Raw genomic sequence first — 72,089 nt, forward strand, 5'->3', positions numbered from 1 at the left:
AGAAAAATACGATTGTCAATGTCAACTTGTATATTTTTTCAGAAATGTACATATTAATATCGATATATATGAACATCCAAAAATTAAAGGCAGGTTGATTACCTCATTCCTCTTAATAGACTACGACCATCTTTATAAACTATGGGTATATTATCTTGGTTCCATCCGAAACTTCCCAACGAAACTTGGGCAGATTATTTCTTTAGCTCTTGAAGAAGAAACATATGCTATATGTACTATTGACAACTCTCCTCCAGAATGGGTTGATTTTAAGATTCAACCCGTAAAGCATCTTATTAAAATCGATATTGACAAACTTAATGGCAGAAAACCAAAATTTGAGGACTACACTACTTATTTTGATATTGATTGGGATGTTTTCCCATCATTAATGGACCAAGTCAAACATTGGAGAGCTTTTGTCCAAGGGTCCAATTGGACGTGGGATAGACAAGCAGATCCTAATGACTATCTCCTAGTCGGAGAAACTTACACAGAAAAAAATTATTGGCCCAGAGACATGGGTACCAGGTTCTTCCCATTTTCTTTTACAACACAACATACAACATTTCTACAGCACTACAAAAGGAAAGTCGAGCGTTGGTCTCATAAGGCACGAGCGTCTTGCGTATGTAATATAATGTATGAATACACGTAAATTTTATAAGAACAAATATTAAACTTATTCTTAGCTAAAAGATCACCCATAAATTAAGGGTGCGTCAGACCCATGCAATAATACAATGTAAGAGTGGCGCTAGCGATCGTGCAAACACATTGCGTGTGTAATATAATATAAGTAAATTTTATAAAGGCAAACACTACACTTAATCTTAGCCAAAAGATCACCCATAAATTGGGTAAGGGTGTAAGGGTGCATCAGATCAATGCAATAGTCCAATGCAAGAGTAATGCTCAAGAATGGTGTAAGGGTACGCCAACCCCATGCAATAGTGCAATGCAAGAGTGATGCTCGAGAATCCCAGCAACAAGCTACTATAACAAACTCACCTTATAAAAGATTAATTTAATATATCATACTTTGTTGTGTAATGTTGCCGACCTAAGGTATTTATAAAATTTTCTCTGCTTGTCAATCCTAAGATGTGAGACTAAAGAGATTTTAAATTACTGATTGATTAATGAGAAAAATTCTCAATAATATGCCTCAGCTGAATCTCGAACTTTAGATCCCTGATTGATTAATGAGAAAAATTTTCAATAATACATTATAGTTAAGTCTTGAACTCTGGATCTCTGATTGATTAATGAGAAAAATTCTCAATAATACAGTACAACTAAATTTTAAACTCTAGATCCTTGATTAATCTTTTGTCTCATGGTAGTATGCTCCAGTTCCCTTACAAAACTTTCATTATTGGGTTAGCCATACACTTCACAAGTTTCTAGCGATTCACATAAAAAGGGTAACTCGGTGCACAAAGCTCTCGCCATGCGGGATCCCGGGGAAGGATCCATTGTAAGCAGCCTTACCCTGCTTTTTACAAGAGACTATTTCTAACGATTCACATGACATCATCAAATGATACAAGTCTTGGATAAGAATCTACAACACACTAGAATGCCCTTATTGACGATCCTTTACTCCGATAGCATCTAGGATTCCTCGAACAATGTGATATCTCACACCGGGTAAATCCTTAACCCTTCCTCCTCTTATTAATACTATAGAATGTTCTGGTAAATTATAGTTAATACGGCCAAGTATATAAGATGTTTATGTGGAAATTATTAATAAATTTTAGGATTATTTTCGATGTAAATAATAAAAAAAATATTAATATAATTTAATTTTAGACTTTAAAGGATCCAGATTTTTAATAAGTTTTTGATATCCACCATCCATATATATTAAAAATAAATTTTATTATTTTTCCTTGACAAAGATTATAACTTATTGATTTGATTTTATTTTATTTTCTGAATATTAACGTATTTAATTATTTATTTAAGAGTGTTTAATGTTTCTATATATATATATCCAAGCAGATCGACAGAGTTTCTCTCCTCGCTAGGTTGCCGACTCTCCAAGTAAAAGCGATTTCTCCCTTCCCTTGCGATCTACGACGGCACCCCGGCGATTAGCGATCAGAAGGTCCGGAGATGGCGGTGGTGAGCTCGGCGAGCGGCCTTATTGCGATGCTCCACGAGCCGCACCCGGCGCTTAAGCTTCACGCCCTCGACAAGCTCAACTCCCTCGTCCACCTCTTCTGGCCCGAGATCTCCACTAGCGTGCCCACCATGTGAGCCTCCTCGCTCTATTTTCCCCTCTCATTCTGCCTTTTGCTCTTGATTTTTCTTTTCATTTTCGTGGCGCTCATGTCAAGGTTAGGGCTTTGGTATGGGTTACAGATTTGGTGGTTCCATCAGGTCTGTCCTTTACTTATTTTTGAAATTTGGTGTTTTGTTTTTTTTTAATCTTCAGACAGTTGCTGGAGGGTTTGATCAGGGAAGGTGCTATGGGGGCTTCCAAACCTAATTTTTGTTCTTTTGACAATTGGTCGAATTTAGGATTTTGGTTTTCATGTTTTGTATTTTAAAAAAATATTATGAACTGCATTTGAGCTTGGAAGTGTGTGATTGTTATGTAACTTAGAGGATAGTTAGTTGCCGAGAAATAATTCCCTACCGTGCTTTTTGTTTTTTTTTTTTTTATTTCATGCTAAATTTTGCGAACAGTATGACTCAGTTGGTGTCATATGTTTCAGTGAAAGTTTATATGAAGACGAGGAATTTGATCAGAGGCAACTAGCTGCGTTGGTTGTCTCTAAGGTAATGCTGTGATCCCTCTTTCTTTATTATTTTTAACAAATTAAATTTTGGCGTTGTCTTGGTTGCTATTACAAATTAAATTTTGGTGCCAAAGTGTTGCTACTGACTTTTAACTTTTGTCATTTTAGTTTTTCCCCCTATTAGTTGTTCTAATTTGGTTTTCCTGACAAGGTGTTCTACTATCTCGGAGAGCTTAATGACTCATTGTCTTATGCCCTTGGTGCGGGATCCTTATTTGATGTATCAGAAGATTCTGATTATGCGCATACTCTGTTAGGTATATGATTCTGGCCAAATGGTTGGATTGCATTTTTCTCATCCAATTGTTTTCAGGTCTGATTCAGATTGTTGTTATTTTAGCCAAAGCACTAGATGAGTATGCTGCTCTTAAGTCTAAAGCGTTGAAAACAAGTAAAAATGAATCTCAAATGGATCCAAGGTTGGAGGCCATTGTGGAAAGGATGCTTGACAAGTATGTTAGGAAAATTTTCACATTTGATACTTGTTTATTACTGTCTATTATTAAATCATTAATACATTTTGTTGATTCAGGTGCATTTCCGATGGCAAATACCAGCAAGCCATGGGAATGTCAATTGAATGTAGGAGGCTAGATAAGCTTGAAGAAGCAATTGCCCAAAGTGACAATGTTCATTGTGCACTTTCATATTGCATAACGCTTTCACATTCATTTGTCAATCACAGGGAATACCGCTGTGAGGTAATGTTATCCTTGTACATTAAGTTTCTAATAAGCTCATTCATGTGCTTACAATAACATATCTGTCAGTTTGATTCTATATTTGTGTTGAATATGGAATCTGATGCTAGTTTACAAGGTTCATTTTTCCATGCTTTGGTAAAAGAAATATTAAATAAAAGTACTACACTAGAATGATTATGTGAAGAGCTAATAAATGATAAAATGAGGAAAAAATAGGTTAAGATGGCATGAACATATTCAAGGGCTGTCAATACATAGTTAGAAGAATTGACTTAATTAAGTTGAAGGTGTAAGTGGCCAAGGGAGTTCAAAGAAATTTCTAAATGTATTAAAAAAATTATCAAAGACATCTGAATATTTCAGGTGATGTTATGATGTAGTATTGCATTGAGTTCAATGGAGAGAGAAGATCATATAGGAGGCCTCATATAGCACATTAATGCTGATAAGAAAAATGCAATTTTAATGATATAAATTTTCAGAGAGATAGTATACAAATAAATGTATGCATATTTAAATTGGCAAACATGGCTTCTTAATCAAAATTTGATCTGGTCTCATTGGTGATATATAGTCTCAATACACACACATGAGCTTAACTACATTCAATATGCTGTTAATTATTTTGTAGAATCCTAGGAGCACATTCTGTTCCATAATGTTTCATATTGGTTCTTTTGTTTGATTGTGAAGTGAAAATCTTTTAGAAATCTATATCATTTTGTTTCTGGCATGAACTGTGAAATTTTAATTGGAAATTTGTTGTTTATGATCAATCTGCTTGAATTGCTTTCCCAATTCTTGTACCATGAAAATATGTATGAGAGGTTCTGGCACTTAATTTGATAGATTGGTTAGTTATGAAAAAACTCGTCATTTTGCATGGTAGCATGAAGTATAGTAACATCCTCACTGTATCAAATATATGACCTTTGCTTCAAAATGCACGTGTCTGTTTTTCACTCATTTGACAAGAAATTGAATTGCATGGGCATAGACAAAGCAGAAATCCTTTTTTTCCCATATGAGAGTTGGTTTGCTGTGAAGACAAATTCTGATCTGTTGAATAACAAGTCTTGAGATTCATTTTGAATTTCAGGTGACAATGCACTGCTCAAAGGGATATGAGATAAGTTATCTAATTGATTTTTTTTTTTTTAACATTGCAGGTTCTTCGTCTACTGATCAAGATATATCAGAGGTTGGATTCTCCTGATTATTTAAGCATTTGTCAGTGTCTTATGTTTTTGAATGAACCAGAAGCTGTTGCGACCATTTTGGAGCGGTTGCTATCAGGGAACAAGGTATTTAGTTATAATGTTATTTTTGTCCTTCGTTGCAAGTCTGACATTGTGATTTATTTTTCTGTATAGGAGGATGCACTTCTTGCATTTCAGATAGCTTTTGATCTCGTGGAAAATGAACACCAGGCATTCCTATTAAATGTTGTGAACCGCTTATCAAACTCCAAATCTCAAGCTATTGATCATGGAAGCCCTGACCAAGTATCATCCACTCAAAATTCACAGAATGGGAATGCTAGTGCAAGTGCAGATGATGTTCACATGATTGAAGAATCACATGCTGCTAATGGGACTGCAGAAAATATCAATGAAGTGGACACCACACATAATGAAAGGCTTGCAAAGATAAAAGGAATATTATCTGGAGAAACATCAATTCAATTGACTCTACAATTCTTATATAGTCAGAATAGGTAACACTTAACATTTTTCATTATTGATATCATTGTGATGTTTGCCCATTCACATGCAAATTGATATCTTTGTGTCTGTTGATAGGTCTGACCTTTTGATTCTTAAAACAATAAAGCAGTCGGTGGAAATGAGAAACAGTGTGTGCCACAGTGCAACAATATGTGCCAATGCTATAATGCATGCTGGAACAACTGTTGACACTTTTCTTAGAGAAAATCTGGTATGAAATATATTAGTGTATGCCACTGAGATCCTGTTGATTTCTTTTGCTTGATCTATCTTTTTTGATTGAGTCATCTTGTTTGATTAAAGAAAACTCCAGCACAACCGTATATCATAATTTCTCTGTATGTTTTTGCATTTGCTTTAAGTGTCAATTTTCTTGATTCTGTCTTGGTAGGAATGGCTTAGCAGAGCAACAAATTGGGCCAAGTTCAGTGCTACCGCTGGACTAGGAGTTATTCACAGAGGTCATCTGCAGCAAGGAAGGTCACTGATGGCACCGTATTTGCCTCAAAGTGGTGCTGTTGGTGGTGGTAGTCCATATTCTGAAGGTGGTGCACTTTTTGCTTTAGGACTGATTCATGCTAACCACGGAGAAGGCATCAAACAATTTCTTCGTGAAAGCTTACAGAATACTAATGCTGAGGTGCCTTTTGTTTGCAATACTCTTCAAACACTAGATTCGAAATTCATCAGTGCAGGCACCAAATCTTTTGACCCGTCTCATTAGATATGTTAATAATCTATATCTACAGGTTATTCAGCATGGTGCATGCCTAGGCCTTGGATTGGCAGCTTTAGGAACAGCAGATGAGGAAATATATGAAGATGTTAAAAATGTGCTCTATACAGATAATGCTGTGGCTGGTGAAGCTGCTGGCATCAGCATGGGCCTGCTTATGGTTGGTACTGCAAGTGAGAAGGCAGGTGAAATGCTTGCATATGCACACGATACACAACATGAAAAGATCATTCGGTAAGTGTTTTTTTGTGTGGTTTCTTAAATGATATGATTTGGTTTGTCTAACTAGTTCATCTATTTCTTTCCCGTAGTATCTATATCTGTTTTTGCTTTTTCATAACAAATCTTAATTCTGCTAAGACATGTCATGTTTATGCTCTGTGAGTCTCAAATCAGGCCAAGTGAATCTTTTTTTGTTACATAAATTGCATCAGCTGTATGCTAATCTGTATTCATCTTTGCAGGGGCTTATCTCTTGGAATTGCATTGACAGTTTATGGAAGGGAGGAGGGGGCGGATGCTTTGATTGAACAAATGACAAGGGATCAGGATCCTATACTTCGTTATGGGGGCATGTATGCCTTGGCTTTAGCTTATAGGGGGACAGCAAACAACAAGGCCATCCATCAGTTGCTTCACTTTGCTGTCTCAGATGTAAGTGATGATGTGCGAAGGACAGCTGTACTGGCTCTTGGATTTGTTTTATACTCCGAACCTGAACAGGCAAGTTATTTTAATTGTTTAAATGAGCATCTTCTCTCTTAATTGATCTTGGACACAAAGATAGAAGCCCTTGCTCTGTAAATTTAACTACTTGCAGGACATTGTGCTTGCAAATTATCATGGTTCTGGCCCTTCACCTTCACCCACATTTATTACTGATTAATGATGTTTACTGCTAATCTGTGCTTATGTTAAAGTCAATCTGTCTGTAGTTGATATCCCTAATGTACTTGTTATTACCTTATTTATAATACTTTGTAGTCATAACATTTTGGATGTTGCAGACCCCAAGAATTGTTTCCTTGCTGTCTGAATCTTATAATCCTCATGTTCGTTATGGTGCGGCTTTAGCAGTTGGCATTTCTTGTGCTGGTACTGGTTTGAGTGAGGCCATTTCTTTGCTTGAGCCTCTAACATCTGATGTTGTGGATTTTGTCCGCCAAGGAGCTCTCATAGCTATGGCCATGGTTATGATCCAAACTAATGAATCCTGTGACTCTCGTGTTGGAACGTTCAGGTACTCGTTGATGGTCTATTTTAGACTTGTGTTGAAGAGTCTGATATGTTCTAAATCTTCTTGATGTATGTAGGCGGCAATTAGAGAAAATAATTCTCGACAAGCATGAAGATACAATGAGCAAGATGGGTGCAATATTGGCTTCTGGAATTCTTGATGCTGGTGGAAGGAACGTAACCATTAGACTGTTGTCTAAAACAAAGCATGATAAAATCACAGCAGTAGTTGGACTGGCTGTATTTAGCCAGTTTTGGTATTGGTATCCCCTTCTCTACTTCATAAGCCTTGCGTTCTCCCCAACTGCCTTTATCGGACTTAATTATGATCTGAAAGTTCCAAAATTTGAGTTCTTATCGAATGCGAAACCTTCGCTGTTCGAGTACCCTCGCCCAACAACACCTCCGACCTCAATTTCAGCAGTCAAAATGCCTACAGCTGTTCTGTCAACAGCAGCTAAAGCAAAATCGAGAGCGAAAAAGGACACTGAACATAAAGGCTCTCTGGATAAGCTGTCAAATGACGATGCCTCAAGTGCTTCAGCTTCTACAAAGCCTAGTAAATCTACTGAGAAGGATGCTGATGCAATGCAGGTAACTTCTCGTATATTGTAGGAATGATAGTATCCATCTTTATGGTGTTAATGCAACAAAATAAAGGTTCATTCTGTTGGAACCCTTCAAAATTCAATTATCAATCTTTAAAATTTTATATGAAGTCTCTTTGGTTCCTGTCGAGTCAATTCCAGCAGGTTTAATGTCATACTCAGAGCAACTTCAAAAACTTAGTGTACATTAGACAGCTGTTTAATGTTTAAGAAGGTTAACCTCATTTTTTATGTGAAATTGTTTTGGAACAAACGTTGGAGTTTAAAATTATCAGCTTGTCAGATTTCACTTTCACCTTTTGTATGCAAAAAAAATTAAAACTCCATGAGGAAAAATAGTTATAACTTACCCAAATTTGTTCTTGCATTTTAGGTGGAGACTGCTGTGGAAAAGAAATTGGAGCCCGAACTGTCTTACGAGACTTTGACAAATCCAGCAAGGGTCGTGCCTACCCAAGAAAAATACATCAGATTCCTTGAGGGAAGCAGATATATACCTGTCAAGTTAGCGCCTTCCGGATTTGTCCTCTTGAAGGATCTGCAACCCTCTGAAGCGGAGGTACTCACACTTTCAGATGCACTGACAACAGCACCTCCCAACGCGGCAGTAACTGGAGCAGCTTCGACAGGTCAGCAGGGATCTGGATCTTCAGCGATGGCAGTAGATGATGAGCCTCAGCCGCCACAAGCATTCGAGTACAGTGGTTGATCAAATCATGACCTTGTTCAAATACATTACAGCTCGAACAATAGTCCATGGCTTAGCCTCAAAACGCAACTTCCGTTTCATCCTTTTTGTTTTCTTCTGTTGTCAATATATTTTTGGGAATGCTCGTGGGATTCATCGGTGAAAGGAACACCACTAGAATTGTTCGACAACCAAGAACCCTTTAGCTCTTTGTCATGGAGGACCATGTGATTGGTAGGACACATAATTTTCATTAATTATCTGCTTTGTGCGCATTTGTAACTCATTAGTTCTTTGTTTTGTCGGCATATTAATGTGGCATGAATTGTTCTTATGAAAATCTCTTGGTATGAATCTAGTAGATCGATATTTGCTTATTGAAGGAAAAAGAAGGTAGATGAAACAATTGTCGAAAATGTCTTCTAGACTGACCTCTCCTGTTAGCTGTTCCCCTTTAAATGTATGGTCGTCATCATCAAATGAGCGAGCAACAATGATGGTCGTGAGTTGCTAACTCTTGAGTTCCATGGTGATCGAGTCCAACAATAGCATCCCAAATAGTAGCAGCGGCTCCCCTACAAGGACAACATATGAATGATTGTTCTTGGCGAAGTGAAATTTTTGTTCGGTTTGATCTTTCAATTAAACCGAGTGATGAATATTAATGCCGTATGCTCTACAGTATAATCTAAATATTATGGTCATACATTATAATAGTCACATGTAGATTTAGTCGGATCTATGACATTCTCTTTACTGTCGTATCTCTTTACTTGAATAGCCATGATATATTGTTAAATGTTACTTAGTGCTTGTCTTTAGAATGTGATTTTAGACCAATATTACAAGAACCCACGTCAATTTGAAGTTTGTTTTATATTAGATTGGGTCTAAGTTTTAAATTTGAAATTAGTTTCGGATCTTAAACTTTGATTAATGACAATTCTTCGTCTGAAGAGAGGATGGTTAGGAATATAATCAAAGTTCAATATTAAAAAGATCACGGATTAATCTTATTGGATATAATTGGATTATTGGGTTAATCAAATTGAATCTTAAACTTATTAGATTAATTAAAATTTTACTCATCCCTAAATGCACCACCTAATGGACGACGATGACGATGTGCCCGCCCAAGGCCGTCTCAAGATTCCCCGAGGCCCTAGGCAATAATAATAATAAAAATAAAACCCTTTAATATATTTTTAAATTTTTTGCTAAGTTTTTTTCATTTGAATTTGGGATTAAGAATGACTAGTTTAAAAAAATTGATTTATTTTTTAAAAAATAAAATATTATTTTTATATAAAATTTAGTTTTCTAGCTAATATCTAGATTTTTTTTTTAATATAGTTAAATTATTTAATCTTTTTCAGACATTGTTGAACGTAAATAAAACTTTATTAATTTTAATTTTAATTTTTTTTTTTTCTGACGAAGCATTTTACTTTATGTTGTCTGGATAAAAAAAATCTCTGATTCATGATATTATCGAGGAAGAAAAAGAAAGAGTGAGGAAAAAATATTATCGACGAGGGAGGAGAAGAGATATTGAGAATAATTAGTATTTTTTTAGAGATATTGAGAAGTAAAAAGTTTATTTGTTTTATAAGATATATAATGACATTGTTGAACGTAAATAAAACTTTATTAAGCATTTATTTTACGTTGTCTGGATAAAAAAAAATATCTGATTCGTGATATTATCGAGGAAGAAAAAGAAAGAGTGAGGAAAAAATATTATCGGCGAGAGAGGAGAAGAGATATTGAGAATAATTAGTATTTTTTTAGAGATATTGAGAAGTAAAAAATTTATTTGTTTTATAAGATATATAATTAAATAGAATAAAATCTTGGTAAGTGCAATTATGAGGAAATAAGATTAAATAAAATAAAATCTTAGTTAATTGTAATAATAAAAAAATAAGGATAAATAAAAATAATGAATTAATTGATAAGATGTAATTAATGAGACCCAATTTAATTTTTTTAATATCTACTTAATTATTCAATCAATGCTCCAGTAATATTGAGGTCTTAGGTATAGATCTTAATGACCTATGTCTTGACCCGACCCTGTGTCTGCCTTGCCCGTTCCTCCACCTTCATTCAAAAAACTAAAGCAAACGGTAAATCACTTTATTATTGTTATTTTTTTTTTACTATGCTAGCAACCCAGAGGAGGTGAGAAGTAAATTCCAAGATTTCTTAAAACAATTGTCAAGCATGTCAAAAGAAAGATGAAATATAAAGCAAAAATTCAAGAGGTGACGGTAGAAAATGGTGGATATCAACAACTTTCTGGATAAGCCATAAGAAAAGTTAGATGCTGAGTGGAAGAAATCTGCAAAACTAAAAAAAGGAGAGTGGAAGAGGTGGAAGTTGAAAAGGTTGCTACATGGTCTAGGATCTAGTCTAGGTTTAGGTTTAAGAATGATTAATCAGGTTCGGTAACGTTAAGTCTGAGGGACCGATCCAACCCCATAGAAGTTTTCTATTGATTATCAGAGTAAATCGAGAAATACTTATGATGGGTAGCCTAGAAACCTAGTATTCCTTTATTAAAAGTCCCATTTAGAAGGTCAAGGTCTAAGAATGCGCATGCGTTGGTTGGATGTTTGTTTTGTTGTTTTTGCAATAATACATTGATGACCTTTCTCTTAATGTATCTTGTTTAATTTGATAGTTGTTATGGTAAGTTGTTCGAGACATTTTTTTTTGGCATATTCATTTATTCTCTTTTGTCAATAGTTTTTGGTTAATTTGTCATTTTGGTCAGGACATCCATTCTTTACCAGTTATTATTACTATCATCAACTTTTGCAATGCAAGGATTGAGGCGAGGATACCCTACTAAGCAACATACCAAGGTGCCGCACTTTGTCATGTTTGTAGGTATCTTAGCGCTGTCGACAAAAGGGAGGTGAATTACCCTAAACAAATTTAAACTCTTCTCAATCTTTAGACTAAGTTAGACAAACATTTGTTAAAAAATATAAAATTAAATGCATAAAATAAACAAAAGGTAAGAATATTTACTTGATTTGCAATCAATAAATTGTTAATCCAAGGCAAACGCGGCTCACTAAGATCTCCTTTTACCAAAGATGGAGTAGCCTCTTATAAAGTTGAAAGCTTAGAAATGTGAAGAACAGAACTAGAAACTGAAGTACAAAATTAATTTACGAGTATTGTGTTGAACTACTAAGACCAGAGTTCTATTTATAGTCTGCTTATCGGATCTGACCGTTTGCTGAAGTGACAACTCCGGGCGTCTGGAAGGGGTCCGGGCACGTGAGCGTGGATAAAACTTTATCTACGTCGACAATGACTTTCAAATGGCTAGCGGATAAGAAGTATCATGGTCCTTGCGTCTGGACTAGTCTGGGCGCCCGAATGTGGCTGATATGCCCTCGCTCAATAGCTCGTCGAGGAGGCACCCTTGGGGTGCCTGCCGGGGGGGGGGGGGGGTCCGGGCGCCCAGACCAGTCCGGGCCCCTGGGTCCAAGCTCCTGGATAGTCAACACCGAGTTGACTGTTCAGTTTCTCCTCCACCTGAACTCATTTTCCGGCCTTCTCCTTGAGCAATCTTTTGTTTCGGCTTCTCGTCCCTTGGAAATGTCGCGTGTTTCCTTCTCGTCTATCAACATAATCTTTCACAGTACCTCGTCTCTCGGATACTCCGAGCTCGTCAACTCTTTCCCGTGTCATTCTTCTCGCTAGTTGCGTCTTTCACTCGACTTCTTGTCCTCCTAAGTTCCTGCACACTTAGACACAAGACATCAAATACACACATGACCTAACTTAACTTAGTTGACCATACCATGTGCATCAAATCAAATTAGAGTGAGGATAAAATTATAGAATTTACTAATAAATTGACAATAAAAATTGAAATTTTACAAACTACAAAATTATAAATATAACCTCTCCTAAACTTAAACTCTTTTTCTCTCCCTTTGATCACATCAAAACAAAATTAGGAAAAACCATAATAAATAGAGAAATAAAAATTTGAAAGTTTTCTATGGAGTTAAGGAAGCAGGTGCCAATGTGAAGAAATTTTTATTAAAATTATTTCTTCAAATATTTGAATTTCCTAATATTAATAACATATTAAACAAAATTAATTTAAAAATTAGATTAAAGCTTTGAAAAAATCTAAAAATTTTCCTTAACGTTCAACGGGAGGATGTGGATTCGAATAAAAATTTTATGAAAAAAATCTAAGTATTTTAACAGAAATAATTTATTTTGTACAGAGGCACAGTTTTTCCAAGCTAAATGTAAAAAAGTAGATTTTGATAAAAAAAAAAAAATCTTCTGAAAGTATGAAAGACAAAATGAATAACAGTAACAAAAATTTAAAAATCAATTTTCATGAATTTTTATACTTAAAACTTAGTTTTTAAGTGTTTAATCCATAGAAATTTTATTAAAGAGTAGGAAATTTTGAAAAAAAATATTTCTAGACAGAGAACCAACTTTCTATTACTAAAAAAAATTGAATAAGAAATTCTAAACGAAAACTGGAACGAAAAATATTTTAAACAAATAACATTAATTTTAAAATTAAATATTTAAAAATAGTTTTCTATCGTTAAAATCTGGCTATTTTTTTTAATGTTCAAAATATAACGGTAGTTATATAAAAAATCAGGTTTTTCAAAATAAATCTCCTAAAATTTAAAATTATAATTTTTCAATAAAAATTCATAAAAAATTATTCAATCAATGAAAAATATCAAAAAAATTTATATGAACAAATTATTTATTGCTGCAACATAGAGAAACATTGTAACAAAAATTATGGATAGTAAGTATACAAAATTATTTTTGCAAATAAAATTAAAATACATGCATAATCATCTATTTAAACTAAGCATGATTTAAGGACCCAAAATAAATTTTTATCTATTGGATTAATAAGGATTTTTTTTGGAATATTTTTTATGATATTTTTAAATTTGATCATTTTGATATTTAAAATATCAATTTAGCCCTCTATAATTTCTATACCCTGAAATGTTTGGCTTAAAACATGTAGAAGCTTTGAGATTTTCTATTTGTTCTTTTAATCTATTATTTTCATCCTTAGTTTCTCATATTCTTCTAATGGGCATACTTTTACTAAAATAACTTTTAATTCATTAATTTCCTTTTTTTTTAATTTATTATTTTTATATTTTAATTACCATAATGATTTAGACATGGACTTAATACCTTTGTAAAATTGATTGAGAGGAAGTAGATATTCCTCATTTATCATGTCAGTTTTGAAGTTTGACTCTCTCTTTTCACTGCTGCTTTCCTCTGAAGTAGCTCCTCTTCGTCAATGCTCTCCTCTTGATAACTTGCCATCCAATGCTAGTCTGACATACTCTTCAACTTCGGACTCTGATGATGGCTGATCCATGTTGCCTTTAAGGTTTTGTACTTCAATTTAATTGGCTCTTTCTTCTTCAGCTTTGGACAATCATCCTTGTTGTGTCATTCTTCATTACAGCTATAACATCGAACTCGTCTTTTGTTCCTTGTAGACATCTTAGCTTGAGACTTATTGAATTTATTAGTTTTAATTTTTTTTGAGAATTTTCTTACCACATAAGCCTTTTCGTCATCGTCGATAGATGTGTTGGTGTCTGACTCGACCCTTCTCATGTTTAGGGCGCCGTTATTGTTTGGCTCGTTGTCCTTCCTGATCCTTACACATCTAGATTTGAGTAGTTCAAAGGTAGAAAATAAATTTTTTAAACTACTTACCTCTAGATCCTTGGATATATAATAAGCGTTTACGATTGATGTCCATTCAGCAATTCTCAGAAATGCATTCAGTGCGTACCTTATTGAGTCTCGATTCATTACTATTTCTTCGAGGTTGTTGAGTCCGGTGAGTAGTTCTTTTATCTTCGCATGAAGTTGAGCCACGGTTCTCCTTTTTCCATTCATAAGTTGGTTACCTGATTTCGGAGCAAATCTCGTTTTGCTAACTTCACCTCCGAGGTTCCTTCGTGTAACTCTAAGAATTTTTACCAGAGCTCTTTGGCTGACTCGTAGGGTCTGATGCAATTAACTTCTTGTGGTGGCAAAATGCTTAGTAGATAAAACTCTATTTTACCATTGACCATGAAGTCTGTTTGTTCTTTCTTGGTCTAGTGATTTTCTTCTTTCTCATCGCCATTTTAATCATAGGGTGATACAAAATCATACTTAATCATTAATAAAATATCAAATTCAGTTTTAAAAAATCCTTTCATTTTCCTTTTCCAGTTCGTGAAGTCTCCCTTGAATTTTGGTGGGTGGATGCTAGATCTGACCATTCTTGTGCTTTGAATGTCGGTTAGTCCTTCTGAAGTGTTGCAGTTGGCAAGAGGGGGTGAATTGCCCTAAAAAAATTCAAACCCTTCTCAATCTTTGGACTAAGTTAGACAAACATTTGTTAAGAAATAGAAAATTAAATGCATAAAATAAAGGAAAAGGTATGAATATTTACTTGGTTTGCAATCAGTAGATTGCTAATCAAAGGCAAATGCAGCTCACTAAGATCTCCTTCTGTCAAAGACGGAGTAGTCTCTTACAACATTGAAAGCTCAAAAACGTGAAGAACAAAATTAGAAACTGAAGTACATAACTCGTTTATAAGTGTTGTTCTGAACTACTAAGACCAGGACTCTATTTATAGTCTGTTGGTCAGATCTGATCGTTTGTTGACGTGGCAGCTCCGGGCGTCTAGAAGGAGCTCGGGCGCCTGTGCGTGGATAAAACTTTATTCACATCGACAACAGTTGGCAAACAGCTAGCGGATAAGAAGTTATCCTAGTCTAGGCAATCGGGCGTGGTTGGCGTGCCCCCACTCAACAGCTCATCGAGTAGCCGCCCCTATGGTGCCCAGGGGTCCGAGCGCCCGAACATGGTCTAGGTGCCTGAACAGTCAACACCGAGTTGACTGCCCGATTTCTCCTATATTTCGGCTCCATTCGATTGGATGATTTCGGTCATCTAGAATTGGGTTCACCCGAACCCATCTTCCGGTCTTCTATTCGAGTAATCTTCCGCTCTGGTTTCTTGTCTCTTAGAAACGCCGCGTGCTTCCTTCTCGTTCGCCAGTACTCTTCCTTAGCACCTCGTCCCTCGGATGTACCGAGCCTGTCGATTTTTTCCCGTGTCTTCCTTCTCGTTAGCTGAATCTTTCATTCGACTTCTTGTGCTTCTAAGTTCCTGCAACACTTATATACAAGGCATCAAACATACACAAGACCTAACTTAACTCAGTTGACAATATCAAAATCAACTCGGGGTACTTACAGAAAACTAACTTGCAGTCTAGAAGGACTTCTTATAGTCTGTTGGTCAGATCTAATCGTTTACTGACGTGGCAGCTCCGGGAGTCTAGAAGGAGTCCGGGCGCCTATGCATGGTAACAAATTAACTTGTAGTATTAATTTATAATCATACTTATGAAAAATTCGTTCTATTACTTGCGATTTTCTATTGAATGAGTTCATGAAGACTTAACCCGACTTAAGGTATAGGTTGTTAAGATCTATATTTAGGGCACCAATTTTATTGGGACAATTATATTTTATATTTTATATTTATTTTGATTCAAATTTTTTAAGAGAACGTTGAATTTATGATCATAATTTTTAATATTTTAAATTTATTTTAACAAAATATTCAATTTTAATATTAAATTATTTTTATATCATTCATTTATTTTTTATATTTATTATTTTAAATTATATGTCTCAAAAAAATATTAACCGTCGATGATCTCGTAATTTTTCCCTCTCGTTAATATTCCGTGTCATTTTCTTTTCTTCATGCTGACTATACCTTTTTCCTCCCTCATTAGTGATATTCTGAGATGACGCCCTTATCTGTATTTTTTTTTTTTCCCTCTTTCAATAAGAACATGAACTCATTAATGATGGACGTCCTTCTCTTCTTATTTTTTCCTTTTTAAATAAGAACATAGAGAGTTTTTATCCGACAAGACAAAATATAATGTTAGTCCTCTTTTTAAATAAGAACATAATGCAGGTAACTTCTGCTCGTAGATTGTAAGAATGTCAGTATCCATCTTGATGGTGTTAATGCAACAAAATAAAGGTTCATTCTGTCGGAACCCTTCAAAATTCATTATCAATCCTTGAAACTTTATATGAAGTCTCTTGGGTTCTTGTCGAGTCAATTCCAGCAGATTTAAATTTGTCATACTCAGAGCAACTTCGAAAACTTAGTGTACATTAGACAGCTGTTTAATTTAACCTCATTTTTTTATGTGAAATTCTTTCGGAACAAATGTTGGAGTTTAACTTTTAGCTTTCGTATGCAAAAAAATAAAAAACTCCATGAGGAAAAATAGTTATAACTTGTCCAAATTTGTTCTTGCATTTTAGGGGGAGACTGCTGTGGAAAAGAAATTGGTGTCCGAACTGTCTTACGAGACTTTGACAAAGCCAGCAAGGGCCGTCCCTGCCCAAGAAAAGTACATCAGATTCCTCGAGGGAACCTGTCAAGGCTGAGCAATGAGATCCTTAGCGTTGCCTGCCAATCTCTCATAGCTCACTTCAGACCATATATAATTTTGTTAAGGCGGGCAAGTGACATGCCAATCTCTCAGAGCTCGCTTCCGACCATATATAATTTTGTTTAAGGCCGCAAATAATGGCGGAGCCAGGCTTTAGACTACCCGGGCTATAGCCCGGGGACCCGGTTAAAATTGTATTAAATTTTACCCTTTAATTGTATTGATTTTTCCATTTCCAAATAGAGCAAAGGAATCTCTAGCCCGGGTACCCCTTTGGAAGACATTTGTAGCCCAGGTGGGCTACAAATCCTGGCTCCGCCATTGGCAAATAGGATCCGGATAACTATGTGGAATGATGGATTCAGATCAGGGAATCGACTGGGGCAGGGATCCGGTCCAGGATCGCTGGACCACCCCTGGTCCTCTGCTTATTCATGAACTGGGGCAGGGATCTCCATTGGTTGAATGAATGGAAAAGGCTTCTTCTAGTTCAAAATTTTCTGTAAATAGATAAGAATCAATTGATCCAACAAATGAATGAAGAGGACCTCTTTTGATCCAGAATTTTCTGGACCAAAAGATCTGACCTCGAATCGACTGGAAGGGAATTGCTTCATAGAGATTTGAGTGTGTGTGTGTTTTTTTCCATTTGGAATTGATGCATTAAGTGTACAAATTGTAGTGTGGTTGAGACAGATTAGAACCATCTTGGACTGATGTCCTCGTAATTTCTCAGCAAATTTGTTTTCTCCTCCACCCTAAATATTGAAGACAAATCAAAATACTTCAAGTAAATGCAAACATTTAAGGCAAACTAAACAAATAGATCAGAGAACAAAAACTAGGGTTCACAATAAACTAGTACTAATGTTCGACGAAAAATGCCAAAGGAAGTTACAGCATGCGTGGACTTAATTAACACACACTCGCCATCGAATTAGCAAAATCTAAATCAAGGTCTGTGATTTTAACACATAAAAGGGATAGTTCTAGCCGATGATTTTCGTCTGGGTTGCCCTTGTTGGAATTATCAAAACCTGCAACAGGACGATGCTCATGTTGATTTTTTTTAATATCGCGCCTAGAAAATCTACAACTCATCCTTCACCGACTCATCGTTGTCTTCTTTATCGTCTGACTTGGTTGATGATTCCTTCTCTTCAATCTCAGGTTCCTCCGCATCGTCTTCCTCTTCCACAGTTGCATCTGGGCTGATATCCATGCTCTTCTGCACAGATTTGTAGATGCTGGAGGCAAAATCCTTTGGATCATTGAGAATGAAACCACTCTCCATGAGGGCAGTTTGATAAACAAGTCGTGCTGTATGTTTTAGACCCTCGTCCTGAACGAGAATGCATAATATTAATAAAAAAGATGACCGGAAGAAAAACAAAGTATTAGAAAGATTTCACACCTTTGAATCCTGGGCGACTCGATCACGAAGTTCCTTGATGATAGGATGCCTTGGGTTAATCTCAAGCACCCTCTTGCCGCGCATGTAAGCTTGCTTGCTGGCATCCGAGAGGGTTTGAGACTGCATGATCTTCTCCATGTTTGAACTCCATCCGTATTTGGAGGTGACCACCACACAGGGGGTGTTGTCCAACCGGTTGCTTAATTTGACAGAGTCCACGTTCTCACTGGAGAGAGCATCCTTCCACCAGTTTGTCAATTCCTTGAAGGATTCCTTGAGGTCCTTCAGTTTCGAGTCTTTTCCAAGTTTGAGACCTTCTTTCGACACATTCTGGAATTTCTTGTCTTCATAGTCCATCAAGTATTGCATCAAGTATTCATCGACCGGATCAGTGAAGAATATAACCTAGAAAAGATTTGGCAAAACCTTAGAGATTTGAGAAAGGGCAAGAAAAAACACGAGCATTTCCTTTACCACATTATAACAACATAACGGATGAAGGTGGGAAAATTTTGTGAATCAGGATGAAGTTTTGAATAAATGTGAAAATAACAGTGAGTTTACTTGGATGGAAAGATAGGAAAGGTAGTAGGTTAAGCGATACAATAACGTGATGCAAATCTATGTATAGTGTTATGAGCTCTTCCCTCTTTTTTTTTTTCCTCCTCAACCTATTACCTAAGTAAACCCATCAAAAAAACATTCACAAAGCATTACTAGTAATTCCCACTACTGATCACAAAAAAATTCACTATAAATATCCATGTCAAAATGCAAAAGGGCACAGGAGGACATAATCGATTAAACAACAGTCAATTCAAGCAAAATGTAACTGATCACAAAATGATCTACAAATGGACCGAAGAAGATAGCATTAAATTCAAGATAAAATAGACCCAGAAAATGGGATAGCAGGTCATAATCTTGATCTTATCACCATGGTAGAGATTAATCCAATTTGAATTACAAACAGATTCATTCAACAAGGTCGTAGATACATAGCATGAGAACACAACTTAAGTGCATCAACTAACCTCATAATTCTTCTTCGTGAGTCTCTCAAGGAATGGAGATTTCTCCAATTGTTCCTTGCTAGTTCCTGTTATGTAGAATATGTCCTTTTGTCCTGGCTTCATTCTAGAGATGTACTCATCCAGAGAGGCAAGTTTGCCTTCAGATTTTGTGCTGCAATTAAGAGATGTATATCAAAATGTGATTATAGTCAGAGCAACTAGAAATAAACTGGGGATTATACTGAGCCCATACATGATCAACCAAATTTATTGAAACAAACCTTTCAAATCTAAGAAGCTTTGAGAGACGGTTTCTGTTATGAGCATCCTCTATGATTCCAAGCTTGATAGATTTGCCAAACTCATTCCAGAATTTGGTGTACTGTCCTTTCTTCTCACTCTCTTCACTTTCTTTTTCTGAATCTATTAACCATAAATCAAATAAAAATTAAGCCAATTTAATGTTTTTGTTGAAAAAAAAACCCTGTAAAAGAAACAACTATAGGCAAACCTGTCTTTTCTTTGTTATGGAACTCATCAGGATCTTCATCTGCAATTTTTCGGATCATATCAAGTGCCTTACGGATTAACTTCTTCTTAATTGTCTTCAGACTACTGTGCTGTTGGAGCATTTCTCGTGAGACATTAAGCGGCAAAGTATCAGAGTCAACAAGACCCTGCACAAGTAAAATATGCTGATGAAATTGCTGACTAAACAAATCTGATCCAAGTTGCGGTTTAACATTTCAATTTACTAACCTTCAAGAAACTAAGATACTTAGGCAGAAGTTCATCAAACTCTTCGGAAATGAAAACCCTTCTGACATACAACTTCAAGTTGGACTTGTTGCTGTTGTAATAACTTTCATAGAGATCATGAGGAGCCTTGGGAGGTACAAAAAGTAAAGCCTTGAACTCGACATCACCTTCAGCAGCAAAATGGCTCCAAGCCAATGGGTTCTCATCACCAAAGTCCTGACGAGAAGTACAACATCCTAAACTATTTCTTTACTGAAATCTAAGTGTAAAATCAGTGGTTCTTTGTATGTATATAAAAGAACAAAAATTACCTTTGCTAGAGAGTGGTAGAATTTCGAATATTCTTCATCTGTGACCTCCTTAGGATTACGAAGCCATATAGCTTTCATGTCATTAAGACGCTCCCACTCAAAAGTCTTTTCTTTCACTGTTTTTGTCTTTGGTTTTTTCTCAGAAGCATCCTCATCAGTTTCTTCTTCTTCTTCTGAAGTGGTAGTTTCAGCTGAATCAAAGACATAACACATTCATCTTAGAACACCATGTGCAGAGAAACAATATACTTAAACAAAGAAATAATTCGTGAGAAGCAGATATCACAGGCATACCAGTTTCTTCTTCCTCAGTAGAATCATCTTCATCAGATGGAACTTCAACATCTACCTCCTTACTTGCCCACAGGTAAATGGGGAAGTTGATAAATTCAGAATACTTTTTCACCAATTCCTGCAAAGAACAGGAAATTGAGAATTAAAGTTTTAGCTGCAAATTATGGTAACATCGACAAATTCACAAGCAGACTATTTTAGATTAGAAAGATTACAAAATACCTACATGACCTTTCTAAGATTCTACTTTTTATATAATGTCCAAGATTTACTCATCTATGATAGTTAGGTCTATACTCCATAGGATTTGTTCAAATTCTCCAACAAAAAACCATTCCTAACAGGTATATATATAGCAATCACACGCAGAATTCATGCTATATCAAAGACCAAAAGGTAGATGCCAAGAGGTTTATAAAATTGGAAATCAGTCATTGATAGTAAAAATCGATTGGAAATAAATAGTCAAAAATACATTGAACCAATAAGTATTGAGCATTGAACTGCTATGAACGGATAGAAACCCAACAATATTATATCTGGGCGCAGTGAGTTATAGTTATGAATGGGGAACAAGTTTACTGGGATATAATGAATGCATAGTCATAAAGTAATTAGTAAAGTTCAACTATGGAAATAGCATCTATAAGTGCCGGCAGAACAGGTAGACACTTAATCAAAATAAACACCTACCTTCAATTTGTCTTCTTCAAGATACTCCTTGGCTTCATCCCTTAAATGCAGCCTTATCTCAGTCCCACGACCCAGTGGTTCATTCCATGTATCCTCGGAGACAGCAAATGACCCATCAGCCTTGGACTCCCATACGTACCTAGAAGATTATAAAGACCATGCCAAAAAAGCATGAGCATATTAAACAGTCAATAAATCAAATAAAATATATCAATATGATGAGATTTGTATCAACTTACTGCTTGTCATCATTGTGCTTGCTAATTACTTCAACATAGTCAGCAACCAAATACACTGAATAAAAACCAACGCCAAATTGTCCAATGAGGCTCAGGTCGCCTCCTGTCTGCATTTTCTCCACAAATGCTGCATACAAAGACATTGATCCTTGTAAGCTTGTGTGCTCCAGTTGAATCAAAGTTCATTCTGCTGTTGGATCAAAAAAGCTAGAGTACTCATACAAACAACGATTGTTACAAAAATACCTGAAGTTCCAGATTTGGCAATAGTCCCCAAGTTTTTTATCAGGTCTTCCTTTGTCATTCCAATACCTCGATCACGAATAGTCAGGATCTTATTTTCCTTGTCCAACTTCATCTGCATTTCAGCATAAACGAAACATTGCTTGCATTCATTCTGCTATTAAAATACAATTAATGTTTGGTCTAGATGCTACTTACAAGGATTTCAAGCTTAGTGTTATCGCCTTCACCCAAGACCTCTTTATCAGTAAGTGCAAGGAATCTGATCTTATCCAACGCCTTAATCAAGTAAAACAAAAAACGAATCAAATTTGATAAATATGTGAATTTAACAAGATGCCAACCAACGTTGAGAAGACTGAAAAAAAAAAACCAGAAAAGGGCTAGCAGCTTACATCTGAAGCATTCGAGATGAGCTCTCTCAAAAATATATCTTTGTTGCTGTACAGCGAGTTGATGATAATATCCATTAGCCGAGAAACCTCAGCTTGGAACTCGAATTTCTCAGCGTTGCTCCGCAGAGTCTTCCGCGAGATCGATTCTGCCTCTCTATCACAAAGCACGATACATTAAGCGAACAGCCAAAACATAACGTAACAGATCCAGCATGGAGAAAAGGCCAGCGGCTCGATCCATCAAAAAGGCAAGAAAACTCACCTTCTGGCAACATCCGAATCAGTCGACAGCCCCCCGGGAACAGCACCGAGCTTGTCCTCCACCTTCGGCAGATCAACGAGCTCATCCGAATCCCCGCTGTCCTCTGCATTCGCGTGGAGCTTCCGCCCTACGAGATCCGTAAAGATCACAAAAGAAACATTCGTAAAACCCTAAACACCACACCAAACAAACAAACAAAAAATGGATCGAGGAAGCGTCAAGGAATCAGATCGGTGGCACAGAGTGGGAGATCGATGAAGCACCTTGATCGGGGACGGTGGAAAGGAGAAGGAGGAGGAGGAGTGCGGAAGGGAGCGCCCACTTCCTCATCGCGTGCTGGCTGCTTCAGTCCCAAATTGCAGTCGCCGTTGAGGTCTGGATCTCACTTCGGCTCTCGTGTGTATTTATGTTTACACAACGGCGACTTGACTTCGACGAAGGGGATGACGTCGATTTCACCACAGTGGAAGATCGGACGGGCAGGATACAAGTTGTGACACGTGTCAAGTTAGAAGTGGAATACCGATGGGCCCTTGACGTGGTGCGATCTGGTGGAGTCGACGTCGTGTTGGGTCTTTTAATAGAAGTAAACCGGTGGACGTGGATCGTTGGATCGTGGGGCTGGAGAGGACGGACGGTCTGCGTAAATTTCGAGAGATAAGGTTTCTGGATGTTTCTATCAGGGAGACACGTGGGAGCAGGTGGTTGGGTGTCCCGGAGTTTTCGACGTCGATTAGCGGTGGTAGTTTTGCAATGCGTGCAACTTGGGCCGAGTCAATAAGTAGTGTTCATAGATGGGACGATTTTATTGTTTGATGTAGAATATTATGATTATGCAAAATGATTTTAACATAAAATTATATAGAAAAAATTACTATTTTTTCTTATTTAGTATGATGATACAATAGATTAACATATATGTTCGATAAATCGGGAAGTACACGTTAAGTTAAATTTAGAGAGAGGGACAGAGTGTCGAATCCGATGAGGCAAGCGACTCGAGTCGAGCGTGCCACGGAACGAGCGATCACCGACAAATCGCATCGGATTTCCACTCGAGGGGGAGCGAAACAATGGCGACGGAAGAAGAAACTGTAGATCAGTAGATCTTTAGTTAGTCGTTGAAGCCTTCAACTGTGGGGGTGGGAGATTCTAGGGCAGGGCCGTCGCGGAGTGGATATCAATCGGAGAGGAAAACGCTAGCGACGAAGGTTTGCGGAGAGTAGGGTGGGCGGTGGCGAACTGAGAGCGGCGATGATCCGGAATACCGTCATCGCGTTTGTCTTCCTCGCCTTCATTCTTCTCGGGGTTTCCATCATCAACAAGGAGGTTCGTTCCATTCCCCTGTTTCTAATCCCCTCGATTCATCTTTACCTTTCTGGTTCCCGTAATGGATCTTGAGATCTTTTCGGTCTTGAGGACTGGGATCAGTGGCTCCCTTGTTAACATGAGATCTGATTTCGTGTGAGATAACTGCAAATTGCGGTTTCTGATTGAGAGAATATTGGTTTATCGTGATGCTGTTAGTGGTGAAAACGAGTTTGCTTACTTTATTTATTTTATTTTCTTTTCCTTTTTTTTTCTCGGCTAAGGACTGATACTGTAAGTGCATTTGGGAGTCAAGAATCCATAGAAAAGTTCATGATGCACATTCCTACAATTTTAATTTCTGACGTCTTAAGCATTTTGGGACGTCTTCACTGAAGTGTCTTCAGACAATGACTTACCCCGACTGATAAATTATGTTACGGATTCACTTGTAAAGTTTGTCGGTCCTTCAACTGAAAAAATGGTTGCATGAATTAAATATATGGTTACTCACTTACATCTTCAGTGAAGCAGTACATTTTGAAACTGTGCAATGATAAAAACAACCCCTGAAACAGGAGCTGGCTACTAAGTTGACCGTAAGAAGACCTCCAATCCTTGATTCCTGCAAGGCACACAGAGAGGAGGCAAAGAACATTAAGAGGATGGCCAGGGGTGCCCTAGACTGCTCAATTCAGTGGATAAGATGAAGATGAACAATAGTGAAAAATGAGTGTGCGTGCATGAAAAGGCATACTTGTGCCCGCGAGAGCGGGCTCTCTTTTATAATACAACAAAAGGGTAATCTCTCTTCATTAATTAGACATCATGTCACCATAAAATTAACGTCTCATCGTCGTATTTTTGCCACATCAACCTGTCTCATCTCCCAACTTAATCTTCAACAGGGAATTTAATTTTCAGGTGAAAATGGAAATCAGTGTGTCAAGCTCGTTCAGGGCGGGTCTCCCTAAGATGACATTATAAGTAGAGGAGTCATCCACTATAGTGAAGGAGGTGCGTCGAGTCCCCATCAAGGGCTCTTTCCCCAAAGATACTGTCAGTTAAATTTGGCCAAGCGGTTGTATTCATACCTAGTGAATCATCTGCAACTGGTCGAAAGCACTTTTAAAGATAATATTTATTGAACCACTCGTGCCTATGAAAACCCTGAACATGTTGTAGTTAACAATGACGACCTTGATGACCAGGGCATCTTCATGGGTAGCTTCCACTCTGTCGAGGTCCTGAGGCCCAAAGCCTATTGGGGGCTTTCTATCAGCTGCCCCTATTACTCTTGAGTCGCCGACTGTGAGCTTTCCGCAGTCGGTGGGAATCTCCATAAGTGGAGCCTCCAGAAATCATACCAATGTTCCCCTGAACGATATTACCCCTATTTTTTTATTGTCGAGTTTGAGATGCTAGCTCTTGGACCCTATTGGGTGGAGAACAAGTCCAACGATCCCGTTGCATGGGGATGCCATTTTGTAGAGCGGCTGGAGAAGGCAAGTGTCATGAGGAGCCAAGAGTCGACGGTCCACTCAGCTGCTGAGTTACTTGGGCAAGGAAATGTTGATTCCGCGGACACTGATCGATGTCTCGACAAAGCTCCTTAGCATATTGTTGACATTCTCAGGTGGAATGAGTCTTGGACCGATGATAAAAGAAAAAGGTGGGGAGCTGACGGTGGGGTTTGACGAATGACGTTCGGGCGACTTCCACAGTCTGCACAACTTATCTACGCATCTGGTTTTGATGGTTTGAATGATGCTCTTTCCTATGCAAGGGGATGGAGGAGCTTTGCACTCCGACTGAAATGCAGAGGTCGGAACATTAACCTCCTTCCTTGGGGCGAACTGTGCTTCCTCCACGTTGACCTATTTGACCACTCGACCCAGTAGACTATCAAAATCCCAAATAGGATCTTTGAGAACTCTCGGATCTCAGGGATCCCTTTGCTGGTGTCCAAATTAGGGCTCGTGGAAATTCAGTGAAGATGAGACAAATGGTTCACAGGAGACCACAAGATGTCTAGTGACTGACCGCAGCACGCGGAGTATTAGGTATGTTGCAGTGGAATATTAGATAGGCATCCTCTACTATACATAGGTATTATTAAGAAATATAGAACATTACACAGATTCCTACACATTACATATTTACACATAAGCCCATTCATCCAAACATAACATAAATGAACTGGTACTTGTTGCTGAGGTGAATCAGATTAATTCATGTTATGGTTGGACGGATAATGCCCTATTATGCAATGATAATGAAGATTCCATCACTGCCAGTCCCTTTTTCAACAAACTTCAAGTTCATTTCCCTGACTCAAAATTGAGGTATCATCATCTTGCAAAATTTGTGGGTGAAAACACAGTGATATCATTGTGTAAGTATTGATGAATTTTAGGTATTACGGGTTGACGATTCAATGAATTTTGTGGTATAACAGCCGGTGTTGAGGCATTTGAGCTGATGCTATGTTGGTGAGGAGTTGCATTAATGCAATTTGTATAAACTGTTACTGCAATAGTATGGAAGTACTTACATGGTGTGAATGGCATGATAGCATCATGCGATAATGTGTATCTTTGGTTAGATGTATCATTTTTGATGAGGCTGCATTGTTATGGTGTTTTGACAATCTGATTAAATTAGATGCATAATGTTAATTGTTTTGATAGCACTTGTGTTGGTTTATGATTTTATATACATCCGTTTCATAATATTCCAACACTTCCTTCCACACTGACGTTCATACATTGCCCACAATTTCATTAATAGTGGCGAGCATTGGCTCACTAGTTTATTTGATGTTTACAGTAATTACCATAAAATGTTGTCTTTTTTATCGCATTCTGCTTTAACACTGGTTACCATTTAGATTATGCATGTTGGGGCAATAATAATCAACAAGTAAATATCGCCCACCCTTAATGAAGGTAACATAAAATCTTGGATATCAACCAAAAAAAAAGGCGACCAAGCTCTCAATCAACAATCAAGAGTAAGAAATGGGACCAAGGGAACCTAACCCACAAACATAATTGAATGCCTATTCTCCTTCTAATAGTAAATATATAGCACAGATTCTTCATCTATTCCAAGAGCAATTGAATGATGATTAAGTTAATAGTGTTCGTTCACTAATCACACATTAGTATAGTCAGAGACAGACTAGACAAATAAAGACATGCCTTTCACTAAAGAAGTAATAGCCAGTGTTACTAGAAGTTTTTCTGATTATGTTTATAATATCATCCAAGTTATGAAGACCAATAATGATGCCCTGAGAATAAAAGTAATGGATAAAAAACCTCATTTTTTGGAACTTTAATCATTTGAAATAGTAGAAGATATACCTCCATAATATGTTTTCATTCTAGAGCTTGACTAAGCTTGAATGCTGCATGCCTTCCAATGACAGAATTCCTAAAATCAAGAAACACCTTAAAACAAAAATAAATTATTTACTTTTGCTATTATATTTCATCCGACTGGCTAGATAGTCGTGTCAGAGCACTAGCTTGAGGGGAGCTGAGCCCAAAGGGTCGGGAGAATCCGACCGGCTAGATGTATCTGGACTGACTGAGTATCTATCTTAGAGAGAGAACTTGGGAGACCCAGCGAAGTTATCTACCCCAGCGGTGAGCTCAACTAGGGCTGGTCGGGGAGGGTTCTTGGATGTCCTGATCGGACCTTACTAACCCTCTCATCTCAAATCGGGGAATCAATCCAGGGGACCTATCCTGGCTTTGACCTCCCGCTAAGCGAGAATATTGACTTTTCTTGCTTACGTGGAGGCTTCTGATATTTCGAAAGAGGCCCGAGCCTGACTGTCTAGACAGTGGCGTGACCGTGACCTGATCTGCTCTCTGACTCAACTTTTAGGGCTAACGTGTAAAGGACAATTGATCTGTTGTGTACCTCGAAAATACGTGTGTATGTTGATGATACGCGTGCGCGTGTATTCGAATGCTGATTAGTCAGCTTTTAGGGCTGACTAGTGCTTTCTCTTTGCTTGATGGTGATGGATATTGTTTTTGTTCCTTGAGTGCCAGGAGATAACAGCAAACTATTTCCTTCTTCTGATATAGAGGGCAGAAAGGAAATGATTTAATAAGTTCAAGGAAGAAAAGGTATTAACTGAGCGCAAGGAAGAAAAGAATGATATTCCTACTTAACCAGAAAATAGATATTTGTTAAGAAAGAAATGTATTTTAAGGCAAAGAAAAAGGAAAATAATAAAAGGGGAGCAATTCAACATATGTTAGTTGATGAGAACCTTATCCAAGTAAATCTTCAGTTCAGTTGGGTGCCAAAACCTTCATCATAAGTATTCTTATATTGTTTGTCAATGACTTTTGTTTACAGTTTAAATGATTGTTACTTCTTTTTCATCAATTACAGATGCTAGTATTTACTACTATTTGGAAAGGTTCATGGGCACAGCTTCCCTATCTTATTTGTCTTAAGAATTAAAGTTCACTTTTTTTTTATGCAGGCAAGATTTAAGGTGGAAAAAGAACCTGAAATTACTCATAGAGTTTTCTTGGATGTTGATATTGATGGCCAACATTTAGGTATATCAAATATGAAACTTAGCTCTAAAATTAAACTAATTTATCTTCAGTTGAACTAGCGATTGTTTTTATTGTTAATATTCCTCTTCCCATTCTATGTGTATCACAAACTTACCATTGTCATGACCCTTAGGCAACCATTAAAATTTAAAGACCCTTTCCTTTATCCTTTGAACTAAAGTAGTGGTCACATGTTTTTTTGGGATTCAGGTGTTCTATTTCTCTCTTTTTTTTTTTTTTTTCCATAATTGACATATGCACACTTTCTCACCCCTACAGTATATTTGGCTTCTGTTTTGGATTGATATTTGGTTGGTCATATATCTGTCTTAACTTCTATAGAGAGCCATGAAAAAATTGGAATATCCAACGCAAGTTCTATTTCTCATCTTTTATTTTTTTTTAATTGACATATTTACTCTTTCTTACCACTATAGTTTATTTGGTTTTTGTTTTAGATTGATATTTGGTTGGTCATGTATCTGTCTTAACTTCTATAGAGAGTCCTGAAAAAATGGAATATCTAAAGCAAGTTATTTTTTGATTGAATTTACACTCTTGCATCCTTCTTCAAGGCCATCTTAGAGTCATTGGTTAATCTATTTTTTTATAAACATTTGTACCATTGTCATATTCCTACTTACTGAGCATGATTACTGTAAGTCTAAGCCTGTTCCTCATGTCAGTAGCTTTATATGCTGAAATTAGTCAAGCTCCTACATGCATTTCACTAGGTGCACCAACTATTCTTGCTTTTTTACATTCTTATTCCTGTTATTTGTATGTTTTCTTTAGGCAAGTTATAATGAAGTTAGTATTATTGGCGAACCTATTGAATAATGCTCGACACACCAAATACTCTACAAAAGGTGAAATCCGTCACCTTGGCGGCCCCGATTGTCCCACATTATTGGGAGAGAGTAAATCAATAAATCAAAGCTAGCCATCACATGTGAGGATAATTCCTCGGTCTTTGCCAGGATTCAGTCCTTGCTCAATTCTGCAAACCTGCCATGTGATAACGAACTCGGCTATACCTGGGGGCAAATGACACACCAAATAGAGTTGATGGAGGGTTGCCATAGAAATAATTTATTTGGTTGAAAATTGAGGAAAAACTTTCATGATAATTAATCTTTTTCCCCCCTTTTTTTTTGGTGTCTGTCCATACCTTATACACAAATTGCTCTTAACTTTTATTCATGGTTTAGAAACACTTGTCTTGTTATTTGTTCTAGTTATCAAAGATATGAATCACGCGGCGTGGCAGAGCTTCCTTATTTCTTCTCATGTTTATCTCTTTTTCCATGATCCCAATTACATTTAACTCTTCATGAATATTTCAAGTTTCAATTGGAAATGCAGGTAGGATTGTCATAGGATTATATGGTGAAGTGGTGCCAAAAACTGCAGGTATGATATCTTAGAAATCTGTCTTGCTTGCTTGGTTTTCAACATCAAGCGCATGATATATTCATATTAAAGTTTGTCTTGCTTGCTTGGATTTCAACATCAAGCTCTTTGTGTATCGTTTACAGTTTGATGCATTTTAAACTTGATCATCATTTGCACTTTCACATTTCTTGCTTCTAACATCTTCTTTGATGTGCATAAGTTCAATTGTGTATTTTTATTAGTCTTTCTTCATCCCAAGTTTAACATGCCAACTTATGGTCTATTTTTTCCTTTTTCCTGGCTAGTGCAGACAATTTCAGAGCTCTATGCACAGGTATCTTGGACTTTCATCACTAGTTATTCTACATCAACATATGTATGCTGTTGTATTTAATGAGAGTTCTAAATGTTGTGTACCATCTAAATCTTGGTATCAGGCGAAAAGAAAAATGGAACTGGTGGAAGAAATCTTTATTACAAGGGAACCAAATTCCATCGCATTGTATCAGGGTTTGTTATTCAAGGCGGTGACGTCACTAATAGTCATGGTAAGGGCAGTGAATCTATATATGGTGGTACTTTCCCTGATGAGAACTTTTCAGTCAAGCATTCACGAGCAGGTGTGTACTGTTCTGATTTCATGCCGTCAAACTGGTATATAGCAGTGATAACTAATAGAAGTTTAAGTTTTTTACATGTATTGTTTCATAATTTGACTGATGTTCAAATGATGATAAAATCAGACCCCTTGAGCTTTGTATTTGTCACCCAATGAAACTAAATATTTAATTGTGAATGAATTAATTTAATGAATTCTATATAATTGAAGTACAAGTGGAAAGAAAGACTCGTTTCTTTTATCTTGTTTTGTTGACACTTTTTTCCTTTTGGAATGAAATTCTAAAGGAGAAATGTGGTAACAGGAAGAGAACACTAAATATTGTTCTTTTTTTTTATTTATGTTTGTTACATTTATTCAGTTGTTAAAACCATACCTTTTATCGTATTAATACTTGAAGTTTGCTGGACATACCTTTTCTCACAAGTAAGTTCTGTGTAGGTCATATCTTCAGTATTATGTTTGGTTGAGGCATTAATTTGAGGAACAGCAGTGGCATTTAGACTGTTCCCAAGTTGTGTTGAGTAAATCATCAATTGATTTCCATTTATCCTTTTTTCTTCAAGTCTTATTAGATTAGACCTTTCTAACTAGAACTCTTGGTTCGTCTTTGAATGTGTTCAAACTATTGTTATTTTGTATTGTATATCATTTGTTGGGATTTCATACAACCATTTTACAAATTAAATCTTTTTAACCCTCTATGTTTGTAACCTCATACGTTCATCTCAACATTAATTTGCATTCTATTTTCTTACATGTTCAAGTACAAAGAGGCTCTCTCTATCTTACCTAGCCTTCATCTTTCCATAAGTTTAAATTACTGTTCTATTTGTTTCACAAATAGATGCTTTATGGTTGGCTGGAGATTCATAAAATAATCAATATATTATGATGTTTCCTTTGTGGTATAATGATTTCTTCCGGCTGTTACTTAGTTTGCTTAGTGTATTAAGTAAAAGATGTTGATCGTCCGAGTTAGATTTAAAAGGCTTATAATGGTTAAGGTATATGACATCTGTACTTGGTCATCCTTATTGAGTGGATTTGTGAGATCATGAATAAAGGATATTAATGATTTAAGAAAAAAATTGAGTATATCTGTAATGATTTTGAGGTTCTAACTTGAATTCTATCTAAACTATTATATTAAAATTGATAATCTAATAATCGTGGGTTACTCTTAAGAAATTTTTTTTTCCTTTTTTATTTGTTCACAAAGAAGTGAAACTACTATGTTTTTTTAAAAGAAAAATTAAAAGTGTCTATCCTCGCTATACTTGTGGACCTAGACTCTTCTTTGGTAATAGTTGAGAGTGTGCTCGCCACTATAAAAAAGTTATTTTTTGATTGCTTCTTGTACGACATCGATCATCCTTGATAACTAGAATTGCTCCTTGAGATTATATCTTGGTTTTGACATTATGTCAGTATCATGGTTAAGATATTATTACTTCATTCTCAATGTGAATTTCTCAACTATAACTCTTGGCCACACTGTACAGGTATTGTCTCTATGGTGAACTCAGGGCCTGATTCAAATGGATCACAGTTCTTCATAACTACTGTCAAGGCAAGCTGGTAGGTAACGCCAAAAGTTGAGACAGCAGACTTACCAATATGTTAGTTTTCGACTATGATTCATTTGTGATTCTAGGTTGGACGGGGAGCATGTAGCCTTTGGTAGGGCTATTCAAGGTATAGATACAGTCTTTGCGATCGAGGGAGGAGCTGGAACATACAACGGGAAGCCAAGGAAGAAAGTTACCATTGTCGATTCAGGAGAAATACCAAAGGACCAATGGGTAGATGAATGATGAGTTGTGTCTATTTGTACTTCCTCGCTGACTAAAGCTTTACCTTTCCTATGGTACTACTTCGAAGACTTGGACCTCTTAGATCCTTCTCGCTGATAGTTGGTATACATCAACACCCACCTTCCTGTTCTACCAATGTCAATAGTTGGTATACTTCGACATCTGAATGTTTTTTTGTTTTGTTTTGTTTTATTTTTTCGGAATTACTTGTCATCAAGCCCATTTTCAACTGATTGTGAGAAGAATTTAAAGCTGCATAAATACTTTACAAGTTGGGGAGTTGATTTATGGAGCAAAAGTGGATCACATTGTGTTGAAACGAATTGCACTTGGAAAGAAATCAAGTAGATTCAGATTAAAAATGACAGTAAAATAAAAAATGATTTATTCAAATTTATATGAACACTAAATATTATATCGTTCACATATTTAGTTTTTTAGAGCACCATAAATTTTACTTAATGATATATAAATATGTGAATGACTAGAAATGAGAATGCTCAATTAATTACTGTATTTAAACTTTACAGCAGGCTGCGAGCTTGCCGGCTCGAAAAACACACCCTTATTTTTGTTTCTCAAATAAAATTATACTTTAGTCCATCAAATGACATTTCCAATTTTCCTTACTAAGCTACAAAATGGAGAAAAGCAAATATAAACTATTAATTTGTTTATATATATTTATCTTGGATAGATTTAAATACCAAGATAGATGTTCACTAATACTAGAAGAGATAGATGTTTAACACAGTAAAGGGTTATATTGATATTATAAAGTGTAATTTATGTTTATATTTATTTTTTTATATATTTTCTCGATTAAATGATTTTATCTCTTGGTTCACCTATATAAACTAGTTTATTCATACTCGCTAATCTTTAGAAGTCAGAAAAAATTTTATATTATATTACAAATTTGATCCATAAACAAACGGTTATAAAGGTCCTTGCAAGATCCTTCCAGCATCAGATCCAGACTCCACAATTTATCGAAGCCTAAACATGGAATTTGACTCAATTACAAATTCATCCATCAACCATGGAAGGAATCAAACCAACGCATCAAAAGATCAACCGACGCATCACCACAATAAAGAGATAAACCCAAGTGGCAATTGGCGGCTGTGAGATCCGGATGAAATCTGATCGGAGTGATGAGAGCTTGGAGGATGATCGGAGCAGGAATGCGGATGGTTTCTATCCTGGAATGAAGAAGGTGGTCGGATGGAGCTGCTGTCGTCCAGATCAGATCTGTGGGAAGTGTAGGGAAGCCCCTTTCGCTTCTGCAGATCCGGTAAGGCCGTCGGCGGTGCTGTGGAGGAAGATCAGAAGAGGAAGAAGATGGGCGATGGGCGACGACCGGAGGGAGGGAAGCCCCTTTCCTCGGTGTGCCGTCGATGGAGATGGCCGGAAAAAGGTGATGCTGGTGTCGGTGAAGGCGTCGGGTGGAGAAGATGATGCCAAGAAGCAGAGATCCCTCGCTCGAATCCTACTTGGGAGCTGTAGCTCCTCAAATCTAATCGGACGGCTCTGGTTAGTCCAGATCTGATGAAGCGGTTGAGATCGGATCTGAGCGGATGATCAAGATCAAACAGATCCGAATAGATGGTCAGGATGTCTAAATCAGAATGGACGGTTCAGATCATTCCAAATCTAGATGCACGACTTATAATCAATCAGATCTTTAATGGTGACAAAAGATGAATACGCTCGTCTCCGGTCAATCTATCTTAGAATCAATACGAAAAAGATAAATTACAAATGACTATTAATATTAATCAAATCTTTAATGAACTATCTGGAAGCATCAAATCTGACTTTCATTAAATTGCTTAGATCTTGATGGAAGGCTCAGATGTGTCCATAGCTCTACCTTTGACCAAGCCTTTAAGCTAATTTGATTCAGCTCACACTTAATCCGCAGCTCATTCTTGATCCCCTAAAATAATAATTGCATAATTTTCAATAAAAATTCACAAAATACAGGAAGAATTATATTAAAGCTCTAAATGAATTCAAACTACTAAAATTTGATATGAATCGACCTTTAATCATACGAGAGGATATAAATGATAAGTATAAAAACTAAAACAACCCATCAAAATATTGATTATGAGTTCACCTCTCAGATAAACCTAGAGCATAGCTTATACATACTCACTAATCTTTAACCATATATATATATATATATATATATATAACCACATGAAGTCTCATGATAGGTCACTCTAATAAATTAGTTACCCTTCACTAATATTTGCAAATATCTCGGATAAATTTTAATGTGATCAACTAGATTAAGTTAGATCGTGTTGTATTTGATTCTTATGTCTAAGTATACAGAAACTTAGGAACACAAGAAGTTGAGTGAAAGACGTAATGGACGAGAAGGATGACATGAGAACCGAGTCAACGAGCTCGGTACATCCAAGGGATAAGAAACTATGGAAGAGTATGCCAGCGGGGCGAGAAAGATGTACGTGAAGCTTCTGAGGGATAAGAAGCCGAAGTGGAAGACTATTCAAGGAGAAAAAGCCGGAGTTGTATTTGAGTGATTTCAACTCTGGATGATCGGTGAATCACTCAAGCGATCGAAGCCAAAGTTGGACAAAGTCACCTCTGAGTTGACATTATCAAGGCACCCAAACTCCAGGTGCCCGGAGAGAGTCTGGGCGCCTAGACCACCTTGGATCAGAACATGCGCCTTCTTGAGGAGATGTTACTGCGGATGACGTTCGGGTCCACATCAACAGCACTCCAGGTTCTCGGACCGGGTCCAGGCGTCCGGGCGAGGATAAAGTTTTATCTTCAGACTGTTGCATAGCCGTTGCGAGCAGATGGGATGCACCGCTGGGGCTAGGTGGTCGGAGTCGCCACATCAACAAACTATTATTTCCGACCAGTGGGCTATAAATAGAGCTTCGATCTTTTTTGTTAAATAGAACACTTATAGTACTCTAGACAAACGAAAGGTTGGTTAGAAAAGAGAAAGTAAGAGAAAAATTAAGGAGAAGGAGAGAGAGAAGGAATAAGAGATAATCTTGAAAGGTATGGATGATAGATGCTAGGATTTCAGTTTCATTACGATACTTGTTATTATCCTTATGTATTGTTTATCTACCTAACTCCATGTTTACACTCGTGTAGGGATTCTAACTAAAGCCTAGTACACCCCCTACATAGGTTGCATCAGAGAGCCTACCCAAGTTCTAACGCCATTAAGTAGAGAGATAACCTAGGCAGTTCGGTTAAGAGTGAATCCTTGTCACTAGGACCCCCGGGCATACGTTCCTAGATTACATAGTTACTTCCTAATATTAATTTGGAGAAAACTCATAAAACTCTAATTAAAACCCTTAATAGAGCATTGATCCCCTTTTCAAGGGAATACTATAGAAAATAAGGGATACCCCTGTCACTGGGTCCCATGATCTTACAATCCACAGCATCTCCTCTACATAGTGACCAACCCTCTACATATTAGTCTCTACGTTAAGATCTTTTGACTCTAGAAAGTGGGTAAGTATCGATACCATCTGTCACTAAAGGCATAATATGTCCGATTGAATAAGTATCCTATGTCACTAAGGATCCATCGGTTATCCGGTCTAGTAGCTGTTGGATCGCGACGGCCGGCTAGAAGGGGGGTTGAATAGTCTGCAAATAATAAAATGAAACCCTTCTCGACTTTTCAACAAAATAACACTTGCATAAAATAAATTAACTAAACAGAACAGAAAGAAGAGGTAAGAGGATTTTTACTTGGTTACAACCGGGGAAGTTGTTAATCCAATAAAAGTGTAGCACTAAATGTTAGGATCGACGGTCGCGGCTAGAGAGGGGTGGTGTGAATAGCCGACCCCAAATTCGCGTTTCTTTCTACAAATCAAGTTAGCACAGCGGAAAAATAACAACAGAAATGTAAATGGAGAAATCAAACCTCAAGCACAGCGATGTAATGAGGTTCGGAGATGATACTCCTACTCCTCGGCGTGTCCGTAAGGTGGACGAAGCCTATCAATCCGTCGGTGGATGAAACCCCGGATAACCGGCTAATATGAACTCCTTTTGGGTGGAGAAACCTCGCCACAATAACTCTTGCAACAGTAAGATAGAAGTACACAAAATACAAAGAAGCACAAGACAATATGAATGTAAAACAAACAAGCTTGCTTTCTCGTCTGGAGTCCGTTGATGAAGCAGCAGCTTCACGGATGCCAGCAGCAGGGAAGCTCACGCGAAGCTTCAAGAAGTATGAGCTCAGCAAAGCTCGTAGAAGGAACCAGGAAGAACTTGCAGAAGCAAGAAGAAGGTCCTGTAGAGTCGCTCGACTCTTTATATAGCTGAACCTGCAAACCTGTGAAGGCAGAAGAAGACACAGAAGACCGAGATCTAGCCGTTGTCACTCACAACGGCTAGGCCTGGACCGATCAGGCTCCAATCTGATCGGTCCAGGAGTGTTCTGATCGGTCTTGGGACCGATCAGGCCTTAGGCTGATCGGTCCCTAGACCGATCAGCCAACTCTCACAGAGAGTTGGCCTCGTCTCTGATCGGTCTGTGGACCGATCAGGACTCAGGTGGATCGGTCCACAGACCGATCCTCCCTCTTTCTTCTCTCGATCTTCTTCGCTTCTGATCGTTTCCTGATCGGTCTGGTGACCGATCAGATTGCTTACAGTGAGCCACTGTTTGGTTACTGATCGGTCACTAGACCGATCAGAAAACCCATAGTATCACTGGATCGGTCTGCTGACCGATCCAGGTTTAGAGCTCCAGCCCTAAACCTTACCTAGTCCGGAGAACGAGCTACCGAGCCCTCTCCGACTCCATCCAGTCCAGAGAAAGAGCTACCGAGCCCTCTCTGACCTAGTCCGGAGAACGAGCTACCGAGCCCTCTCCGACTCCATCCGGTCCAGAGAACGAGCTACCGAGCCCTCTCTGACCTAGTCCGGAGAACGAGCTACCGAGCCCTCTCTGACTTCCACGTCCGGTCCAGAGAACGAGCTCCCGAGCCCTCTCTGACCTAGTCCGGAGAACGAGCTACCGAGCCCTCTCCGACTTCCACGTCCGGTCCAGAGAACGAGCTCCCGAGCCCTCTCTGACCTAGTCCAGAGAACGAGCTACCAAGCCCTCTCCGACTTCCCATGCCAAGTTTCCATACTTGGACTTTTCCCGTGCCAAGCTCCCTGCTTGGACTTTTCGGTGCCAAGTCTCCATACTTGGACTTTTCCGTGCCAAGTCTCCATACTTGGACTTTTCCCGTGCCAAGCTCCTTGCTTGGACTTTTCCGTGCCAAGTCTCCATACTTGGACTTTTCTCGTGCCAAGTCTCCATACTTGGACTTTTCACCAGATGTCTGGTCAACCTTGACTTATCTGGATTTCCCTTGCCTGACTTCACTCACCAGGACTCTCCAACTGCCTGGCTTCACTCACCAGGACTTTCCCTTGCCTGGCTTCACTCACCCAGACTTTCAACTGGCTTCACTCACCAGGATTTCCCGAATCAGGTCGACTCACCTCGGGTCAACCAGGTCAACTTTGACCAAAGATTGCACCCACAATCTCCTAAGTTTGTATTCTGTCAAACATCAGAGTACAACTTTTCTATTCTCGTCAAATATCAGAATAGAACTTTTCTATTCTCGTCAAACATCAAAATACAACTCGAGTCAGGTCAACCAGGTCAACCTTGACCTAAGGTTGCACCAACAATCTCCCCCTTTTTGATGTTTGACAAAACCCATAATCAAGTTAGGTTAAACCGATAACCTAACTTAGGTTTTCGAATGTTCTTCCTTGAACATTCTTTGGACATTCTCCCATTCTCCCCCTTTTTGACACACATCAAAAAGAGTGAATCAAGGTCAAGAGTTTCTTCCTAATGAAAGTCTCATACCTTTCATTGAAACTCTTAATTTCCCCCTTGATACTAAGGTCAACAATTAACTTAGTGATAATCCCATATCACTCAAGTCTTTAGGAGTAAAAAACTCCCCCTAAAGGTCAACTCCCCCTTGACCAATAGGTAAAACTCCCCTTAAAGGTCAACTCCCCCTTGACCATTGGGTAAAACTCCCCCTAAAGGTCAACTCCCCCTTGACCATTGCACCAACAATGAATTGGAGAGTTTCAAACCTTTAGAAATCTAAACCACCAACTTCCATAGCTAAAATTTCAGTCAACAGTCGAAAAATCAGCATTTGGCACGCTCTGATCAGTCACCAGACCGATCAGCCTTCACTGGATCGGTCACCAGACCGATCCACACTCTCCTGGATCGGTCCTAGTGACCGATCCACACTTTCCTGGACCGATCAGAATCCTCTCTGATCGGTCCACAAGTCTGATATCAGAATTTCTGATTTTCCTCCCGAAATTCAGAAACTCCTAGAAAATTTCAAAAAATTCCAAAAATTGTAAAACTTTGAGGATACATTCCTCATAACATATATTATCAAGAAAAAATAGTTTTCTATGAAAATAACTTCCATTTTCAAATCTTGATACAAAGTTTAAAAACTTTGAAATAGTTCAAGTTTACCTCAACTTTGTATCAACTTGCTCAATGATGAATGCTATCACTAGAAAAGCTTCATCAAGGTTTTTCAAATCAATTTTGAAATGATTTTAAATCATTCAATTTAGGACCACAATCTTAGGGCTAAATATACATGACTTGTACACAAGCTTTCCCTATGATCCTCAATTTCGAATTAGGCTCATCTAGGTACAAGAACTATGCACCTTGATCCTAACTCATGATCCGAATATCTCACACACATCTAAGGTGTATCAAATACATCCAAGTCAATTTTGATGTGAGATATGGGTTTAGGTCATCTTAGGCTAAGTTCTCATGCATTTTCTAAACAACAATTTGATCTCCATATCAAATTATGTTTTTGTCCTTAAATCAAATTAATTGATTATAAATGCAAGAGATGATGACATGGCATAAAATAATATCATAAGTGGAAATATGTGTCAATGTCATGATGTCATGTCATAAAGTATGAAACTTAAATAAGGCATGACATATAACTAACCTAAGCATTATCATGACATTTTAAATGATAATAAAATAAATATGATGTCATGACATGACATATGACAAACAATATATGGCAAATAACATATAAAGGTATAGAAAATACCTAATTCTAGCCTTAGTTGCCATTTTCGATAATTTTGATCATTTTGACATGAATTCTATATTCCTAAGTGTAATAGACCTAAAATCATATACTAAAGATTTTTAGATCACTATGTGCCAATTAGATTGACCCTAGAGAATTCCTCGAATATGGTTGGCACATGCTAATAATCTTAGGAATAACTTTCCATTTCATTTTCAAGGCTTGATTACACCTTGAAAATTCCTAAAGTGCCACCTTTTGCCATGATTAGGTTAACTACCTATTCAAGTAAGGTTGGCACACCCTAAACCATCTAGCGTGATGGAATCACGCTCCTAGGAACCCAATACCTATTTGAGCTTATTGTGTTTACTAAATATTCACTAGGGATGACTTCCCTAGCAACCCTCCTAATGACCCTCTTAGGCTTTAAAGCCTTAGCTTGGCCATTTGAGACTCATCAAGATCAACTCTAGGGGTGACTCCCCTTGTGACCTTGGTGATGGTCTTCCTAGCCCTAGGTCTTGTTCCATAATCGAATGGAACATTATGGTAAGTGGGCTTGACCACTTGAGACTTAGGTTTGTGACTCAAACCTCTCATGTCCTTGGGCTTTTGCTTTTGACCCTTAGACCATAGAGTTGACTTCTCCAAATTCTTAAGGGTATTTTCTAAGGTGTCAAGTCTTGACCTCAAGACTTGATTTTCCTTTTCTAATACCTCAAGTTTTAATTTGTCATTTTTCTTTGAGGTATTCCTAGGCATATGTCTAGTTGTTTTGGGATTTCTACCTAGGTTTTCCTTAACCTTAGATGAGTTAGTCCTAGGGTTGACATTTCTAGTATTGTTCTTGTCTAGGCTAACATGTTTTGCACCTAAGCACATGTATCGGTTTCTAAGATTATCATGCTTATCATTATTGACAATTGCAATAAAATTACTAGCATGTGTCTTATAAGGATTGCAAGAATGTGCCTTAAAGGATACCTTAGTGTTTGCCTTAGCTCCCCCTATAGATGTGCTTGGTCTCTTGTCCTTGTGAGGTTGTCTCCCCCTCGGACATTGACTTCTATAATGTCCCCTTCGCTTGCATTGGAAGCACACCACGTGCTCCTTGCTCTTGCGTTTCGGGACTTCGGCTTCCTTGACCTTTGGTGCCGGTGGAGTCTTCCTAATCCTCTTTGGACATTTACTCTTGTAATGCCCATATTCCCTACACTCAAAGCACATTATATGTAATTTACTTGAAATTAAATCGCTTGAGTTACCTAGGGTTGAGGATGGATGTAAGCTCTCTTCTTCATCCCTTCCGGAGGTAGAAGCTTCTTCTTGCACCAATCTTGAAGAAGAACTCTCCTCCTCTTCTTCCATGAGTAGCCCTCAACTTCTAATTCCTTACCTCCATGATGTGAGCTACTTGGCTCACTTGACTCCTCTTCATGACTTGAATTGGAGCTCTCCTCATGGAACTTAGCCAAGTTGTTCCACAACTCCTTGGCATTGCTGTATCCACCTATCTTACACAAGATATCACTAGGTAATGAAAATTCAAGGATTTTCGTTACCTCGTCGTTGATTGTGGATTGATGGATTTGTTCTTTCGTCCACTTCTTTTTCTTGAGAAGTTCTCTCTTTCTATCCACCGGAGGAATAAAACCTACTTGTACACAATTTCAATTTGCTAGGTTAGTCATAAGAAAATACTTCATTCTTACCTTCCAATACGCGAAGTCGCAGCACTCGTAGAAGGGTGGAATCGTGATGTCTTCTCCTAGTCGATCCATTCTCTAGCTTGTGCTTCCCCGGGTGTTAATCCGACGAAGAGTAACCTTGCTCTGATACCACTTGTTAGGATCGACGGTCGCGGCTAGAGAGGGGTGGTGTGAATAGCCGACCCCAAATTCGCGTTTCTTTCTACAAATCAAGTTAGCGCAGCGGAAAAAAAACAACAGAAACGTAAATGGAGAAATCAAACCTCAAGCACAGCGATGTAACGAGGTTCGGAGATGATACTCCTACTCCTCGGCGTGTCCGTAAGGTGGACGAAGCCTATCAATCCGTTGGTGGATGAAACCCCGGATAACCGGCTAATATGAACTCCTTCTGGGTGGAGAAACCTCGCCACAATAACTCTTGCAACAGCAAGATAGAAGTACACAAAATACAAAGAAGCACAAGACAATATGAATGTAAAACAAACAAGCTTGCTTTCTCGTCTGGAGTCCGTTGATGAAGCAGCAGCTTCACGGATGCCAGCAGCAGGGAAGCTCAAGCGAAGCTTCAAGAAGTATGAGCTCAGCAAAGCTCGTAGAAGGAACCAGGAAGAACTTGCAGAAGCAAGAAGAAGGTCCTGTAGAGTCGCTCGACTCTTTATATAGCTGAACCTGCAAACCTGTGAATTGAAGGCAGAAGAAGACACAGAAGACCGAGATCTAGCCGTTGTCACTCACAACGGCTAGGCCTGGACTGATCAGGCACACTTCTGATCGGTCCAGGAGTGCTCTGATCGGTCTTGGGACCGATCAGGCCTTAGGCTGATCGGTCCCAGACCGATCAGCCAACTCTCACAGAGAGTTGGCCTCGTCTCTGATCGGTCTGTGGACCGATCAGGACTCAGGTGGATCGGTCCACAGACCGATCCTCCCTCTTTCTTCTCTCGATCTTCTTCGCTTCTGATCGTTTCCTGATCGGTCTGGTGACCGATCAGATTGCTTACAGTGAGCCACTGTTTGGTTACTGATCGGTCACTAGACCGATTAGAAAACCCATAGTATCACTGGATCGGTCTGCTGACCGATCCAGGTTTAGAGCTCCAGCCCTAAACCTTACCTAGTCCGGAGAACGAGCTACCGAGCCCTCTCTGACCTAGTCCGGAGAATGAGCTACCGAGCCCTCTCTGACTCCATCCGGTCCATAGAACGAGCTACCGAGCCCTCTCTGACCTAGTCCGGAGAACGAGCTACCGAGCCCTCTCCGACTCCATCCGGTCCATAGAACGAGCTACCGAGCCCTCTCTGACCTAGTCCGGAGAACGAGCTACCGAGCCCTCTCCGACTCCATCTGGTCCAGAGAACGAGCAGAGCCCTCTCGGGCCCTGACAGAGCTACCGAGCCCTCTCCGACTTCCACGTCCGGTCCAGAGAACGAGCTCCCGAGCCCTCTCTGACCTAGTCCGGAGAACGAGCTACCGAGCCCTCTCCGACTTCCATGTCAGGTCCAGAGAATGAGCTCCCGAGCCCTCTCTGACCTAGTCCGGAGAACGAGCTACCAAGCCCTCTCCTACTTCCCATGCCAAGTTTCCATACTTGGACTTTTCCCGTGCCAAGCTCCCTGCTTGGACTTTTCCGTGCCAAGTCTCCATACTTGGACTTTTCCATGCCAAGTCTCCATACTTGGACTTTTCCCGTGCCAAGCTCCCTGCTTGGACTTTTCCGTGCCAAGTCTCCATACTTGGACTTTTCTCGTGCCAAGTCTCCATACTTGGAATTTTCACCAGATGTCTGGTCAACCTTGACCTATCTGCATTTTCCTTGCCTGGCTTCACTCACCAGGACTCTCCAACTGCCTGGCTTCACTCACCAGGACTTTGCCTTGCCTGGCTTCACTCACCCGGACTTTCACCTGGCTTCACTCACCAGGATTTCCCGAATCAGGTCGACTCACCTCGGGTCAACCAGGTCAACCTTGACCAAAGATTGCACCCACAATCTCCCAAATTTGTATTCTGTCAAACATCAGAGTACAACTTTTCTATTCTCGTCAAACATCAGAATAGAACTTTTCTATTCTCGTCAAACATCAAAATACAACTCGAGTCAGGTCAACTCGAGTCAGGTCAACCAGGTCAACCTTGACCTAAGGTTGCACCAACACTAAATACTCCTTCAGGCGGAGAAGCCTCTTATATCAATGAAGCGCAAAAAATAGAAGTTCAACTCTAAATGAAAGCGTACAAGTGTTGGAAATGAATTGCTTGTGTTGATTTGAAGCTTCTAGACCAAGGCTGTATTTATAGCCTTGGTCGGGGCACCCCGAAGTGTTCCAAGAGCCCTGGGGGGGATAAAACTTTATCCTCAACTTACAGATCTCGATTTGATCGAGATCTGGAAATACTTTCGGTCCGGGCACCCCGGACTGGTCTGGGCGCCCCGGACTATTCCGGGTGCCCCGGACTGTTCCGGGTGCCCCGGAATGTTCCGGGCGCCCCGGACAATTCCGGGCGCCCCAGGTGGGAAAGTCAACCCTGTTGACTTTTTCAGCCTGGGTCTTCTGCTCCGGCTCCGTTCGCCTCAGTCCGAGTCTTCCGCTCACTTGGGTGATCTCTGCTATTCAGAATATGGCTCACCCGAACCCAACTTCCGATCTTCTCGAGCAAGCTTCCGCTCCGGCTTCTCGTCCCTCGAAATCGTTGCATGCTTCCTTCTCATCCACCAGCGTACTCATCCGCAGTCTTCGTCTCTCGGTCGCACCCCGTGCCGACCTTCTCGCTAGCTGCGTCTCTTGCTCCCCGAGAAGTCTTCCGCTCCGGCTTCTCGTCCCTCGGAACCACTGCACGCTTCCTTCTCGTCTGCCGGTGTACTCTTCCACAGCGCCTCGTCCCTCAGACGCACCACGTGCCTTCCTTCTCGCTAGCTGCGTCTTCCACTCGACTTCCTGTGCTCCTAAGCTCCTGCACACTTAGACACAAGGTTAAAAACACACATGACCTAACTTAACTTGTTGATCACACCAAAATAACCTTAGGGTCCCAACAATAGCAACTTTAATATAGAGGCAAATCTCTCACGTCTACATGTTTACACCATTCACATATTTCATCAAACACATAAAAGGTATAACACATAGAACAAGTAGTAAACACATCATTGCATAGAAAAATATCCAAACACAAGTTCATATATCACATCACATCATAATTACTTCTTACATCGTAGATCTAAAGAATCTACTCTATTATAAGGGATTACAATCTAAAGACGAAGAAAGAAGCAAACTATAACTCAATACATGGAGATAAAGAGAAGAGATGCTTATCTTTGAAACGTAACATCCTTGGAAGTGCTCCCTTGCTCCGGAGGTGGACGGATCAATGAAGATCGACGAGAATGAAGCCTAGGGCTCCCCCAAGGGGAAGAACCCTTCCCTAAGATCCAAGATTTTTCAAAAAGGGGGAGAAACCCCCTTTTATAGTGAGGAGTCATGCCCCCCCCCCCCCCTCGTGAGGTCTGCCACGGTCGTGCCCTTTGGCACGACCTGATGCTTGTCGGCATCTACAGATCTAGCATGACCGTACCATTTAGCATGGCCTTAGCTAAATTTGGCTCTAGTAGCTTGACACTATCGTGCCAATTGGCACGACCGGAGTATTGTTCAGTTCTGGTAATGGAGACACGATCGTGCCTCATGGCACTACCTGTCTTGGATTTTGCTAGGGGAAGGCACGCGGTCGTGTTTCAAGGCACAACCAAGTTGCTGATTTTCCACTTGTTGCTCTAATATGTGCTTTCGCTCCATTTTTGCTCCAATATACGTCATGTTAATCAAAATATGTAAAGAGCATATCTTCGAGTAGAATATAATGAAAGTACAACATTATAATGAAATAGGGTGCAATAAACATAAATAGTATGCATAAAATACAAGTAGATGTTTGTCAAACAATGCCTAAAGACGTATATAATTTACACATGTCACACTATTAGACTTAACCTTTGCTTGTCCTCAAGTGAAAACTGCATCTAAACTCATGTGGTTAAATAGTGCATCATAATCTCTAGCAAGTCAATCTAATCCTATCAAATGATTTCATTGGTGAGCAAGATACAAAAGTTATTTGAGTATGACCTAAGAAATAGTTCTCTGTGCTTAGTGTAATAGGGACCTAAATTTTTCAAGTTTTAATCTCTAAGCCTAGTCAGGTCATCATAAAACTGTATTCCTTATGTTTCTGACGATAGGTACTTACTTGCTACATGCTTGGTTCATATCTCTAAAACTACACAAGGTCTTAAAGGACTACTCAAAATCAAGAGAAACATAACATTTATTTCCCTAGTAACCTAACTCAGTCTCAAAGAGGTAAATTATTAGTTTCCACTCATAACAACTATTTTTTTATCTCTTATTCATATTTTTTTTTTCTTTTCTTTTCTTCTTCTTTTTTTTTAAAATGCTTTAAAGGTGTGGAACTAACACAAATGCAAATATATAAATGCAAATGTAGAGATTTTAATTTTTTCAAATGAGTTGTCATAATCAGATATTATCTAGTAACTAAAATGTAATTAAGAGGTTACCTTAGAAACACAAGTACTAGTCCAATTCTATGAATCATGACTATTTTTAGAGTTATTAACCATCAAAATTAGATAAGGTGTAAAGAGATCCTAAAACAAGGTCAACACTCAAACTTCTACAGTAAAAATATTGCTCACTTCATGTTATCATAGATAGAAAAGAATAGATCACTAAACATACTAACACCATAAGTAACTAATAAATCACATGAAATCTAGAACAAGCATGCTAGTATTTTACATTAAGGAATAAACAATCATGATGTGATGAATGATGCAACTAGACAAATTTTATTATGAAAAAAAATGTGCAAAAATTAAGAAATATGACAAATACTAAACTAAACCCAAACATCCCCCAAATTTAAAATTTTCATTATTCCAATGAAAACTAAAAATAATATATGGAGGAGGTTTTTGAAGTTAAAGAAGTTACCAAGTGATGGACTCCAAATGGTTGATATTCATGTGCTTGAAGATTCTCCTCTATCTAATGCTCATATTCTTCCACAACTTTGAATCCTAGAAAAAGAAATAGATAAGAAAAATTAAGTAGAGGGATTAGGATTATTGTGAAGAAAGAAAAGAAAATATACAGAATTAAAGACATAATGAAGACAAGAGTGAACTTGGGTTGCCTCCCAAGAAGCGCTTGTTTAAGGTCATTAGCTCGATCCCTTATTTAGATCACTTAAATCATGATCTATCTAGAGTGAGATACCTCCGAACTTTCTAACTAATGGCCCATAATGCGAAGGGAGCTTTCATCGTGGGAAACACAACTTGAGGACTTGCTCTCTCCTTCTTCTTCTCCTTAAAGGTTCTTCTTGATGGTTAGCGAAGGTTCACTTGAAGTACCCAAGCCAAGAGCGCGGTGATCACGATTGATGTTTAGGCCTTGTTCTAATAAAAGTGAAGTATAGGCAGAGGTGAGAATGTCCAACCTTAGGGACTCTGGCTTTCCACTACTTCCCACCCGGAGGGCTGTAGACAAGTGTCAACATCTCCCTCATCTATGATCCCATCATCCATCAAGCATGTATTATAAGAATTTGCAAAAGGAACAACAACAAGACTTGTTGAAGATGCATCAATAGTCCCATCAGTGTCAGGAGTATCATCAGAAATAGTTATTTCATGCAAATCAGTAGAGGAGTCTTGTAGAGCTGCAAGATTATTGGCATGGACGCTATCAACTTCACAATCCATCCCCTCAAAAATATCATTCAACTGACGCTCCAGATTTGGACTTGACTCATCAACTTGCTGCAAGGATCGAAGAAATAAGATCCCTTTTTGTACTAAGAGCTCTTCTAAATCTTCTAATTTGGTCTTCATCTGACTGAGAGTAGGAATATCTGGGTCTCGGGGGTTCTCCCAGTCAGTCAACTCATCAAGTTGCAACTGTTGTGGTCCATCTGATAGTGAATTATCTTAAAATTCTGATGGACTTTGATTTGCTTGAGAAGAATGTTCAACACTTTGAATACAGTTATAGTCCAAATTTTAATGGTCTACCCAATCTTGATTTTAGTGTTGAGGTGAGTTAGGGATATGCTACTATGCAATTAACTACTCATCCTCTTTAGAAGTGTACTGAGGTTGAAAGTTCTAAGTTTGATGATCTCCCTAGTGATAACTAGAAGTGCTAGGAACTGAATCATATATATCTTGATGTATAGATTGGAATAGATTTTGAAGTTCCGTGTAAGAGGTAACAGCCATTTAGAAGAAATGGCAAATACCAACTGAATGAGAAGTGCTTCCACATACACTACAAAGGTACTTAAATTGATCCTCATTTGAATCATATGTTGCATTGAACCTCCTGGTTGCCAAGAATATCAATCTATGGCTAAAGAAAATTTTCGGTCTCACTTAAAATAGTAGCACTAAACTCACAAGACACGGTGAATAATCTTCACATAGCACATAGATATAAGAGATCTAAAATAATTAAGACATTCAACCAATTTTTGTATTGATTTTTTTTTAAAAAAAATAAATGTAGAATTTAAAAATAAAAAGGAAAGTGCATAATGAAAATAGGAAAGAAAATACAAAAATTAAAGGAAAAAGAAAAATATCTAGAGTAATTCACATGCTAGTCAACTAATGTTAATACGAACAGTCCCCGACAACGATACTAAAAACTTATTACGAATCCGTAAGTGCACGACTATTTCGTCAGTAATAAAAATATCGATCCAACAGAGATTGTTGATTAAGCACTAGTTAACTTCACGCATTGAATTATCTAGACAAACGAAAGATTGGTTGAAAAAGAGAGAGTAAGAGAAAGAAAAAGGAGAAGGAGAGAGAGAAGAAATAAGAGATGATATTAGAAAGGGATGGATGATAGATGCTAGGATTTCAGTTTCATTATGATGCTTATTAATATCCCTATACATTGTTCATCTTCCTAACTTCATACTTACACTCATGTAGATATTCTAACTAAAGCCTAGTACAACCCCCTCATAGGTAGCACCGGAGAGCCTACCCAAGTTCTAATGCCATGAAGTAGAGAAATAACCTAAGAAGTTTGGTTAAGAGGGAATCCCTGTCACTATGACCCCCTCCCCCCCGGTCATACGTTCTTAGATTACACAGTCACTTCCTATCATTAATTTGAAAAAAAAAAACTCCTAAAACTCTAATTAAAACCCATAATAAAGCACTGATCCCCGTTTCAAGGGAATACCGTGGAAAGTAAGGGATACCCCTTATCACTGGGTCCCATGATCTTACAATCCACAGCATCTTCTCTATGTGGTGACCAACCTTCTACAGATTAGTTCTTATGTTAAGATCTTTTAACTCTAGAAAATGGACAAATATCGATGTCCTCTATCACTAAGGACATAATATGTCCGATTAAATTGGTATTTTCTGTCACTAAAGATTCCCCGGTTATTCATTCTAGTAGCAACCTTAACATAGAGACAAACCTCTCACGTCTACATGTTTACACCATTCACACATTTCATCAAACACATAAAAGACATAACACATAGAACAAGTAGTAAACACATCATTACATAGGAAAATATACAAATACAAGTTCATACATCACATCACATCATAACTACTTCCTACATCCTAGATCTAAAGAATCTACTATATTACAAGGGATTATAATCCAAAGATGAAGAAAGAAACAAACTATAACTCAATACATGGAGATAGAGAGAAAAGATGCTTATCTTTGAAGCGTAGCATCCTTGGAAGTGCTACCCTGCTCCGGAGGTGGACGGATTGGTGAAGATTGGTGAGGATGAAGCCTAGGGCTCCCCCAAGGGAGAGAACCCTTCCCCAAGATCCAAGATTTTTTAAAAAGGGGGAGAAAACCCCTTTTATAGCGAGGAGGCATGGCCCCCCTCGTGAGATCCGCTAAGGTCGTGCTCTTTGGCACGGCCTGGGTGAGATTAGGCAGGGCCAAAGAAGCACGACCGTGTTCTTTAGCACAACCTAATGCTTGTTGGCATCTGCAGACCTGGCACGACCATGTCATTTAGCATAGCCTGAGCTAGATTTGGTTCTAGTAGCTTGACATGACCGTGCCAATTGGCACGGCTGGAGCATTGTTCAATTCTGATGATGGAGGCACAGTTGTGCCTCATGGCATGGCCTATCCTGGGTTTTGTTGGGGGAAGGCACACGGTTGTGCCTCAAGACATGGCCAGGTTGCTGATTTTCCACTTGTTGCTCTAATGTGTGCTTTCACTCTATTTTCACTCCAATATATATCTTGTCAATCAAAACATGTAAAGAGCATATTTCCGAACAGAATATAATAAAAGTACGACATTATAATGAAATATAATGCAATAAACATAGATTATATGTATGAAATATAAGTAGATGTGTGTCAATAATGCCTAAAGACGTATATAATCTATGTACATCAACTTCAGTTTCAATTCATTTTTTGTATCCGTGCTTTCAAACGATGTACAGGGCTTCTCCAACTTAGCTCGAAGAAGGAGACTTTGCTAGTGCTAACATTGCCTTAGATTAGCAACCTTCCCAGTTGCAAACCAAGTAACTCTCGGTAACCTCAATTTTCTTTTCACGCATTCTTCTTTGCACTTATTAAGGTGTTTGTCTAATTAAAGTAAAAAGAACGAGAAGTGTATTTTTTTTGTAATTTTAGGGCAAATCATACCTCTCTTGCCAGCCATACCAAAACCAACAACATTCACATTTAACTCTCTACATTCCATTGTCTCCAACTAGTGAAGAATAGTTGTTTGGATAAATCGAGTATAAATGTGTTAGTCGTACAGAATCAATGATGTTTGAACTCATCAATTCATAGACTAGAAAATTTTTCAATGCACTCATAATTACACATGTAAAAATATTCACTAGTTGTGATCCAATTACAAATTCTTTCATACTATAATTATATTGTGGGCATTCAGTAAATGAGTTTAAGATTCAATCATACACATATAGAATGTGTACTCAAATAGTGAATTTTTATTTATCTAATAAATAGTTCATACCATAAGGCGATTGTCTTAAGACATCTTTCAAATATAACTGTTTCCCCCGCTCGCAATTTATGCTAATCTTTACTAAGGAATTCAATGCTCTAATTCATTGAGCTTATGACCGACGAGATTCATATGAAGGGTGAGGGTATCCTACCCATTGGAGGGGACACGCCTGCTAAGGGAGAGGACTCCCGCTAGCCTAGGAGACCATTTCATTGATATTTTCTTATGTGATGGCCGTCGTACTGCCACTGCTTCTCTCTTCCATGGAGTTGTGGTGGTCAGTATTCCTTCTAGTGTTAACAATCATAGTGTTTTGACTCAAAGTTCTCATAGACGGTGTAAATTTATTTCGGCCAAATACCGTGGATGGTTAAGCCACTAGTCAATGAATTTGTTAATGTATATGTGCTCTACGGAGATCGCCAGTGAAGGAGATAAAAATATCTGAGATGTGCTCAAAGAGAGGGTTAGAATGACGTTGGGGCTAAATCTAGGCAAGTCACTATGACGCTCAAGTTAGGGTTTACACGAGGTATAGATGGAGAAGAGGATTAGAACCTGGTAAAGTTTAAGAGAATTCAGACCCATTGTCATTACCTTTGCGAGTGTTTATATAGTTGTCAGGAGAATATCACCACGTCAACTAGAATATCATCATTGTAGGAACCGATGAGAGGATCAAATTCGATAGTTGTTCATTGTCTCTCCATTCATCTAGCACCATGTATTTATAGAAGAGCATCTTTGAGAACAGATTTGAGAATCTCGTATCCCCCCTCCATTCTTAGTGTTCCATGTATTATGGAATATTTCTTATCATTGTTAGCGAACCCATATAGGGTGTAGGCTTGTCTTGAGGATGAAAAATGTGATGCCAATGTGAGTGGCCTTGGAAATAGATAAAGTTAGGATCTGACCTTGAAATTGAGACAATGCCCAAGACAATGCCAGGATCCGATGTGGAGAGAGGGTGTCAGTGACTGGAGTTGAGACAGAGACAATGTCGACAATCGTGGCTAAGAATGAGAGGGAGACTTTGGAGATTATCACTAAGACAGTCGTCGAGATTGTCTGAGACTTACAGGGAGTCTATTGCTGAGATCGAGAAGATTGACACTAAGACAGTCGTCGCGACTATCACCAAGATTGTTGCTGAGACTGATAGGGAGTTTGTCGCTAATACTGAGAGGGAGTCTGTCACTAAGACTATCATCGAGATTGTCGTTGAGACTATAGTCGAGACCAAGGGAGGTTTCCTAGACCTGGGACTGAGCCAAGGTGAATGTCTTGTTGGGAGCCGAAACAAAGAGATGTTGCCTAGAACTGGGGCTGAATCAAACTTGAGTCTTTGGTTTGAACGGGCTTGATGAGACTTGTATCCCTTCTAGGCTAAGTTTAACACTTTTAGGAATTATCTTGACTTTGACTGTCAGCTCAGTATGACTTCTGATCCCACAGGACATGTTTGGAGTGACAGAATTCCACTGCATCATAAGCCTCCCCTTTTAATCTAGTCAAAGGACGTGTAGTTTGACTAATTGGACTGTGATGATTCATTCCCTTTCCAGAATTATCTTCTCAGAATATTGAATTAAGGTGGTTACATTTTATTGGAAGAGCTAGCTGAGTGTCGGTTATTGGGAAGTGAAAACCTTGCATTTAATGGACATGATACGCGAGATCATGTACCATGTTGATGATTGATGCACTATAATAGTGGTGTGCAGGTAAGGATCTTTTGCGAAAAATAGTAAATAAACATAGCGAAAAAATTGATCTCTCCAGAGATCCATGTGAATACAGTATACAAAGTTTGGTAGAATGATTACCTTTGTTGCGTGAACTATACAATTCCAGCAGTAACTTTGATTTAGTAGATCACAACGAGATCAGAGTGGCCTTGCCTCACATTCCACATTCGTCACATAAACTTAGATTTGGAGAAGAACAACCTACATTGTGCTAGCAACAATAAGGTGTTCGGCCAAGAGAAAAAGAGGAAGAAGACTAGAAAAAACTCATCCAAAAAATGAATTACAAATGGCTTTTATACTTATCCAATGAATATAAATGGTTTTTGCCTTTTGGTCTCCCTTTTTATAAATTCTCCATTAATCTCTATTAATGGACAATAATCCTCTTTAATGGGAATTAACCATTATTCCAATAAGTTATTAACCTAATAAGCCAATGAGTCTAATGCATTAATCTAAGGAGTCGAATCCGAATTCATTTGAGTCTAACTCAATGAGTTTAATTCAGATTAAACTTAATCCTATAATCTTAGGGTCTATCATATTTTAGTCAAACTAAAATAAACTCATCTCTAAATTAATATTTTTTTTTGTGTGACCCAATAGGTTCTCATAACGTTAGCAATATCTCTAAAATCATTTTAGATATATAAGTAATGAGTGACATCTAGGAATGCATCATTGCTACCCAAGTGATAAGAATATCAAGATCTGACCTAGCCTTTCTATTTTATTATCTTGAATAACTTGGTCCTTCTATCTTTGATATCTCGATTGATCCATGAGCCATAGACCATGTCATCCTATTATCAATCTTTATATTTCTTGATCCCTAATTAAACTCACTTAACCAAATGAGTTCAATATCTCATATTAACTTATTTGAATATGGTCATGTATTTTAGTAGTCTTACTTAATCAAGGGGCCTACAAATATTATTTTTGTCATATGGAAGGGATAGATACCATCTATATCACTCACATCCCACCGCATAACTTATTGCATACCCAGTGATTGACTTTATAGTTCACCTTATTACAGGTGATGTTTGTCGATACCAAAATACACAACTCCTTATGTAGGAAATCATAGTAATTTCAGGTCTAAGGACTATTCATACCAATAGTCACTATGAGAATATTTATGGTGCTCATATAACAATCCATGAAATATTCTCCTAATGGGTCAATTCAGTACATATATATATATATATATATATATATATATATATATATATATATATATATATATATATATATATATATATATATAACCTCTCACTGTCAATTTGATCAATTGATATGTTGTAGACTAGAACCTACTACCCTAAAATATTATTGTGGGTGCAATCGACAAAGAGTTTAAGTTAGATTTTTATATGGATTTGATATGTGTGTTTGAGTTATACAGGACTTGGTGAACCACATATGAGAAACTTGGTGCAACCAAGTTTAGTAAAGAATCATCCTAAAGCTCGAGTCCTTGAGATATGTGAAGGATAGTGCATCCGAGGGACCATCGGACGTGGAGTAAAGGAGTGAACTAAGGGAAGTGGACTTCAAGACAACACGAAAGATGACACGAAGAGGAGCCACAGGCTTGAGTGTATCTAAGGGATGAAGGTCGAGGAAGAGGGCTTCAATAGTAACTCCGGAGAGGATAAATGTGAGTGAATGTAGGGGATCGGTCGACTGGTACTAAGGCCAGTCGACTAGTCCAAATTCATGAGGGCACAAAATGTTATATACCTGATGGCTGTGAAAACCAGTCAACTAGTATTGTAGCCAGTTAGTTGGTACTGTAGCAAGTCGACAGGTATACTATAGCAATTAATTGGTATTAATGTCTGGACTACCAGAAGAACTAACCATCAATTGTGCACAAGAGTCATGGTTTAATCAAACTATGTGGGTGAAATATTGACCTCTAATGAAGGAAGTGGGGGCTCCCATGTCTAGATCAAGATGACCAAACATCAGGCAGAGAAGTCCTAAAGCAACACAGTATTACTTTCTGCTTCACCATCTTACTAGGCATTGACCTAAAAACTGACAGCTTCCACTTGTACTTTTTCTATCTAGTTTGCACCAAATATAGTTTGAGTCAGAATAGCCAACTAGGTCAAAAGTGCTGGTCCTAGGGTATCAAAGTCCTACATTTAGGGTTTCCTTAATGTATCTAAGTATTCTTTTAATATTTATTAGGTGTGATTCTTTTGTACAAGATTGGTACCTAGTACACATATCCACTGCAAATAAAATATCAGGTCGACTTGCAGTTAGGTATAATAGATTTCCTATTGTATTTCGATAATATTTTAAATCTATTGATTTTCTTTCTAAATCTGAGTCAATGTTAACATTAGTTGTCATTGGGGTATTTATATTTTTAAAATTTTCCATGCCAAACTTTTTAATTAATTCCTTAGAATATTTTATTTGAAAAATATATATTCCTTCTTTTATTTGTTTTATTTGTAATCCTAAGAAAAAGTTAAGCTCTCCTACTAAGCTCATTTCAAATTCACTTTCCATTAATTTAGTAAAATCTTTTTAAAACTTAGTGTTGTTGAGCCAAAAATTATATCATCTACATAAATTTGAGCTATAAAGATGTCTTTTTCAAAGGTTTTTACAAATAAAGTTTGATCTATTTATCCTTGATTAAACCCCTTGGATATCAGATAAGTTGAAAGTGGTTCATACCAAGCCCTAGGTGCTTGTTTTAGTCCATGTAGGGCTTTCTTTAACCTAAAGAAATAGTTTGGGTGGTCAAAATCCTCAAATCCTGGGCGTTGACTTACATACACCTCTTCCTTGATGAACCTATTTAAGAATGCATATTTTACATCCATTTGGTATAACTTGAATTCTTTATATGTTGCATAGGCCAACAGCATCCTTATAGATTCAAGTCTAGCTACATGTGCATAGGTTTCATCATAATCTAATCCTTCTACTTGGTTGAACCATGTTGCTACTAGCCTAGCTTTAGTTCTTACTATTTCACCCTTGTCATCCAATTTATTTCTAAATACTCATTTAATGTCAACTATTTTATTTATAGGTTTAGGTACCAGTTCCTAGACTTGGTTTCTTTCAAATTGGGCTAACTCCTCTTGCATTGCTAATACTCAGTCTGGGTCAGGTAAGGCTTCTTCTATAATCTTGGGTTTAATTTTAGAAATAAGGGCTATCTGACTTAGGTTTCTATAGGATGATCTAGTTCAAACTCCTAAGGTTGGGTCACCCAAAATTTGGTCAGATGGGTAGTCGGAACTTATTCTGGAAGGTCTTATGTCAGGATCAACAACTGATTCTTGTGATTCTTAGGTTTAATTTGAATATCTTCATCATCTTCTATGCTTCTTTTATTAATATTTTCTATATTTTGATTGATATTTTCATTTATTGAATTAGGTAAGTTATTTTCTTCATCAAAAATCACATTAATTGTTTCTTCAACTTTTAGAGTATTTTTGTTATATACTCTGTAAGCCCTATAGGTTATGGAGTACCCTAAAAAGATTCCTGTTGTTGATTTTGATGTAAATTTTCCTAAGTAGTCCTTAGTGTTTAGAATGTGGACTTTACATCAAAACACCTTTAAATAATTTAAGTTGGAGATTTTATTATAATATATTTCATATGGAGTTTTGTTTTGAAGTTTATTGATTAATATTCTATTTTGAATGTAACATGTCGTATTTATTTACTTCGGCCCAAAATTAATTATTTAGGTTGTATTCATTTAACATGGTTCTAGCAGCTTCTTATAGTGTTCTATTTTTTCGTTCTACTAGACCATTTTATTGGGGGGGGTTCTAGGATATGAAAATTCATGATTGTAGCCATTTGTTTGGCACAATTCATTAAACCTATGATTATTAAATTTCCTTCCATGGTCACTTCTAATTCTTTTAATTTTAGTATCTTTTTCATTTTCTATTAATTTGCAAAAAGATTTAAAGATTTTGTAAGTCTCATCTTTGGTTTTTAGAAATATTACCCAAGTAAATCTTGAGTAATCATCAATTATAACTAAGGAATATTGATTTTTGCTTAGTGACTTGGCTCCATGTGAATCAAATAGGTCTAAGTGTAGGAGCTCAAGTATTGAGTTAGTTCTATTTTGGTTGGTTAACTTGTGTTGGAATCCCAATGTTATTTTTGGTGTGATCAACCAAGTTAGGTTAGGTCCTGTTATATTTTTTATCCCTATGTCTAAGTGTGCAGAAGCTTATGAGCATAAGAAGTCGAGCGAAAAACACAGCTAGCGAGAAGGACGACACGAGAGAGAGCCGACGGGCTCGGTGCTGTGGAGGAGTACACCGACAGACGAGAAGGATGCGCGTGGTGATCTGAGGGACAAGAAGCCGGGGAGGAAGATTGCTTGAGGAGAAGACTCGAAATTGGGTTCGGGTGAGCCCTATTCCATTAGCTGAAATCACCCAGGAGATCGCAACAACAAAGGAACGAAATGGAGCTGCAAGTGCTGCTAGAGGTGCCTTCAAAAACTATTGAAGGCACCTTCATGCTTTCTGTGGAAGGCAACTTCGATGGCTGGAAGGAGCCTTCGATGAATAGTGTGAAGGCGCCTTCCAAGGCTATGGAAGGCACCTTCGACCAGGCTGAAATGAGCCATTGGCCGTGGATAAAGTTTTATCCACGAGCGCCTCGCTGGAGGCGCCTTCTAGCCTTATAGAAGGTGCCTTCAACCCGCGGATAAGATTTTCTATGGGCTATAAAAAGACCCCTGGACCTAAGAAAGAAGCAACAACTTGTGTATTCACTTTTCTAGTCTTTTCTGAGCTTTCATTGTGTGTAAAAAGGCTTCTCTGCCTTCAGTGAAGGAAATTCTTAGTGAGCTTTCTACTGCCTTGGATTAACAACCATCTAGGTTATAACCAAGTAATTCTTGGCCTTTTACTGATTTTATTTAAGTTGTTATTTCTATTTTTTTAATTACTTTGCTAATCTGAGTCGAAAGACGAGAAAGGTTTATTTTAGTGTTTCAGGCAACTCAACCATCTCTAGTCGGCCTAACCGGACCGACAACTTGTGAGTTGACTTATTTTGTTTACCCTATTGGCAAGCATTACAGATTATATTTTCTAAATTTTTTAATTTGGGTAAATCTCTAACTAGGCTATTTTAACTCATTTTTTAAATGAGTCTGATATGAGTGTGACCCAGTCTTCTGTGTCACAACTTAGTTTCCTCTTGTTGTGTCAATAAACACTTGAGTGAGGAAGTTGGTAGATTAATTATGTAGATGTTTTTTTTCTTAATTCCTTTAAGTGTAATTTCAGGATTTTTGACATTTTTTATTAAACACTCAGAGTTTGAAAACGTTACTAAGTATCCAGAGTCTTACAATTGACTAATGCTAAGTAAGTTAAAATTCAATTTATCGACCAATAGAACTTTTCGAATAAAAAAATTGGAACTTAGTTTTATATTACCTGTTTCGATTACCTTAAGTGTTTCATCAATGTCGAATGCAACAAATCCTAGATTTTTGAATTTTAAGTTGGTGAACTTCAATCAATCTCCAGTCATGTGCTTGAAGCATCCACTATCCAACATCCATTGGTCCAAATCGTTATGTTCCTACACATAAAGTATTTGATTTGGATCCAACTTTAAGGGATTGTAAGATAGATTGATTAGGTTCAACCCTTTATTTTTTTATCTCACCCAATCTATGTGTTAATCATGTTATACCTATGGGTAATTGTGAGATAATTAATTAAATTAGATTAAATTTAATTAAGTTTAGTTAAATTTTAATTTAGGTTAACTTCAGTTTAATTTTAATTTAAGTTAAGTTTAGTTTAATTTAGTTTTAATGTAGTTTATGTTTAGTTTAATTTTAATGTAGTTTAAGATTAGTTTAATTTTAATTTAGGTTAGGTTTAATTTTAATTTTAAGTTAGTTTAATTTTAAGTTAGTTTAATTTTAATGTAGTTTAAGTGTAGTTTAATTTTAATTTAGGTTAGGTTTAATTTTAATTTTAAGTTAGTTTTATTTTAATGTAGTTTAAGTTTAGTTTAATTTTAATTTAGGTAAGGTTTAATTTTAATTTTAAGTTAGTTTTATTTTAATGTAGTTTAAGTTTAGTTTAATTTTAATTTAGGTTATGTTTAATTTTAATTTTAAGTTAGTTTTATTTTAAGTTAATTTAGGTTTGGTTAACTATTTTAAACCTAGGTCTATCTCACCCTTTTCTAGATTTTCAATCAGGGAACCTTAGGGTGCGCTTAGTACGCGCGTTTTTCATTTTTATTTTTTAAAAAACGCACGTTTTCTGAAAAATGATGTTTGGTTTGCGTTTTTCGTACCTATTTTCTAAAAAATAGATAGTGTTTTCTAGAAAAATATAGAATGACAAAAAGTCATTTTTTGTTTTCTAGAAAACGTGCGTTTTTCAGAAAATGAAAATGAAAAATGCGCGTACCAAACACACCCTTAATATTTTTGTGAGATTGTTGATTTACTTTTAGATTAGCATCTAAAGAATTGATTCACATTTGAGTTGGACTAAGATTTAATAGTCAGTTAATTAAATATTTATTTCAATAATTGGCTTCTAGGCTGTGCCGAGGCACTAGGCCTTCTTGGGTATGAGATCATCCATCACTTTTAGACAAAGCCTTTCAAAGAAATTGGATATTTAATTTTCTTTCTGAAACTCCTCGGTCTAACTAGTCAAGTGTGAATCAAGCCTAGGTCCTTATCTATCCTAGTCTAAGCATGTATAGTGAAAGCAGTAAAGCAAGCATCAAACAAATCTATCTATCGATAAAAATAGTCTTTCTATCGGCTCCCCCTAGATCATTGCCTTGATAGGGTCTATCAAGGTAGGGGTGCAAATGAGCCGAGCCGCTCGTGAGCCGCTCGCGAGCGGCTCGGTCAAAGCTCGACTCGAGCTCGAATTTGACTGAGCTCGAGCCGAGCTCGAGCCGGCTCGTTTAACGTTCGAGCCGAGCTTGAGCTTATTTAACATAGGCTCGAGGGCTCGTCGAGCCTATTCGAGCCAGGCTAAAATTCAATATTCTAATGTTTAAAACAATTATTACTTTCAAATAATCTAATAAGTTGAGGGGTGCTGGTGGTTAGAGTGTTTTATTGGGTTGTTAGAGGTTGAAGGTTCAAATCCCAGCTTCCGCAACTTATTTTTACATTACAATCCATTTTCGAGTCGAGCTCGAGCCGAGCTCGAGCCGATCATTAAATGGTCGAGCCGAGCTCGAGCTTAAATTCTGAAACTCGCTCGAGCTCGAGCTCGAGCCGAGCCTTTTCAATTTTCTCGAGCTCGAGCTCGAGCCGACCCAGGCTCGAGCTCGGCTCGGCTCATTTGCAGCCCTATATCAAGGTAGCGGATTTGATCCTTGGGGACCCAATATTGACCAAGTCCAACTTGATTAGTCAAGTTTGACTTAGGGACACATGCTTGGACTAATTGTCTATTTGTTCTATTTACAAGTGATAAGTAAGATCTATATTTTTGTTTAGCCTTAAATCCAAATTCGGATCAGTTGTAAACGGCTTTTTGTTTTCCAAGAATCATATCAAGATTCTTAGTGTCACGCCCCAGGTAGTCCCTGTCCGAAGAAATTTCGGCAGCATCTCCCATGTACGGCGGACAATATGAATCTCAGTATACATATATCTATACCTCGGCCACACTCGGCCGGAACAATACAATACAAATAAGAAACAAACCACGCAGTTTATATCAATATTCCACACAGCTCAACATTTACTCAATCCACGCAGTTTAATAAGGAAGAACGATATAAAACCAACAAAGATATACGTACACATCATACTCCACTACAACGAAGAAAACAAATCCACGAAGTAGTGTGAAAATCTGCAGCGGAAAACAAAAGCAGCAAACCCAAAGGTTCGACATAAAGTCCACAATACAAACCCACAGTACAAGTATATAAGACGCAAAAGCAGAATAAATCCGACAAAGAAAATCCTCGCGCTAATGGGGCTAGTGACTGGAATATCTCCCGACGGCCTCAACCTGAAAAAAAATAGTAACAACGGGGTGAGTTCAAAGAACTCAGCAGGTAATCCAATAGATATGTACAGCAACATATAACTACCAGTAACATCCTATGGTACAGTACACTAAACCATAGAACCTACAGTACAGTCTCCTAACAGTACAACCTACGGTACGGTCTCCTAACAGTATAACAGATATGCATAGCCGAAATAAACAGTAATAACCAACAATAGGCATAAAGTACAGTCTATAGCAAGAATAATAAGAAAATGCATAACTGAAATAAACTGTACTCACCTGCGAGGCTTGGGCAACTGACTGTCAACATACAGAGATAAAAATAGTCAGAGCAAAAGCATGTATCCTGTATGCATGTCAATCATATGCAATCACCAAAATGCATCAATCATAACGAATGCAATCCGTGCATATGATGCAATATGACATGGTCACCCCTGTCAACCAGTCAGCCATCTCACACACAATGGTGAGACCGAGTGGGTAGGGCTGTGACACCATGTCCTGAAGAGTGACCGAGTGGACGGGATGCTGTCGGAGTACACCTATCCTCCTACCTCAAACATAGTGAGGGAGCGCAATGCTCTCAACTCCCGGTACGCGATGACGGGGAGGGATCCCGACTGCAACCCCGCTGTATCGTGCTACCCATGAGCACCCCGGCGGTGCACCACCGAGCAACCTGCCATACACACCCTGAGTGCTGTGCCACTACCCATGCAGTGGTCACGCTGTGTGTAGGCCCATGTAGCCAGCCGACGAGCTCAACAACAATGGAGTCGTCAATCGCCCAGCATGCAATCATGCGATATGGTGCGTGCGGCTACAGTATGTCATACCTGAACATATCCTCCTCCATATGCGTAGGTGCCAATAAAACAAACGCATATGTATAACAATGATATAAGCAATGTAAATCCAACAACATATAACAAGTATCTCCAGCAACTAATCAAGTGTAGATAAGCATCATAAATATCCATCTCTATGAACATATGTACACATGGCAAAAGATAAAAGCATCCAGTTCTAAAGTAAAGCAACTAATAGAAGAAGCATGTGATAGGTATCAACTAAGCTAAGACCAGGTAAGAGATAAATCTACCATCTACCACTAGTAATTATATATAAACTATACATATCATAAGACAGTATCAAAAGATAAGTCAAAGGGTACCCGCCTCAAATAGAAGGTACAATCCCAAATCCGAAGTCAACGTCGAGACGCCTGTCTCGAATCAAAGTCCTGCGTCAAACAACATATATATATTTTATTTAGCTAAATCCCAAGAATAGCCAAATAAAATCCCTAAAATCAAATTAGGGCAAAACCCTAATCAACATAACCACAACTTACCTAACTAAACCTAATGGTCGATTAGGGTTAGTTACCTAATCCCTAATCACCAATTTGATTAGAAATCCAAACTAGATTAGATCCAATAGTTAACTAGGGTTAATTGCTTAACCCTAATTATTCCATTAGATTAAATCTACGTAAATGAATCTAATCATAATCAACAACTAGTAATCCAAATACTCCTAATTCAAATTCATCTAGAGCGAGATCATCAAACTAATATCCAATTTCAATACCTCATGTACTCAAAATCCCTACTCATACCTCAATTCCTTGATCTAATCTGTTGATCCACAGCAAGGATTATAGCTGCCGAAGGAGAGGTTGCTGGTTTGCAGGTTCTGCCGAAACCAATGAAGTTGCTAGAAACTAAGATCACCTCCACAAATCCTCACTGGATCGGATCAAGTAGGAATCAACCAAGGAGGTCACAGATCAACCAAGCATTCTAAATTCAAATGACAACCTAATTCCTAAAACCAAACCTTACCTTCAATCAGTTGTCTCCGGAAGAAGTCGCCCAATCTGATCCACTTGAGGAGACACGGATTGTTTTGTGAATAGCTCAAGAAGAAAGAGCGAAGGGTCAATCGGCCGGAGTCAATGCACATCAAGCCCTCCACCGTGCCCTAGCCACCTAGCCGTCGTCGCTCGTGCGCAAGAACCGACCGAGGAAGCGATCCACCAGAAGAAGCTTGGACGGCGCCAGCAACCTCAAGAATCCGGCGACTGTGCTAGGACACAAGTCGGAGAAAATCCAGAGAAAAGGAGGGAAGAAGGATAAAGGTTCGGTCACATACCCGTGAAACCCTAATTGCCCCCTTTACACCGACGATCGACGATGGCACGGCTCAATCCAGCGGCGTCGAACCAACAAATCCCCTCCCAGATCTGGTGGACGGTGGTGGAAGGAGGTGCTCAGCCGCCGGCGATCGATTCCCCTGGTGGCTTCGGCGGCGTCGGAGAAGAGAACGGAATTGGGTGTGGGATCGAGGAAGGAGAGGAGAAAGGGGGAGAAGACACGGGTGGATCGGCGTTTGGGGAGAAAAGAAATAAAAGGAAAAGGAATTTATAATTAAAACATTTCCTCACTTAAACGGGTATCCCAAACAGGTTTAATCCGAACCCGAAATTGATCCCCTCAAAACATGTCTTACGAGCTCCGTAAAATTCCCAGAAAATTTCTAAAAATTCCGGAAAAATTCTATAAGGCTATTTATCAAATAACCCTATTAATTAAATTTTCCGAGATCTCACACTTAGAACCCAAGGTGAACCATGTTAGGACCAAAAGTAGCTAGAGGGGGGGTGAATAGCTCGTCGCGTGCCCGTTGTTCGACGTTGCTTGTTTCTTCGAAGATGTGCAGCGGAAAATACAGAAACAACTCACACAACGCTAACACGGTTGGTTTACTTGGTATCCACCTCACAAGAGGTGACTAGTCCAAGGATCCACACCTACACACACACCCTCCACTAAATAAAACTCTCCTTTATGGTAACTACCAAGGGTGGAGAAGCCCTACAAGACTCAATACAAGAAGAAGAAAGGGCAGTAAAGAAATACAAGCTTACAAGCTTACAATGAGTGCACAAACCCTAACCCTAGTTTCTTCTTCTTGCTTTGATCCGCCTCTTGACTTGGAAGAGCCTCTAAGAACCTTCAAGAACTGGCGATCTCGAGCTTTAGAAGTGCTGTGGAGAAGCTGGTGAAGATCTGAAATGAATCGGTGAAGAAGTGCCGAAGACAACGCTCGCCTGTGGCTCAAATACGACTCAACGGTCGGATCCCGATCGATTCGATTATTCCCAATCGATCGGGAAGGCTTTGGATCGATCCACGGATCGATCCAGAGTGCCTCTGTGCTCTGGAAAAGCACCTGGATCGATCCACGGATCGATCCAGCGCTTATCGCGCGAAGCAGCAGTGTCCCAATCGATCCACTGATCGATTGAGACCTCTGGATCGATTAACTGATCGATCCAGAAGCTTTCTGTTCGCTGGGAAAGGTCTGGATCGATCCAGAGCCTGGATCGATCCACTGATCGATCCAGCACTTGGTTTTTACCCAAAACCAAGTCCCAAACCTCCCAAACCAACATCCGGTCAACCTTAACCTGTTGGTACGTCATGCCTAGCATCTAGTCACTCCCTTGACCTGCTAGGACTCCCTCACCAAGTGTCCGGTCAATCCCTTTGACCCACTTGGACTTTTCTTTCATGCCAAGTATCCGGTCACTCTCTTGACCTACTTGGACTTTTCTTTCATGCCAAGTATCCGGTCACTCTCTTGACCTACTTGGACTTTTCTTTCATGCCAAGTATCCGGTCACTCTCTTGACCTACTTGGACTTTTACCTAGCTTCACTCACTAGGGTTTTCACCTGGCTTCACTCACTAGGATTTCCATCTGCCTAGCTTCACTCACTAGGACTTTCACCTGGCTTCACTCACCAGGGTTTCCTTCTGCCTAGCTTCACTCACTAAGACTTTCACCTGGCTTCACTCACCAGGGTTTCCTTCTGCCTAGCTTCACTCACTGGGACTTTCACCTGGCTTCACTCACCAGGGTTTCCATCCAGTCAGGTATTTCTTCATTCACACTGATCAGTCCCTGATCAGAATCTCCCCATATGAACAACTGCACCTGCATTGTCCATGTGTCTACATGTATTGTCAAACATCGAAACTATGACCAAGACTCAAGCTTGGTCAAACCAGTCAACCTTGACCTAAGGGATATTGCACCAACAATCTCCCCCTTTTTGATGTTTGACAATACCTTTAAGTTTGGACCATTCTGAGTTAAGCTAATCCCATAGCCTTAACTCCACTCATGCCAAAGTATGAATGTTGGTTCCCTTCATTCTCCCCCTATAACCTCCCCCATAGGTAATGAAGGTCTAACTTAAACCACACATTCTCCCCCTATTGGCACACATCAACCCATCTCTGAGCACACATAAACTCGTGCCTCAATTTTGGACACACTTCAACAAATGCCCCATTGTTGAAAACTCTCCCCCTGAAGAGTTGCTCATCGTTGTTCACAACTTCACTTGTTGTGACCAACACGATAATGAAGGACCCATTCCCTTCATTTTCAAATAATGCTCGCTCTGGAGCATTAGCATGGTCTAATGACCCAAATGAAGGTCCCATACCCTTCATTTATCCTAACCCTACATTCTTCCTCAATGCAGTCAAATGCCCATCCTTGAGCATTATCCACTTAACGGAAGGTTAACCACCTTCCAAGGTTTATGAAAAAAAATAATTTTCATGCCTTTAAAGAGTCCCTCCCGCTAAAGACATGGTGGTAACTTCTGTCATTGCACCAACAATGACTTGGAATCCCTAAAAATTTAGGAAACCCTATTGTAGAAGTTTTGAGGTTCAAATATTCAAAATCTGAAACAAACCTCAACCTAAACTTCAACTTAGCCTTCCTTAACCAATCCATCCTTGTTTTCACATGAAAACACCCCTTTTATGTATACAAATGTATTTTTAGGGGTTTGGAAAGGTTACCTAGACTAAAATAGGTTTAAAGATGCTGAAATCAAGCTTTCTCAGCCAAAATCAGCAACTTGGATCGATTGGAGTTGGGTTCCAATCGATTGAACCTTTCTGAATCGATCCACTTATCGATTCAGACTTCCTGGATCGATCGGCTGATCGATCCAGCGAGCTTCTACTCGCGGGAGACTAGCCTTCTGAATCGATCCACGGATCGATTCAGGCACTCCAATCGATCCATGGATCGATCGGAGCTCTGATAGTTGCTGAATTCAAAATCAGCCAACTTCAGAAATCCCTAGAAAATTCTACAAAAATCCAAAAATCATGAAATTTCGTGTATGCATTATTTAGGGCATATACTATCAAGGAAAAATAGTTTTCTATGAAAATACTTCATATTTTCAAAGATTGACACAAACTTGAAACCTTGCAAAAACTTTAGTGTTTTCTTCAAGTTTGTGTCTAACTGTTCAATGGTGAGTACTGTCAAAAGATAGCCTTCACCAAGGTTTTCCAAAATCATTTTAAAAACCTTTTAAAACCAATATCCCATCATGTTTCTTGGGCTGAATGCACATGACTTGTACATTAGCTTTCCCAATGATGGGAAAACACATAACTATGTGTTTTGATGAACTTAAAACTCAAAAGAATGCATTAAATCAACATATTGAGTTTTGTTCATCATCCTAACATCTCACTTATATCTAATGTTCACTAAAACACATACAAGTCATCTTATAGGTCTTGTGAGATGTGAGATTATGGTTTCGCCCTAATCTAGGAATCATGCATATCTATCTAGGCATTTTAGAGATATTAGACATCCACCTAGGATGTCACTTGTTAATAAGTGTTGTTAAATGTCATTTGTCCTTAATTACAAGGAATTAAATTTAATGCATGATAATGTTATGGCATACATCAAAAGGAACTAATTTTTTTTTTTCAAAAGAAAATATCCTATAACTACATGATGTATGAATGTCATGACATGGTATTTTTGGATTTTTCATAATAACACATGAATGCACAAATAAAACATGATGTCATGGCATATAATGGGCAACCAAACATGGCAAGATTTAGCATAATTAAAAATATACCTAGATTATCTATCTAACTATCCTTAGCTAATCCTTAAGCATAAACCCTAGATTGCCCAATTTCCTTAAGAAATTACCAAAACCCAACTTGACATTTCTTTAATCTCTTGAATTAATTATGCCAATTGAAAATTTAAAACATTTCTCAAATGTTGGCATATTTCATTTTCCCATAAGAGTAATCACATAAATCAAGGCTCGGATTACCTTAAATTTCCAAGAGAATACCAAAAACCCAACTTGGTATTTCTCAAGGTTTTCCCAATTTGTGCCATTTTAAGATAAAATCAATTTTTCCTCCAATAGACACATTTTACTCTTTCAAGGAGTAAACTATAATTTCATTTCATTTTCAAAGGTTAACAAAAACCTTGAAAATGCTCCTTGAGTGTCAATTTCCTCAAAGTTGGGTTAACTACCCTTCTAATCGGAGTTGACACTCTCTAATCCATCTATGGGGTAGAGAAGATGCTCCTAGGAACCCAAAACCTATTGGTGCTCCTTGGATGCTCTAGGTACTCACTAGGGATAACTTCCCTAGATACCTTCCTAGTGACCTTGTTTGGCTTCTTAGAAGCCTTGGTCACTCTTTCTAGGTCAACTCTAGGGATAGCCTCCCTTATGACCTTGTTAGTGACTTTCTTAGACTTCTTAGAAGTCTTAGTCACTTTGGTTGCAAAGATACTTCTAGGGATATCTTCCCTTGTATCCTTGACTTGACCTCTAAACTTAGGGTTTGTTCCATAACTATATGGAACCCTATGGTAAGAGGGCACATCCTTCTTAGCCTTTGGTTTGTATCCCAAACCTCTATGGCCATTGGATGGCTTTTGTGCTCCTAGACCTAGGCTATGCTCGTTTTGCCCTTTTAGGATATTTTCCATTCGTTTTAGGGTCTTTTCCATTTTATCAAGTCTTGACCTCAAGACTTGATTTTCTATCATTAAATCCTTAGGTTTTGGTCCATGAGCATTTTTGTTCTTGGGCATGTATCTATTATCCTTAGTGTTCCCACCCAAGTGTCTATCTACCTTCCTAACCTTAGGTTGGGTAGTTTTGGCATGTAGGGCCACATGCTTTTCCTTAAAGCCCTCATGCTTTCTATTCTTATGGTAAATTACATTAAAATGATAAAAATTAGAACTAGCATGCTTTTTACCATAATGTAAAGGGGTAGGCTCAATAAAAGTTACCTTCCTTTTTACCTTAGAGGCTCCCCCTTGACTTGAGCTTCCTCCTTGAGCCTTGACCATCTTCTTCCCCTTAGGGCATTGACTCCGGTAATGCCCCTTTTGATTGCAAGAGAAGCACACAATGTGCTCCTTGCTCTTCTTTGTTCCGGGGATGGTCTCCTTTGGCTTCTCCTTGCCCTTAGGTGCCACTTGGCCCTTCTTCTTGGCCAATTTAGGGCATTTGCTTTTGTAGTGCCCATGTTCCCTACATTCAAAACATATAATATGATTCTTATTATTAATTGAACTATTTATACCTTCTTGTGTAGGGGTGGCACTTGCTCCTCCATTTGATATGAATGTAGAGGCTTCCTCTTGATCCGAAATCGATTTCCCTCCAATTGATTTATCTTGACTTGTGGAGGTGGAAGCTTCTTCATCCTCTTCTTCTCTTGACCCAGATGTGGAGGATTCTCCTTCTTCTTGATCCGGCGTCACCAAGGATCGCTCCCCCTCAATCCTAGAGGTGGAGGCTTCTCCTTCTTCTTCATCCTCTTGTACATGAAACAAGGAATATACTACTTCCTTGCTCTTTTGATTGCACTCCTTTGAGGATGAAGCTTCCTCTTGGACTTCTTCTTCGGAAGTTGAGCATCTCTCAACTTCGGAGTCCTCCTCTTGATCTTGATCCATTGAGTCGCCCTCTTTAGATTCCTCTTGATTCGGTACAGTGGAGGGGATCTCATGGATTAATGCCAACTTGCTCCAAAGCTCCTTGGCATCCTTGAATTCTCCAACTTGAGCCAAAATACTGCTTGGCAATAAGTTGACCAAAAGCTTGGTCACTTTATCGTTTGCCTTGCTCCTTTGAACTTGATCTTGACTCCATTTGCTTTTCTTGAGAGGCTTGCCCTTGGAGTTTGTTGGAGCTTCAAATCCTTCCATGAGAGCAAACCATTGCTCTATCTCCATCATCAAGAAATTTTTGATTCTTGATCTCCAAGAATCGAAGCTTGTGGTTGTGTATGGTGGAGCCACCCTTGTGTCAAATCCAAGTCCATCTTGGAATTGCATCTTGAAGTTGAGCCTTTTGATTTCTTTGACTTTGATGAATTTGCTCCAACTTCTTCGCCCTCTAGCTTTGCTTGTTTTGTTTGCCCCTTCCGGCGATGATTCCGGTGAAGAGCGGCCTTGCTCTGATACCACTTGTTATGACCAAAAGTAGCTAGAGGGGGGGGTGAATAGCTCGTCGCGTGCCCGTTGTTCGGCGTTGCTTGTTTCTTCGAAGATGTGCAGCGAAAAATACAGAAACAACTCACACAACGCTAACACGGTTGGTTTACTTGGTATCCACCTCACAAGAGGTGACTAGTCCAAGGATCCACACCTACACACACACCCTCCACTAAATAAAACTCTCCTTTATGGTAACTACCAAGGGCGGAGAAGCCCTACAAGACTCAATACAAGAAGAAGAAAGGGCAGTAAAGAAATACAAGCTTACAAGCTTACAATGAGTGCACAAACCCTAACCCTAGTTTCTTCTTCTTGCTTTGATCCGCCTCTTGACTTGGAAGAGCCTCCAAGAACCTTCAAGAACTGGCGATCTCGACCTTTAGAAGCGCTGTGGAGGAGCTGGTGAAGATCTGAAATGAATCGGTGAAGAAGTGCCGAAGACAACGCTCGCCTGCGGCTCAAATACGACTCAACGGTCGGATCCCGATCGATTCGATTATTCCCAATCGATCGGGGAGGCTTTGGATCGATCCACGGATCGATCCAGAGTGCCTCTGTGCTCTGGAAAAGCGCCTGGATCGATCCACGGATCGATCCAGCGCTTATCACGCGAAGCAGCAGCGTCCCAATCGATCCACTGATCGATCCAGAAGCTTTCTGTTCGCTGGGAAAGGTCTGGATCGATCCACTGATCGATCCAGCACTTGGTTTTTGCCCAAAACCAAGTCCCAAACCTCCCAAACCAACATCCGGTCAACCTTAACCTGTTGGTACGTCATGCCTAGCATCTAGTCACTCCCTTGACCTGCTAGGACTCCCTCACCAAGTGTCCGGTCAATCCCTTTGACCCACTTGGACTTTTCTTTCATGCCAAGTATCCGGTCACTCTCTTGACCTACTTGGACTTTTCTTTCATGCCAAGTATCCGGTCACTCTCTTGACCTACTTGGACTTTTACCTAGCTTCACTCACTAGGGTTTTCACCTGGCTTCACTCACCAGGATTTCCATCTGCCTAGCTTCACTCACTAGGACTTTCACCTGGCTTCACTCACTAGGGTTTCCTTTTGCCTAGCTTCACTCACTAGGACTTTCACCTGGCTTCACTCACTAGGGTTTCCTTTTGCCTAGCTTCACTCACTAGGACTTTCACCTGGCTTCACTCACCAGGGTTTCCTTCTGCCTAGCTTCACTCACTGGGACTTTCACCTGGCTTCACTCACCAGGGTTTCCATCCAGTCAGGTATTTCTACTTGACTCTTCTTCATTCACACTAATCAGTCCCTGATCAGAATCTCCCCATATGAACAACTGCACCTGCATTGTCCATGTGTCTACATGTATTGTCAAACATCGAAACTATGACCAAGACTCAAGCTTGGTCAAACCAGTCAACCTTGACCTAAGGGATATTGCACCAACAAACCATTCCAACGTGTCCTTAAGTCCTTTAACTTGAGTTTTCAAATTAAAATTTTCTTCCTCAAGTTGTTGGACTTGGGTTGAACTTCCATTTTGAACTGGCTCAGTCAAAGGACTTAGGTTAGTCTCCCCCTTAAGGATTGTTACCTCCTTTTGGAGTGACTTGACTCGAAGGTTGGATTTGGCTAACTTACGCATGAGATAGTTAACTAAGTTATGAAATTTATCTATCTGAGAAGTTCTTACAGTGGGGTTAGGCCCTTCGGAAACGGATACGGATCCATGGCTTCTCTCGGATTCTGTTTTCGACTCGCTCTCGGTTTCAGATTTGTTGACTTGTTCCCTGGCCGTAAGTGTGAGGAAGCTCATATGTTCGAGCTCTTCGTCAGAATCTTCTGAAGAAGACTCATCTCATGTCGCATGTAGTACTTTCTTCTTCCTTTACTTCTTTGTTTCCTTTTGGTTCAGACGGTTGGCTTTGAAGTGTCCCTTTTTGTTGCAGCCGTAGCAGATTATTTCGGACTTTACTTTTGGACTTGATTGCACCGCCTCTTTTATTTTTTAGTTGTTCAATTGCTTTAATTTAATTGTTCTATCTAATGAAATTGAAAGATCGGGAAAGGGTTGTTTTTTATTTTTACAAGCAATTCACCCCCCTTCTTACCAGCCTACCTGTACCAACACTTACTTGAGCATCGGAGTAGCAACTCTAGGGCACCCCTTGTGCCATTCTAACCCTCCTCTTCGGCCTTTGTTCATCTTCAGGTGTTCCAGCTGATAGTGATTTCTCCCCTCGATCTCCCTCTCTTGCAATTCCAAAGGCAACAGTCAACACATCTAGTTCACCGATGAATCATCCTCCAAGGATCTTAGCACAATATAAATCGACATTAGACCAAGGCTCGAGAGGCGCTACAGAGAGAAGATGATCTTAAAGAAATTTTGCCAACAATTTTTTTCAACATATATCAATGACTCAAAATGATGTATCTGTGGAATTTTTTTACATAGTTGTGGAATTTGATAAAATGCCTAATATTTTTAGAACCTTAATCTTTGTAACATAATACCTTTTCATAGTAAATTACTATGTTAATATTTTAATATATTATAATTTTAAAATAATTTAAAATCTCAACTAAATGGACTCTAAACAACTATTTAAGCTCCTAAGGGCATCTCTAATGGAGATTTTTGTTAGGTTTTTTACATTTCTTTTTCCTATGTGTCATCCAAAATTACCTAGCTTCTTGTCTCTTGCTTCCTTTTGGGATGGGGGTCATAAAAAAACCTCCTATACCACAAAAATGTGAGAGATGCCCTAAGAGCATCCGTATTAGTGAGTTCAACTCTGGATAACCGGAGTATCACCCATGCGAAGAAGACCAGTCTAGTCTATCTTATGGAAGGTGCCTTTCATGGGCTGGAAGGGACTTTCAATGCTTCATGGAAGACACCTTCCAGATGGAAGGCGTCCTCACTAGCCGTTATCTGAGGATAAAGTTTTATCCTCAGCGGATAAAATCTATCCGATGGAAGGTGACTTCGACCACTTTGAAGGTGTCTTCAAGTTGTGGATAACATTTTTCAGATGTTATAAAAAGACCCCTAGAGATAGAAAATATTCAACAAGTCTTGTATTCATTTCTTAACGTATTTCTGAGCGTTCAACGAGTGTAAGAAGCTTCTCCACCTTCAATGAAGAAGAATTTATAGTGCTTTTATTTGTCTTGAATTAACAACCATCTAGGTTGAAACCAAGTAATTCTTCCGTCTCTTTTATTTCTTTGTTGTTCAATTGCTTTAATTTAATTGTTCTATCTAACGAAGTTAAGAGATCGAGAAAGGGTTATTTTTTATTTTTACAAGCAATCCCCCCCCCCTCTTCTTGCCGACCTACCTGCACCAACACTTACTTGAGCATCGGAGTAGCAACTCTAGGGCACCCCTTGTGCCATTCTAACCCTCCTCTTCGGCCTTTGTTCATTTTCAGGTGTTCCAGCTGATAGTGATTTCTCCCCTCGATCTCCCTCTCTTGCAGTTCCAAAGGCAACAATCAACACATTTGCTAATTCACCGATGAATCATCCTCCGAGGATCTTAGCACAAGATAAATCGACATTAGACCAAGGCT

General features: G+C 38.6%; 3 protein-coding genes across 3 annotated transcripts; 2 read left to right on the forward strand and 1 right to left on the reverse strand.

The window, feature by feature from the left end:
- Positions 1-2,011: 2,011 nt before the first annotated feature.
- On the forward strand, positions 2,012-8,798 carry LOC121986314 (26S proteasome non-ATPase regulatory subunit 1 homolog A-like). The gene is made up of 14 exons (XM_042540195.1): positions 2,012-2,264; positions 2,730-2,793; positions 2,965-3,070; positions 3,154-3,265; positions 3,346-3,514; positions 4,687-4,821; positions 4,891-5,234; positions 5,320-5,455; positions 5,636-5,884; positions 5,994-6,214; positions 6,445-6,703; positions 6,988-7,220; positions 7,294-7,810; positions 8,198-8,798. Exons 1-14 carry the CDS (start codon positions 2,125-2,127, stop codon positions 8,531-8,533), a joined length of 3,021 nt encoding a protein of 1,006 aa, XP_042396129.1. The 5' UTR covers positions 2,012-2,124; the 3' UTR covers positions 8,534-8,798.
- Positions 8,799-17,848: 9,050 nt separating this feature from the next.
- Positions 17,849-23,086, reverse strand: LOC121986315 (endoplasmin homolog). Its single transcript, XM_042540196.1, has 15 exons — positions 22,932-23,086; positions 22,669-22,795; positions 22,407-22,560; positions 22,210-22,290; positions 22,015-22,126; positions 21,769-21,895; positions 21,530-21,668; positions 20,837-20,954; positions 20,543-20,733; positions 20,232-20,447; positions 19,984-20,149; positions 19,754-19,895; positions 19,494-19,644; positions 18,460-18,864; positions 17,849-18,387 (listed from the first exon to the last, which is right to left on the reverse strand). Exons 1-15 carry the CDS (start codon positions 22,996-22,998, stop codon positions 18,136-18,138), a joined length of 2,448 nt encoding a protein of 815 aa, XP_042396130.1. The 5' UTR covers positions 22,999-23,086; the 3' UTR covers positions 17,849-18,135.
- Positions 23,087-23,629: 543 nt separating this feature from the next.
- On the forward strand, positions 23,630-32,684 carry LOC121986317 (peptidyl-prolyl cis-trans isomerase CYP21-1-like). Its single transcript, XM_042540197.1, has 7 exons — positions 23,630-23,997; positions 28,487-28,565; positions 29,931-29,978; positions 30,271-30,294; positions 30,398-30,580; positions 32,085-32,160; positions 32,237-32,684. Exons 1-7 carry the CDS (start codon positions 23,923-23,925, stop codon positions 32,394-32,396), a joined length of 645 nt encoding a protein of 214 aa, XP_042396131.1. The 5' UTR covers positions 23,630-23,922; the 3' UTR covers positions 32,397-32,684.
- The last annotated feature ends 39,405 nt before the right edge of the window (positions 32,685-72,089 follow it).

Source organism: Zingiber officinale, chromosome 5B (genome assembly GCF_018446385.1).
Source record: "Zingiber officinale cultivar Zhangliang chromosome 5B, Zo_v1.1, whole genome shotgun sequence".
NCBI classification, from domain to species: domain Eukaryota; kingdom Viridiplantae; phylum Streptophyta; class Magnoliopsida; order Zingiberales; family Zingiberaceae; genus Zingiber; species Zingiber officinale.

What these genes read in the sequence shown, in the direction of transcription:
- LOC121986315 (XM_042540196.1), bottom strand. Translation starts at nt 22,998, where the DNA reads ATGAGGAAGTGGGCGCTCCCTTCCGCACTCCTCCTCCTCCTTCTCCTT. An exon ending in TACTGAGGAAGAAGAAACTG is followed by an intron (nt 20,734 to 20,836) that starts GTATGCCTGTGA and finishes TCTTTGATTCAG; the next exon opens with CTGAAACTACCACTTCAGAA. An exon ending in AAGCTTCTTAGATTTGAAAG is followed by an intron (nt 19,645 to 19,753) that starts GTTTGTTTCAAT and finishes TCTTAATTGCAG; the next exon opens with CACAAAATCTGAAGGCAAAC.
- LOC121986314 (XM_042540195.1), top strand. Translation starts at nt 2,125, where the DNA reads ATGGCGGTGGTGAGCTCGGCGAGCGGCCTTATTGCGATGCTCCACGAG. An exon ending in TTCTTATATAGTCAGAATAG is followed by an intron (nt 5,235 to 5,319) that starts GTAACACTTAAC and finishes GTCTGTTGATAG; the next exon opens with GTCTGACCTTTTGATTCTTA. An exon ending in TACAGAATACTAATGCTGAG is followed by an intron (nt 5,885 to 5,993) that starts GTGCCTTTTGTT and finishes CTATATCTACAG; the next exon opens with GTTATTCAGCATGGTGCATG.
- LOC121986317 (XM_042540197.1), top strand. Translation starts at nt 23,923, where the DNA reads ATGATCCGGAATACCGTCATCGCGTTTGTCTTCCTCGCCTTCATTCTT. An exon ending in TATTGATGGCCAACATTTAG is followed by an intron (nt 28,566 to 29,930) that starts GTATATCAAATA and finishes TTGGAAATGCAG; the next exon opens with GTAGGATTGTCATAGGATTA. An exon ending in AGTGGTGCCAAAAACTGCAG is followed by an intron (nt 29,979 to 30,270) that starts GTATGATATCTT and finishes TGGCTAGTGCAG; the next exon opens with ACAATTTCAGAGCTCTATGC.